Source organism: Mytilus californianus, unplaced genomic scaffold (assembly GCF_021869535.1).
Source record: "Mytilus californianus isolate M0D057914Y unplaced genomic scaffold, xbMytCali1.0.p SCAF_11, whole genome shotgun sequence".
Lineage (NCBI taxonomy): Eukaryota > Metazoa > Mollusca > Bivalvia > Mytilida > Mytilidae > Mytilus > Mytilus californianus.
The window spans coordinates 52,759,881-52,819,959 of record NW_026262593.1 but is presented as its reverse complement, the minus strand read 5'-3'; the positions used below and the strand labels follow the sequence as shown (position 1 = coordinate 52,819,959).

The window sequence follows — 60,079 nt, the reverse complement described above, 5'->3', positions numbered from 1 at the left end:
ATGTCACCATCAAAATATTTTATTTTCAGTTTAGCTGAGAGTACTAAAAAGAAAATTAAGTGGGCATATAACCTTTTCAACACATGGAAAACACAAAGAAATGCCATAGCCGTAGCTGATCTCAGTCTTAATATAAGTATTATTTCACCAGATCTAGAAGTGATGACAAAGGATGAATTGTGTTTTGCTCTTTCTAGGTTCATCTGTGAGATCAAAAAAGAAAACGGAGAAGAATATCCCGGTCAAACCCTTTACGAAATTTTAATAAACATACAGTTATATTTAGAGGGAAAGGGGAAATATTTCAAATTTCTAAACGAAGATTGTTTTATCCAAATAAAGAATACACTCGATCACACTATGAAAGAACGAGCGAGTTCTGGTTTAGGAACTCACAAGAAAAAAGCACAGGAAATTACTTACGACGAAGAAAACATGCTATGGGAGAAAGGAATTCTAGGAAATACTACTCCGCAAAAGCTCCTTGATACGACTATTTATTTATTTGGTTTAAATTTTGCTCTTCGTGCTGGAAAGGAGCATCGAGATCTAAGCTGGGAAAACAGTCAAATATCAGAGCACACGGATACAAATGGTGACTCCTACCTTGTATACAGAGAGGATGTTTCCAAGTCAAACCAAGGCGGACTGAAATCGCGGAAGTGCAAGCAAAAAGTGGTTTTTGCTTATGAGAACAAAGACAATCCTGACAGATGTATTGTAAAATTTTATAGAGACTACATATCTCATTGGTAGGTTTCCTTTAGCGACAAAGATTAAATTGCCAGTGTACTTTTTTTTATTGTCAACAATTTACCTTAAAATGCTAGCTTTTAGATTTCTTCCTACATGTTCTATTCTCAAAACAAGTAATTTTTCATGAATAAATTTTGCACAACTTGTAGCTTGAAAAAAACACAGGGACCTATATAATAAGAATAAGGAGATGTGGTATGATGCCAATGAGACAATTATCCACCAAAGTTCAAATAAAGTGGATGTAAGCAATTAGACAATCGTACAGCATTCAAGAACGAGAAAATCCTATACCGTATAGTTGGCTATTAAAGGCCCAAACATGAAAAAAAACAAACAATTCAATTAAGAAAACTAAAGTCTTAATTTATTACAAAACAATTTTAGAAAAGAATATGACAGACATGAACCAACGACCACCACTGATCTATAGGCTCCTGATGGGATAGGCACATAAAAGTAAATAAAAAACCAAGAAAGGGGAAGGTTTAGTAAGTCCTTGGATTATACTTGAAAGATATTATAAAGTGTTTTGTATTTTTCAGCCCAGAAAAAAGACCAAAAAATGCCTTTTACTTGAAACCCATACCAAAATCGACTGGACAAGTTTGGTTTGCTGCTATGCCCGTGGGTATAAATATGCTGACAGCAACAATTGCAAGGTTATGCAAAGAAGCCGGACTAAAGGGATTCAGGTCGAACCACTCGCTTCGTGCCACTGCTGCTACCAGGTTATATGAAGATGGTCAGGACGAACAGCTGATATCTGAAATAACAGGCCACAAAAGTAAGGCAGTTCGCGAATATAAAAGAACAAACACCGAAATGAAACGAAAGGCCAACCAGACGATCAACAGTAAGCCGTCAGAACAAAAGAAACCCCTTTCAGAACTACAAATAAACAGTGCACCGTCTACCTTTCAAGTGGATGGCAATAATATCAACATAACGCTTCAAGTAAACTTTGGGAATTCAAAGTAACGTGTGAAGGATTTTTATTTCAATGCTGTTTAAGACACAACTGAGTCGTGGATCAACTATCATGTGAAATAAATTTATGTACATGTACAAATATCTGATCTTTTTCATAAAGTGTCTTATGAATAAGAATATGTGGTATGAGTGCTTATGCCTTCATTGAATGTTGCTAGTGAACTGTTAAAATGTTATCAATCACATTTTTTACTACACACAATAAAATTTAGAACGGAAATGTGTCAAAGAGACAACAACCCGACCAAAGAGCAGAAAACAAGCATTTTATTCAATTGAGTTTCCAACCAAACAAATTCTGGGTGCTTTTGTTATCAGTTCTACGGAAGCGTATTAGCGCCACAAAGGTTTGCGTTAACGCAAACATAAGAAAAAAACATAAAAAAATAAATTGTGTGGCGCTTATACGCTTCCGTACAATTCTTCTGTGTTCTGTATTGTCAACAACATTTGTTTATTGGTAAACATCAGTCATTTCTTCGCTTGTAATGTAATCTACTCACTCATCTCTTCAATTCAATGAACCATAGTGAGTAGTGTTACATTACAAATAGGTCAAAACTTCAGTGGATTCTTGAAAAATAATCAACTGTTTCTTGAATAGATGACGTCACAACAATGGTTTAATTTAGGTGATTCGATCTAAATGATTTGCGTTAAAATTTGTGAAACTTGGACAGAAGCATACCTCTAAAATAAATAAATATATAAAAAAAAAGGTAGAGTTATTTTTTTTTCATTCTGTATTTTACTCATACATGGACTTAAGCACTTTTTACAGTCAAAATAACAGTTTTAACACCAATAGCAGCAATCGAAGGCGACGCTGGTTTCATAGAAGTCTTCACGATTTTTTATATATCCCTGGCAATCTTCGGTTTATATCAGACTCTGACATTGAGGGGAACAAATGCCATGGATGTCTTGTCTTTTTTTAATACATTTAGATATAAAACATGTATCTCATATAAAGCCTCATTTATAGAAAATTATATATAATTTATTGTATCAAGGAAATATTTGGATGAGAGAGAGAGAGAGAGAGAGAGAGAGAGAGAGAGAGAGAGAGAGACTAATATATTTCGCGGTATTTGGTCTCATGTTACAACAAATGTACTCATGTCAAAATGTGATGGGAGGAAATGTTTCCCCTTCGTTTTATATAGCAGGGTAATCCATAGTGTAATGATATTAGTTGCAGATTTTTTTTTCTATCGGTAACAAATGGTATACAGTTCGAAATCTACATTAAGTTAAAGTACATTTAAAGTAAGTTTATTGCATTGCAAAACGTTTCTCAATCAAGATAAAACGTTTCCAACCAATACTATTTTTTACGACTAAATAAGTTTTATGTAAAATAGATAGTTCACGTTCCATTGAACTAAGGGTACTGTTTAGCCCCAATAGGTTAGTTTTTTTTTAACATTTTATAAGACTAAATTTGAAATGTTATTAACACAATGAATCAAAATATCAAAAAGACATCAAGAATAACGCAATTTGTGTAAAACAAAAAATATAATAATTAAGATAACTTATTTGCTTTAATTAACAAGTGAAATGTTTCCAATCCAATCATTCCAATCTAATAAAGTCCAAAGGGTGACAAGGGGATATAAATATGGTCACTACAGGTCTTCTGTCGGCTGGCAGTATAAAAAAAACCTTGCCAAAGTGGGGCATCCGTTTGGTTGTTTGGGATATACAAGTACGCAACCAACTATCAATCAATCCAATCCAATAACTGTTTTTTTATCCCGCATTTTTTTTTTATTAAATTATTTTAACTCAAAATAATAATTGAAATAACTTTCTGAAATAAAACCCTAACATATATCATACGCTTAACAAAACGATATACCATACGATAGATGACACGCTAAACTATACGATAAACGAAACGCTAAACTATACGATAAACGAAACGCTAAACGCTAAACCATACGATAAACGAAACGCTAAACCATACCATGTTACATACGACAAATAAAACGCTTAACGATACCATGAACCATACGATATACAAAACCCTAAACGATGACATTTACCATACGATGAACGAACGATGAACGAACGCTGACCGAACGTTGTACGAACGCTATACGAATGATGTACGAACGATGACCGAACTCTATACGAACGATTCCCGAACGCTGTACGTACGATTCCCGAATGAAAAAAGTGTTAACTTTTACGTTACAGGGACTGTACATCATTTTAAGCTTACGTCACAGCTGAACTTTGACCAAGTAGATAAATATTTTGTCATGTGTTTATCTATCTAATTGATAGAGTTAAAGCTGGGACAAAACTTCGGTTTTTGACATATATGAAATACAAATTTAAAATCAATTTTATTTTTTGTTGAATCGCTAAAATTTTGTTTGTTCGAAATCGATTATCATAATAGATTTTGATATAAAAGATCTTTGTGATGTCTTTAACAATTTTATTTTAAATTGGATTTAAAATTGTGAATATAGTTTAAGGTAAAACCCAGAGAATCCCAACTGTTGTATACCTCTTTTTGAGTATTTGTGATTACGGGAAATTTAGAAACCTAATTTAGCTTGTTTGTATTAATTTCATGGACTGCATGTATACTGTAATTTTGTTTTTTGACGGCACACAGTTCGTGTCTGCTTCCTTGACATGTGGTTTTCGATCGCAGTGAAATAATAGTTGTGATTTATAATCGTGATTTCAATCTATTAGTTTCCCAAGACAATAGAAAGATTGAAGCCTACGATACCTCCTCAAATTGTAAGGTGCCAGGATGTTCGTAAATATGTATTGGACAGGATATCGTTCGCTCACTTGATTTTAGCTTATTGGTTTTTTTTAGAAGTTTAACCTTTTCTTTGCTTTCGTATCTTACAAATCAATGGACATCCATGTATAATCGTCTATAATTAAAATGACAATCAACCAAATGGGAACGATAAATGCCTTTTTTTCGTTGTAATAAGAATCATAACGACTTTGAACTTTTTAATCAAAAGATGTTAATTTTATTGAACTGATAGTCAAACGACTAATAAAACAAATGAAAGCGAAATATGATATATGTAAATAATCTTCATAGACTAAGGCAGACATTTTTATCTGTTTTCTTTTATCAAATTAAAGAAAAATGAAGGAAAAGTGATATTAACTTTATTAAAGAAATAATAAGAAAATGATACTTTCAACCTACATGAATAGTAAATTGTCTCTGGCTATATCTCCCGTCTTCGTTAAAACAATTCTAATAAAAGCGTTCTAAATGCAACTATACTCAACAACAAAAGAAACGCATCAATATAAACATAAGGAGATGGGATATGATTGCCAATGCGACAACTTTACACTAGAGTTCAAATGACGAAGCTAGATAAAGCAATCATAGGTCACAGACCAGCCTTCAACAATGAGAAAAACCCACGCCGTATAGTCAGCTCCAGTAATTTGTTTTGAGTAAATTTGTCATTGCAAATACATTTTGAAAAGGGATCGAAATGTGATAAAGTTTACAAATAATAATTCTGCAGTTTTAAGCATCACATTTTGTGAAAATGGATATTCGTTTCATTTACCCCAAAAAACTCAACATCGAAAGAAACGCACCAATATACACACAAGGAGAGGGGAAATGGTTGCCAATGCGACAACTTTACACTAGAGTTCAAATGACCAAGATAGATAAAGCAATCATAGGTCACCTTACAGCCTTCAACAATGATTGATTGATTGTTGGTTGCTTAACGTCCAGTGGCAAATCCTTCAACAAAGAGAAAAACTCATACCGTATAGTTAGCTCCAGTATTTTCTTGGATTACATTTTTTATTGCATATACATCTTTGAAAAGAGATCGAAATGAGATAATGTTTACAAACAATATTTATCCAGTTTTAAACATCACATTCTGTGAAAATAAATATTCGTTTAATTTTCTCAAAAAACCTCATTTTCAACCCGAAAACAAAAAAATGTTGCCAATTTTTTGGAAGCTGAAGTCGAGTGTAGCCTATTATTCTCCTGAAAACAAGTGAAATGACTTATTAATAAATGTTCAGTTTTTAATCAAATTTTCGAATGACAAATTTGAAATTGACAAATCTGAGACTATGGATTTTTTTACGTTTTTGGACGAAAGTCCCATTGCAGCCACTAACACGAAATTTTATCTGCATGTTAACCCGTGGAGTAATTTAATTTAAAAGATTTAATCGTACCTCGGGTAAATTATGACGTTATGATTGGTTTAAGGCCGTCACGTGGTGACCCCCTATGGATCCGTAGGGGGTCAGTAGATTTTTTATGGGGTTCATGACGTCAAGTTTACTTTTAATGGTGACGTCATCGATCAATGTTTTTGTATTTCATTGCATATTTTTATACATAACTTAGTAGGAAAAGTCCCGTGTGCGATAAATTCGTTATATACGGTTCACTACTGACCCCTACGGATCCATATAGGGTTAGTAATATATCTTATAGTCATTTTACTAAATAAAACCTCTATTGAATCGTATGGGGCCAGTAGCAAACCATATAACTTATAATGGTTAAAATATACTAGTCATTACATATGATTAGCAACAACAACAAAAAACCAGAAACTACTGTATATGTGAAGAAGTTGTGCGTTATTTGTGTTGTTGAGAATACAATTTCCAATAGATACGATATTTATAAATTCAATTAGTCAACGTTGGTTTTGTATACGGAAATAAGAAATCTTATAGACATTGGCTATGACGGAATTATTAAAGACCCATTAAAAAAAAATTAAAAACAAAAAGATAAATAATGCAGTTAACTTATACCGTTTTCATTTGATATGAAATGTATCTTCAACTTTTATTAGACTCGGGGATCAATACCCAGTTAACTTATACCGTTTTCACTTGACATGAAATGTATCTTCAACTTTTATTAGACTCGGGGGTCAATACCTTAACCCATTGTTCAGCCACATGTCTATTATTGGTGGCTGTAGGTTGATCTCTAGATGTCTTACTATATATATATTATGTTTGTTGGTATCAATTGGTTGCTGTCGCAAAAATGCATTATATATTAGATCTTCTTTTATTAATATCTTAACAAATATGATTACACTTATCAAATGAAATCAAACGCCTACTATTTTTTCCAAATAAATCGTTTTGTTAAAAGTTGGTCTGTTAATTCAATTTTAGAAACTCAACAGTCATCATTCCAAAAATATCTATAATACAATTATATCAGAAAATGCAAGTGATTAAAGGAATAACATGTCTGAAATGTCAGATTTACAGTTCAATATGATAGATTTTCAGGATAATCTAATACTTTCCAATATACATGATGAAGATTTGTCTTTGTTTCTTTGCAAAAGTCCTTTTACTGAAATGTTAAAAATTCTAAACTAAGAATTTTGTTCCGCCGTCTTTATATCTCACAGAACACCTCAACCTTGGAATTAAAATGATTATATAAAACACTCAACTAAGATCCCAGACTTATATTTTTAACACAAGATGTGCGTTTCGTCTACAAAAATAAAACCAAAAAAAACCGCATCAGTTACCCTAGAATAATAAAAAAAAGGCTATAATGAAGTATGAAGGGCGAAGAGCATTGAGGGCCAACAATTCCGAAAGGTTTTGCCAGATACAGCTAAGGTAATAAATTACCGGGACAGAAAATCCTTAGTATTTCAAACAATTCGAACCCTGTTCAATATACATGTACCTAAATGCATGTACCGAGAATCTTCATTCACGTTGATAACAAATATTTTGATTAGTTTTAAGCATGCAATGAAGTATACATGAACGTCCCTCGGTAATCAATTTAATATTTTGCAAAAGTTAAGAATAATGTATTAACGTGTAAAGGTCCTTGGTGTAACACCATAAATTGTTACGTCGAAAACGAAAACTAAATACAGGCGTCAACATTAGAGTCTAAGACCGCATGATTTCTTATCAGGTTAAGTTCTTTGAATTGACTTTTGGTATTTCCAAGCATTCTTCGAACATGTTGTATTGATTAACTTTACTTTTTCCCGTGTTTTAATTGGCTTTCATAGATTTCTGTTTATATGGATAATTAAAAGTGCTTTTTGTTAACTGATTTTTATAGCATGTTCTCTTGTTAATATACCTTGGAGTAACACCATAAGTTATTATTTTATGAACATTTTAAACCCGCTTCAATTGAATGCACCTGTCCTAAGTCAGGAATCTGATGTTCAGTAGTTGTCGTTTGTTGATGTGGTTCATGAGTGTTTCTCGTTTCTCGTTTTTTATATAGATTAGACCGTTTGTTTTCCCGTTTGAATGGTTTTACACTAGTAATTTTTGAGGCCCTTTATAGCTTGCTGTGCGGTGTGAGCCAAGGTTCCGTGTTGAAGACCGTACTTTGACCTATAATGGTTTACTTTTATAAATTGTGACTTGGATGGAGAGTTGTCTCATTGGCACTCATACCACATCTTCTTTTATCTACTCAAAACTAAATACAGCCGTCAATATTATAACCTAAGACTGCATGGTTTGATATCAACAGGTTAAGTACTTTTGATTTGCTCTCGATAACTTCAAGTATTCTGTGACCATGTTGTATTGATTAACTTTACGTTTTCCTGTGTTATTGTTGTCTATCATAGATTTTCGTTATAATAGATTATTTGGTGCTTTTTGTAAGCTGATTTTTAAGCACGTTCTATTGCTAATATACCTTGGAGTAACACTGTAAGTTGTTACTTTGAGGACAAAAATTAAATACAGCCGTCAACATTAGAATGTAAGACCTCATGATTTCATATCAGCAGGTTCAGTACTTTGAGTTTGCTTTCAGTATCTTCAAGCATTCTGATCATGTTATATTGATTTACTTTCATCTTTCCCTGTGTTTTTGTTGTCTATGATAAATTTCCGTCATAAAAGAGTAGTAAGTGCCTTTTTGTAACTGATTTGTACTGTACGTTCTCCTGTGTACGAATATACCTTTTTATAGTTCATACCTCTGGTTGAAATGAAGTAAAAAAAGATGACGGGCGCTAGATAATAACTAGAAGTAAATTTATTTTCTGATGCCCTGTTTATTTGAAAAGGAAATTGAAATAGTGAGAAAAAATATCGGCTATTGGCGCAAGGGGTGATTTTTATTCATATTACTTCAAAAATTCCGGAACAAAGTACCCTTTTTTAAATGTAATTTTTCATTAAAAAAAGATGCGTACCATTATGTGTTTTGCAGAATTATTTACACACAAAAGTGTTAAAATGAACATTTTTTTCAAGCCTAAAAAGCTAACATTGTCGCCTATACAAATAATAATTATTACTTCCTTATTACATCTGCCACTTCGTTCGAATTGTTCAAAGTCAGGAACCTCCACAGTGATTGCCTAATGTTATTTCGTAATTGTTATAACATTTTGCATATTGATAAATACTTGAATAAGATTGGTCCGTTAGAATTTTTTCCCTTGGTTTACACTTCTATAAACAATTTTGCCAAAACTACTTTCGTACCTTATGTTAACGCTACGCCGATTTCAATGTGATATATTCATGCGCGATTCGAAAGCTGAGATTGAAAGGATAACATGTTTGGATTTTGAATTATAAGCCTTACTAGGATCAAACACGTGTTTTAGAGGTCATTGATGTCTAAATTGGTTCACTAACGCACAAACTTTACATAAAAGTCCTTCTGACCTTTGATTAGCTTGTGATATAACCGACCGACTTAACACATCAATAACCGTTTAATACGTCAAATATAAAGGAATAGTGTCAGGATGACAGTTCTATGATGCTAGTCTCGATTATCAATTTTCCATACGATTATTTTACACTCGGCGATTTAGAACTAAACATAAATGCATATTGATAAAAACTCGTTGACCTCTTATTTACAAGATATATTTTGGGGTTTTGTGTCGATTAGTTGCTGTTTCATGCATGGTTATCCAACATCTCTTTTTATATTAACAATTATATTTATATATTTATTCGAAGAATAGTACGCAATCTATTTCATAATTTAATATTATAACGATTTTGTATTAACTAAGAACATAGCACTGTTTGGTGAGATTTGTGTTGCTCAATCTTTCATAATCAGTTTTGAGGATTGTCTAACTGGGAGTTTTTTTAAGGTTATGTTGTTGTATGTCTCTGCTGGAGTTTTTTGTCTCCTCAGTATTCTCCCTGTGTTGTTCGTTTTATTGTCCTTGCATTAGAAGATATGGAAATATGTTCTGGCAATGCTGTTTAGAAACATTGATAAAACTGCATGTGTACCGAAAGTGGAATACAGTTCATGTAGGAACTGCTGCTGGTCAAGAATTATAAGGCACCGACCATTCATCTTGTGTTAGGTGGGGAGGTGTATGTTTTGTTTGATAAATGAATGTCTGCTTATAAATTTCATTAGAAAATAACAACAACATTTGTTTCAGAAGAGAAGTAAAGAATAGTTTGTTTCCATTGACAATTAGAGGAAATTTTTTTTCTTGTTTCCCTATGTATAATGTATAATTGAATAAATAGATTCTTTTTAATAAAGTCGGACAAAAACATGTTCCTAGAAAAAAACTCTTATAAAGGAAAATGGTATTTGCGCTCAGTAATATAAAGTTTGAACAGTTTGTCTCAGCAAATATAGTTACAGGTTATAACTGCTTTATTCAAGATATTTGACCTTCTTTGCAAACAGTCAAGCTATCGTTTTTTGTTTTAGAAAATACGTATTATTTTAACTTTTCGTTTTCCTTATTTTTTTTTCAAACTGATTAATTTTTTCTCGTGATCACAAGCATTTATTTTGATTAAGATATTTTTTCCTCGTGATAGGCAACAATCAATTTGATTGACCCTTTTTGTTTGTGATGTTCATTTGAAGAGTCAAAGTTTTACATACCTGACAACATCATCTAATTTATCATTTTGGCATGATATAAATGCTTAAATCAAATGAACAATGAGTTTGAATGACTATATGTATCTAAACGCAATTTCAACTCCTTTGAATGCCATTAATGAACTTGTTACAATGCATGTTTTCTCTTTAGTTTTCAGACCCGAATTGATATATTTTTATATGTCGGTCGCTTCAAGTTGATAGGATTTTGCTCATTTCTATGTATAATTAAATGAGGTTGAAATGCATCGTAAAGTTATTTTAGCGAAACCGTATGTGTCTGTAAATTCGTAATGATTACTGCAGATCTGAAGAAGTCTGCATAATTGATTCGCGGTCTGTATAAATGCCTGGAACATATATATATATATATATATATATATATACATATATAAATTTGTTTTGCATGCACACGTATAAAAATTGCGGTTTTTATCCAACGCAATCATAGGTTTGAACGTTGTTTTCAATTTAGACTTGTATATACATATATATATATACAAGTCTTAATTGAAAACAACGTTCAAACCTATGATTGCGTTGAATAAAAACCGCAATTTTTGTACATGTGCATGCAAAACAAATTTCTTGGTAGATGGGTCTAAATACAGCACAAACAACATTTTCCAAAAGACCAAAATAGTGAAAAAGTATATTTAAACAAAACGTATTTGACTAACAGGTCGAACAACGGATGCTCTTAAACCGAACCCTTCCTTAGAAGTACGTAAAACGGGTTTTGGTACTGATAGAACGTATAGCTTTGACCGGATAATGTCTATAATGGGACTCTAGTTAGTTCGTAAACAGTTCTAGATACGTCCATCTCGTCTTTATCCCGTTTAAAGTTCGTTTATATCCACTTCAGATCTGATACAATGATGAGGATACTGTTTCCAAACAGTCCAAGTCCGTCTGTAGTCCGTTTAAACCGGTTTGTAACTAGTTCTGATTCGTTCCTTGTATGTCGAAATCCGTACTAACTAGTTCCTAACTCGACCACCAAGTTCACATACAGTTAAATTATCTGACTACGCCTCATGTCGTCAATAGGGCGTTCTATTCCGTTTGATACCCATGATGCTATGGTGATATTCTTTTTCAATGTTATAAGCTAAAGTACAGCATGGAAATAAATAAATCTATACAAACTAGAACTGTGATCACATTCACAGAAGCTACTCCCAGTCCCCCCAGAGCTACAAAGTAATCCATGTTTCTGGGCATATAAATAACCAAATGATGAACCAGTGAGTAAACAGCCTCTTTGTATACCATGATACCTTGTCTGATTGTACTTCAGACGGAGTGAACGTTTCAAGAACTTCGTAAGAACGCAATAAACGTACTCAAAACGAGTAGAGCGTAAAGAGAACCTACTGCGAACGTTTAGAACCATGTAAACATGTGTAGCTAACTTACTCAGGACTTGATATTTTTGTTTTGTTCGTATTTAGACAGAATAAAGACGCTCTAAGGACATAATGAGGTCGAGTTGGGTCTGTGCGTTAACGGGATGAACGTGCTACAAACGGACTCGATCTGTGTGCACGCATACATCCAATGCACGCCCGACCACACCACGTCATAGCACTTCCCCGATACGTTAATTCCGTTTGTAATACGTCTGTTTCGTTTAAAGTACGTTGACACTGCGTCTATTTGCAAAATAAGATGGTTTCCTGGAAATTTTTAGCAGACACAAAGTTCTTGAGCACCATTCCAGATCAAACCCGTCCATTAAGTTCGTAAACAGACCGTAAAAAGTTGCTACTACGTCCACTCCGTTTATACACAGTTTAAGGCAGTATGGTTACATTATCCAGAAAGTAGTGAGAACGAGTTTGGTGTGACGTTGGCATAACTATGATTGCCAATGGGGTATTACGGACACCAATTTTATCCTTTGGTATTTGTTTTCTCATTGGAAAAGGTACAAATCTTCTTTTTTTTTTTGAAACAAGTTTATTTTATATTCAAGTATATATTTAGTCATCTTTCGTACGCGTGTTATCTTTTGCATAAAACACATTTCGCTTAACAAGACAAATAACTGAAATAGATACTCTCTCTATATAAAGAAAACACTGACGCATTACTATTTTTAAATTTTCTGTTTAACTCACTACTTAAAATAACTTATTAAATCTCTAAATTTAAAGCTGCGTGACAGTTTCACGCTTTATCTACACTTGACATGAATTAGAGAGTGACGTAGGTTAATGACACTCGTCTAGCACGAATGCCATTTATATAGAATTTCAATAATGACATTTTTTTATTTTGATGATGACTTTATCAGCAAGAATATGAAGCGAGCTCGCAAATTAAAATGCCATTATTCTTTTTATCAGTAATTTGTGTTCTTAATGTTCAAACAATGTTTTGTTAAGAAATTGAAGTAGTAAATAAAGTTATTTCTAATCGTTCAAGACTTTGCGATAGTTTTTCGGTTATTATTAATGAAATTGTGTGCATGCATGTCAATGATAAATTTACACGGATGGATATGAGAGCATGAAGTCATTGCCTAATATTTACGAGTGAGTCTCGGAATTTACTACTTTTATAAAAAAAATTCCGATTTGTTTTGTGTTTATACTTATAAAAATAAGTAGATACGGTATAAAACCATTGAATTACTTATCCACCAGCGGTAAACCAACTACAGGTCACCATAGAGCCTTTAAACATGAGCCAAACCCATACTGTGCATGTAGTCATCCATAAAAAACCAAGCCAACAGAGAGATATGAAGCAATTCAAAATGTTCACAAACAACGGTGCATTGCCGGCTCATCTAATATAAAAATAAGAAGATGTGATATAATTGCCAACGAGACAACTCTCCACAAGAGACCAAAATGACGCAGGAATTAACAACTATAGGTCATCGTACGGCCTTCAACAATAAGCAACATCATAAGGCATTTTCAGCTATAAAAGGCCCCGAAATGTCAAATGTAAAACAATTCCATGGAGAAAACTAACGGGCTAAGTTATGTACAAAATTATGAACGAAAAACAAATATGATACACAGAAACAAACGACATCCACTGATTAACAGGCTCCTGACTTGGGACAGGCATATACAGAATGTGACGGTTAAAAATGTTAGCGGGCGCCCAACACTCCCCCTAACCTGGAACAGTGGTGTAACAGTACAACATAATAACAAACTATAAAAATCAGTTGAAAAGGCTTAACTCATCAGATGGACACAAACAGATATACATACAACAAAAACACAGAGCGGACGTTGCAGGATACTTATACATCCCTACAACAAAAAGACAATAAGTACAGATCTTTGATTTATTTAAAATAAGTTCCTTTGGGTAAATTTCGGCAGTATATTTAGAAAATTCTTGATTATTTAACGGAAAAATATCATAAAGATAATGGTAAGTGTTGTTAAATTTATCAATTGAATGCAATTTAAACAGCTCTTTACTGAGTTTGGTCATAAATTGTGATTCATAATAATACAACAACAAGTCTACTATTTAAGGGGCGCAATTAGTGCCCATAGGAATACCTTCAACCTGTCGATAAACTTTATTGCCGAAACGTTCATAAATATAATCAAGGAGAAAATTAACAGCTTCAATCATCTCATCACACCTCCAGTAAGTATATCTAGCATATTTGCCTTTCTCATCAGAGAAGAAGGCTTTAAATGAGTTGCAGCAAATATATTTGCATTCAGATTTACCAAACGACCATTTGATTAAATAGAAAACTTTTGTTTGATAAGATTTTGTGGTAGTGTAGTGTAAAAAGTCAAAACTGTCAACAGAATCAAACGGACCAGCAAAGAAATAAAGGTAACAGTAGTATATCGCTGTTCAAAAGTCATAAATCGATTGAGAGAAAACAAATCTAGGTAACGAACTAAAACCGAAGGAAACACATCAACTACAACAGGAAAGCAATGGAACAACAGAAACCCATAATTTATCTAAAACATCAAAAGAATGTTTTACACGCCAAAAATAGTTAATTCCACTATTTTCATATATTTTATTACAAAAGTTAATGAGCCAGTTAATGATAAGTTCTTTGATAGCAGTTAAGGAACTAGTTAAAAGCACTGAAAGATCAGTTGAAGAACACTAACTAGAGGCCGAGATGAAACGATATTTTACTGTTTTTTTGTGTAGTTTAGGTAACCAATACATAGTAAGGACCTTCAAATGTTCAGAAGATCACTTAAGCTGTGATATGGTTATGATATGATTGTTTACTATATGACTCTCAGTGGAGCGCACGGACTTGAATGTAGAAGAATTAAAAATTTCGTTCTAAAGAACGCCCGTGTAGTATGTACGGCATACCGCCACCACATTTGTGACTGCTTTGTCTGCATGTTCTACAAAGGAATTGACTATTGACAAAAAATGTTGTCCGCAGTGAAAGAGGGTCTTCAGTATTACAGTGAAACTATTTACTCACGTAGTGGGTTTAAACATATGTGCATTCTAAAAAACTCTAAAGAACTTCTGAGTAATTTTAAATCTCGATCTTTCTCTAACATTAATTCTAAGACGCTATAAATTATTATTGCTCTGGGATACCATACAGCATATTTTGTTAATAGTGAATAAAAAGGTAAAACATGCTACGCAGAGGAATAAGTGATCAGTATGCTGGAGTTTCTTATTGACAACATATTTGTTGAATTTGGAGGTAGACTTGTTCAACAAATTGTCGGCATCCCTATGGGAATGAACTGTGCGCCTCTTCTTGCCGACCTATTCTTATTTTCATAAGAGTCAGAGATCCTTCAGACTCTTATCAAAAACAAGAAGTTCAAAGAAGCCAGATCATTTAATTTCACATTCAGATATATTGATGATATTCTGTCCATTAACAATCCAAACTTTTCTGATTAATATATCCTCCAGAACTACAAATTAAAGAATCAACAGACACGGCTTCCTCCGTCTTATTTTTAGACTTATACATCGAATTTGACATAAGTATTCATCTGAGTACCAGTATCTATGACAAACGCGAGATGATTTTAATATTGAAATTATAAATTTCCCCATCTTAGCAGTCATATACCAACTTCATCTGCATATGGGATATACATTTTCCAGCTTATTCGATATTCAAGAGTTTGCAGCTGCTACTCAGACTTTATAAAACGTCACCAGTGTCTGAGCAGAAAGTTGATGAACCAGGGCTATGTCAAAGAACGTCTCGTCTCTTTTCTAAAAACATTTCATCGAACGATACCAAGACCTTGTTTATAAATATTCCGTATCAACTTCACAAATAATACATGATGGTCTTGAAGTATGGATTCTATATGATTCTATATGACTGTCATACAAATGAAAAGTTTTATAGCTAGCTATAAAACCAGGTCTAATCCACCATTTTTACATAAGGAAACGCCTGTTCCAAGTCAGGAATATGACAGTTGTTGTCCATTCGTTTGATGTGTTTGAGCTTTTGATTTTGCCATTTGATGAAGGACTTTCCGTTTTGAATTTCCTTGGAGTTCGTTATTTTTGTTATTTTACTTTTTGTTTGTATATTTTCCAACGGGAAGTTGGTGATGGTCTTTTTCTAATGTTTTTTTTCTGTCTTTTTTAATGGGGTGTTACTTTTATATCAATACGAGCACCAACATTTAAAAACTTTCACGGCATTGTCAGTATTTTACAGTTTGTTCGTCTAAATGTATTACTTTTCGTTCACTTGCGTACAAAAAAATGACAAAACATCTAACCACTACTTCATCAGACAAAAAATTTACTACTTAGAAACGTCATGGCTTTAATTGCATTATTCGAAAAAAGATTTTGTTAAGACATTCAAAAGTGATAATGATTGCCTCTTATTTTTCAACTAAATTGTTATTTAGTCGAAATGTTTTCAAAAATAATTTTCAGAACATTTAAATGCTTTAATGATAAAATTAGTGTGAACATTTGTTATTGTTCCAAAATTACAAATGACTCAGACCTAGGTTTAACAATTGAGTAATACAACGTTTGCTCCAATATCATCCTTACAGATATTTAGATTTATTTCTTCTGCTCAAAGAACGATAACTCTGTTTAATCATGAGAAAATAAAATGAGATGTAAATAATGTAGTTTATATTGAGATGGAGTGCTTGTTATTTTTTAAGTTCAATACAAATATCACATGCATATCAGGACGAAAATATGCTAATTATGATATGAATATTATTTCTCCTTGTACAAGATCGACACGCGGAGCCGGATTTTAAATGTACTATTTCGAAAGATGACAGTCCGCAAAGAGACATGTCACCCTACATAACACATTATTCTGTCTTCGAGCCGGTCAGTCTTTGATCTTACCCTTAAATGTCACGTGCTTATTAGAAAACGACAAACACTTTTTAAGTCTTTTAGTTGACCCGGTCGGGCATCGAACAAAACAAACCCTCTATTTTGAAGAGAGCACGATATTCAGAGACCTTCGAGGCGGTTTGGCTATAATGCGAGGTAAACACGATGTTTCATTCAGTTACACTTAAAAGAAAGTCGAAAACCTTAGTTAGTTTAATACTAGTAATTGACATAACAATTATTGGCATAAGGTTTACTGCATCGACCGGTTTGTTACAACGGTCAATATAGATTTTGAATTTATCGGTGGGTTGTCATTTGCTTAATTTACAGAAATGTTGTTGTCATTTGCTTAATTTACAGAAATGTATACAAAGTTGCGCTTCTAACTTTGCAAACTCAAAATAGTACACCATAAAATAAACTGCACGTGTACGATTTATTTGATATGGTTAACCCAAACAACTAACGAAAAAGATTAACCATCTTTTAGCATTTTAAAATATCCATAGGTTTCACGCTCAACCTTTGTTTAGTCGTTAGTTTCAATAAGAAAATAATATATGTATAAATGAGTCTGTTTTTTAGTTCAGCAACCTATATTAAAGTATAGGACGACATAATTTCTTATAAGTAGTAGCAGGTTAATTGTCTAGTCAATATAGTTAATAACTTGCAACTAATTGCAACACAAGTTTTTTCTCCGGGAAAACATGTCTCGTTACTGACCATGCAAGAACAACATACTAAAATATACAAAAATAAATGTTACACAATAAACAAACGCCGTTCTAACATTCACACTGAAAAGCACCTACTAAAGCAGACGAAAACAATATTTATAAAATAAATATGTATATGATTGTTAAAAAAACTAGCATGTCATTTAAAAACATTATATCGTGAATGCATATCCTTATTTTTCCAATAAATTTAAAACAAGACATGAGTCAGACATGTCATTTTAATGACCGATCCATGTTTCGTACTTTACAATAATAAAAAAAATGTTTAGCCTAGTTTATCAAATATAAATCACACATTACACTTGTTTTAAATACATAGTTTCAGTTTTAAATACTATCGTCAGTGCCCGCAAACATATAAAACGTTTAAATCTTCGAATAAACCATTTCGGAGTAACAGTAAAAACACAAGGAAAGCCAATCTAACAAATATTGTATTAAGGAGTCTACATGTGAAGGGAACAATTTTCTATGTATATTATGTTTACTAGAATTATATTCATGTATATACAATTTCCAAATTAAAAGTAGAAATCAAATGTACGGAAATAAAGTCACCAATACACCGAAAACACCTATTTTTCAATGAAGAACTTTTCGTTTGTCATGTTTTATTCTTTTTACATTTTAATGTATAGTTTATTTTTGGGTTCCTTTACTATAAAAGACCTATATAATCCATATTTGGATTCACTTGATATAATATAATTTATTATATTAACCACACTGTGGTTTTCCTGCTATTTATGATGAGTTTATATCACGTGAGAATATATTTCAGTGCATTTGTTCCGTATATCTAAAAAAATCTACCTAAATAAAAATTCTACTATTTACCGATTTTTTTTTTCAACTCATTTTATTTGTGTAATTTTTCGTCTATCTACAGACCTATTCTATTATTTTTCTCTTAGCTTTTTTAGTATTTATTTGGATTAGTTTAAACATATTCTGTTTGCAAAAGTAACAAAAGGGATTTGACACAAATTATAACAACATTAGTTACGTCATCTCCTTATTTGGATCTATGGTCGCCATTAATGCCATGTATCTTGATAGCCAAGGGATCGCTTTAAGAAAATCTAGCGTTGGGCATAGTCAATAGACTCTTTATAGGGATCATTGGATTTATATATCTAAACCATTTAAAAACATTTTGAGTGGGTATCAATCTTGATTGTATGCGATATTACGTCCATGGATATTACGACATCGCGCGTGTGTAAAGGTCAACTTAGGACCCCCTTACAACTTGTGTGAATAATTTAGCTGTTTTTTTCACGAGTTTCATCTTGGTAATGTTATCCGTAGATAAGAGGTTGTAATCCTTAATTGCATTTGGAAAGAAGCCAGATCTGGGTCAAATTGTGTCACCGTCTTACTCAGTGTGTAAATGAGTGCTGGCACTGAGTAAAACGTTAAATATTTTCCAAAGATGAGAATTTCATTTTTTCAGGAAGCAGATCAGTTACTTTAATTATAATAAAAAAAATCACAATACTGCTAAATCATGTAAATAAAATTTTAGCCTTGAACTGCAAGCTTTTTTAGGTATCTGTAAGTAAGGAGATTGTTCGAGACTTATTTGGGAAAAGTATACGGAAAGTTCCTAACAGATCATTACGACTATTTGTCTGACTAGTAATTGTCTCTTTAATAATGATAAATCACATGTACTCTTCTATGCGACTGTCATGCAAGTGAGAGGTTTCGCAAGAAATAAAACCAGGTTTAATCTACAATTGTCTTCATAAGGACATGCCATTACCAAGTCAAGAATATGACGTTTGTTTTTCATTCATTTGATGCGTTTGAGCTTTGATTTTGCAGTTTGATAAAGGTCTTTCCGTTTTGAAATTTCTTTGGCGTTATGTATTTTTGTTATTTTACTTTTTGCTATAATAGAGGATAGTTTATGACTAAAGGAAGATGTCAGGTATTACACATCAATGAGATAGCCACCAAAAATAACAAAAAAACTAGAGGCTCTCAAGAGGCTGTGTCGCTCACCTGTATCTACTGTGGTTTTGGAAATCATGTTAAATAAGGTTAAAATCATAATAAATAGTATAAGATACCCCAATAATGATTTAGACCAAGTTTAGTTTAATTTGGCCCAGTAGTTAAATTAAAAGCAGGTCATCCCATCATAGTCTTACAATAGTTACTGAAGATCCCTTATCATTATTTAAATCAGTTTTCAAGTTGTGACCATTTGAATTTTTTTTTTTTACAATTTTCCCATAGACTTTTATAGTAAACCCCTATGTTTTATTTTTAACAATGGCGGCCATCTTGGTTGATAAGGGGGGTCATCGGATACATTTTCAAGAATAGGTACCCTTAGGATGATTTAGGGTTAAGTTTGGGTTAATTTGGCACAGAGGTTTCAGAGGAGTAGATAATGGTAAAAGATTACAAAAATTTACGAAAAATTGTGAAAATTTTAAAGGGCAATAACTCCTTATGGGATCAATTGACAATTTGGTCATGTTGACTTATTTGTAAATCTTACTTTGCTTAACAATGTTGCTGTTTACAGTTTATCTCTATCTATTATAATATTCAAGATAATAACCAAAAACTGCAAAATTTCCTTAAAATAACCAACTCAGGGGCAGCAATCCAAGAACGGGTTGTCTAATGAGTCTGAAAATATCAGGGCAGATAGATCGTGACCTGATGAACATTTGAACCAATGTCATATTTGCTCTAAATGCTTTAGTTTCAGAGATATAAGCCAAAAACTGCATTTTACCCCAATGATCTATTTTTAGCCATGGTGGCCATCTTTACTCGTGGGCGGGGTCATCGGATACATCGGATACAATTTTAAACTAGATACCATAAGGACGATTTAGGCCAAGTTTGGTTTTATTTGGCCCAGTAGTTTCAGAGGAGAAGATTTTTGTTAAATTTAACGGACGACGACGACGATGGACGACGGACGCCAAGTGATGCGAAAAGGGCCAGGTGAGCTAAAAACCAGGTCAACATACATTCTTTAAAATTAAACAGGTCTGGTTTTACAACATTTCAGGTGCTAAATTGCAAAAGTCTTATGAAGTTACAAATATTAGTTTAATGTTGAACACACTGAATAACCAGAAACATCTATGCCAGTTACTTTCTCAAGGAACTGTTGGATTATTTTCTGTCGGACAAACAGTTCAGGGCATATTTATAAATTTAAGAAGATTTAGTATGATTGCCAATGAAACGACTCTCCACCACAGGATTAAGTTTACCCTGTTCATCTCATATCTAACACCAAAAATTGGACCAATATAATGATTCATTCCATTTTATCACACAAAACGTTTTACCTCGCCTGCGATTAAAGTCGTAGAACGCTTGACAGAGGTATACTGATCAGACGGTGGCGACGAAGTATACTGCATTGTATGTCAGAGAAAAGAAAATATGGTCGCTGCATTACCTTGTATATCTATTCCTTATAACCACCAATCTACAAACCTAAACACATTCCTTAGATCTGCAGAGTTGTGTTGAATGCTGTAACCATTACATGTCTTCGAATCAAAATTGATTATATACATATTAAATATCAGAGTGTAGGACTACAGATTTCATTTCACCAGGTTTTTCTTGTGCTTGCTTTCATAAACGGTATTCTTTGTTATTGTTTCGTTTATGTTTTTGGTTATTTTTTATAAACACAGCATTACAGATAATCGAAATTCTAGAAAAATTATTTTATTATAAGTTTTCATAAAAAAAAAACATCACTTTATTTTCAAAAAACATTAAACGATAGACTGAGCTTATTATAAGTCATGTGACTTTAATGTCGATGATTGCTGTGTGCCATTGATATTTCATTTTCGTTTTTTCTATCTTCAAGTCAGGCCATTTCGTTTTCTCTTTTGAATTGTTTAACACTATATTAAAAAGGTAAATCCAGAAAAGCGCTCATATTCTTGCAGTTATTGGCAAACATTTTCCGACGTAAAGTCAAATGAAATATAGCTCTCTATGCTTTGATGTTTGACATGGTTGGAACATGCTTTTAAAAAACAAGAACTTAAAAGTTTAAAGTTTTATTTTATACATATAAAACATTTTTTTTTTCAACCTAAAATTGCGTTTATTGAAACACAAATAAGTATAATTGTACTGTTAAAACTTAAACAAATATAATACCCTGCCTAACAAGACTCGTCATTTCCAATAATATACTTCATAAATATAAAAACTGCGTCATTAAAATAAACTTTAGTCATTGCACCCGTACCGTAATTGACCAAGTGTTATCACCAAACAGACGAGGATGTAATTTTGACCACGTGATCCGGATGCAAGTACAAAATGGTGATTACAGAATTTCATCAGAGATTTGTGGAGATTGCATATAAGTAGCATATTTGGTAGAACTTTTATATAGAAAAAAAATGTTGTTTTTTTTTTAAAAAGAAAAAAAAAATCAGGGTTCCGCACGTACATCGTATTGGCCGTTTTTGTCTAAAGTGTTCATTACTTTAATATATTTTTTTAATAAATTCCTATTATACAGAATCAACATGAACATATTTTAAATGTTCTTTTTCAGATCAAGTTTAAAAGCACTGATTCATCTGTAAGCAATTTTAGCATTCATTACAATTAAATAACCAATATTCTAATCCGTTTTAATCTATGTAGTATGTCTTTAAAACGCAATCGTTATTTGTTTGCCAAATTTCCTATACATCTTTAGTCCTCATTTTGATCAATCAATTATCCAGCTGTGCGTTGTGGTTGTTGTTGTTGTGGTTGTTGTTGTTGTTGTTGTTGTTGTTGTTGTTGTTGCTGCTGCTGCTGCAGTAATCTGATGACTTCCTGTTGGATTCCTGTGTTAAATGGATCGTTGTAAAGCTGGCACAAAATTCCTCGCTGTCCTATGAAAACAACATTTAAAATAAATGAATTAAAGCCTCACTAAAATACACTAATTTGTTTCATCAACACAACTTAATGTGGGTCCTTCATGCATTCCGGGAAAAAAAGGGCTATACTTCTTAGAAAATCTTAAACGAATAAATAAAACGTAGTTTATCTTACATATATGTTTACTTCACGTTATACAGGGACAATGTATCAGTGTCTATATATTTTGATAATTACATGATTAGACCAACTGACACTCGGTTTATCTGCTGATTACAGATACAGCAAACCTTTCAATGCATTTAAGATAAGTGAAATGAACTTAGGCAACTACTGTAAACACCGATTTTTAAATTAGTAAATCGACTGAGATGTGAGGTGTTATTTTTTAATGAAAACAACAGTGTATGCATGATTAGCTAACTTATAAAAATTTTTGTGCATCACTTTTTCTCAAATGACTTTATTTTGTTTATTGTCGGACTCTGTTTGTATTTTTTTCTATTTTTCATCTTTGACGATTTGGATTTAGTAGTAAGTGAAATTGACAGGATACCTTTTCAATATATTAATCAATAAAGAAATGATTACCTTGAAATCCGATTCCTGTTACATTCGGCGAGCGTACATCTACCCAATATTCATTGTATTGTTTTACAACTGTGGCGCTATAAAAAAAATTAAAGATGAAAACAAAAATATTTGCATGTAGACAAATTTTATGAAAATATTAATAAGTCTATCAATAGTTGTTGTGACCTTTACCCTTAATCTGTTAACCCCAAATCATTAGGGGTGTTCATCATTCTACGGGGATTTGTCAAATAAAGTGAGGTAAAAGTTGGACACATGGTTCGAAAGATAACATTCGGAAACCAAACGTTTTCCCTAACCAAATAGCCGATTCTGACCTTTGTTTTACTGACACAAAAATAAGAGGGTTCTTCTTCATCCCATTTAGCATTATAAAATAAGTATGAAAAAAGTATTGCAGATAGATTTAGCTTTATCGTTTTAATTATTTTAAGATGTTAGTAAATCTTGTACTTCATCGATGTTTTGCTCAATCTTTTACCATTTAGTCACTTTTCTGACAGTTCAGATAACAATGATTTGCACAGGTACATGTACATAACAGATACAGAACATTCTGAAATCAAACTGAGCTGATATAAATGACTGCACGTTAAATGAATGAACACTACTCAATTGACCGCAGTGAATATGTTTGAAAATTGAATGAAAGACTTAACATTACTGACTTATTAATGCTTCAGATTTTTTAAATATGTTTCGATCACAACTATCGATTCAGTTTAAGATATATTTACTTGTGACTCTTGTTGTTCGAAATTTATACATAAACAATCGTGCAGTCTTTGAAAACTGGTTAAAATTTTACAAAATGACCGTTCAGTAAAAAATATGTTTACTTATCATTCTAATTTTAATAAATTTATCCATTAACATGTCAAAATTATTGTTCTTTTTTATATTGAAAATGAAAGTTTTTTTTCTTGATATACACGGTTAAATGGTATATGGATTTCTGCACTGCCTGACGCTTCTTGATTTAAAATATCACGATTCGAAGACACTTTCAGTAGTTTAATAAGTCATAAATCAAATGGAACAAGTAATGTTGATAATGTCGTTGAACCTTAGACTTATTCTCAGGTATCGAACCTAAAACAGTCATCTAATAGGTCTCTTCAAAGTAATTAGATGTTCACAAAATTTCGTCAATAATTCATAAAAATGTTTCGTGCACTTATATTCATTTAACGTATTTTAAATGGAATAAAATGGTTTATCAACAAAGATTGTTAATTGAACGTTGCAAAATACAATATACAAAAAGCGGTTAGTCATCAATACATACAGCAGACATATGATATCTGTTGAGAAAGATTTTATGACTACATAGAGCAATATGTCACTATCTATTACCTCTTTTTCAAATGAAAGCATTAATTATCCAAAATATCTCGGAGAACATTTACCAAATGTCAACTTATCGTCTAAAATCAATATTTATATATGTTTTGCTTAGTTTTTGGACTGCCTCATCGGGACGATCCAGTTTCACAGTCCTGGCATTTGATAAGGCCTATTACAAAACAAGTGTTTTGATTGAAATAGCTTTTAACCAAATGTCAACTTATAGTCTACAATCACTATCTATACATGTTTTGCTTAGTTTTTGAAAGTTTACCATCGGGTCGATCTAGTTTCACAGCCCTGACTTTTGATATAGGCCTATTCCAAAACAAGTGTTTTGGTCGGAATAGTTATTTACCAAATGTCATTTCATCGTCTACAATTACTATCTATACATGTTTTGCTTAGTTTTAAAAGTTTAACATCGGGACGATCGACTGCCACAGTCCTAACTTTTGATAAGGCCAATTCCAAAACGAGTGTTTTGATTGAAATAGTTATTTACCGAATATCAACTTATCGTCTACAATCACTATTTATACATGTTTTGATTAGTTTTTGAATGTTTACCATCGGCACAATAGACTGTCACAGTCCTGACATTTGTTAAGGCCTATTTCAAAAAAGTGTTTTGATTAAAATAGTTTTATAAATTTGACAAAAGTTTTACAGATTTGTAATAAACGATAAAATACTTTTGAAATTAAGAGTTGTCTTTCTTTTATTAGGACGAATCTATCAAATCATTTTACTTTCAATCTGTTTTGCTTCAAGTGCCATTAATGAGTCTGATGTAAGCGAAACGTGGAGCTGGCGTAATAAATCATAAACTCGGTATCTTGGATAGTTTTTAATATTCCAGAAACACTGGTCAGATTTGTGCCCATGTATATGTTCAATATTTCTTCTATCAGTAAAGTAGATTTCCATGTTCGTTAACAATCAAAGTATTAGCACATATAACACCTTTACAAAAGTTAGATTCGATTATTTTGCATAATCTTTATTACTTATAATCATTTATTTGATGACACTGTTTTGTTTGATTTGATCGTATTCACACTATCAATTTCTATGTCTTTTGACGGATATTAAATTTTATTAAATATAAAAGCTCTTTGGACGCATGAAATTTAAAAAAAGTGTTGTTATCATTTTTTACACAATATAAGCAGTCCCAATGTTTACTTTTTCTTATGTCTATTATTCGTACTTACACAAATTGAACATTTCCTAAATTGCAGCTTGCAGGTGGATACCAATCGAATGAAACCGTATTTTTATCTCTGTTGTTTGTGTGTGTGATTCCACCAACCCCGCCTACTGCAGATCGGCATCTCCTTGCCTGTGAGTTTTCATCTAAAGGTAAAAATGTTCCATAAGCAGGTCTGTTGATGGCTTCCAATGGAAAACCATTTCTTGTTGCTTGTACGAAAAAACCACGGAAATAATCGTTCGGTGCTGCACGAAGTGTTACTGAAAACAAAAAAGATATGAAAGTTAGAAGGAAATTAATATACGAAGGTGCAGGATCTTCATTTCTGTATTCTTTAATTTTCTTTCATTGTTCTTTATTTTTAAAATTTTTCCCTCTTTATACTCCATTCTTTTTATTTAGGACCAAATTTTGTTTTATTCTATTTTTCCTCTATTTTTATATTTTGGACCTCCCTTTTTTCAAGACCATCGTATTTTACCATTGTCATCTTGCATATTGTATCTGAGGTCCTATTACTAGTTCATGTAAAAGTACCTCTCATAAATGTAAGATTCAATTCTTAAACATGTAATTCAGACAAACTGTATACTGGGAGTTGACGAGGTCAAACAAGGACGATACAAAAGACAGAAAAAGACTTTACACTATATGCACTTGACTTTGATAAATGAATTTATTTTAAAATCTTATATTATATACCCGTCACTTTCATTTTATCAAACGCTTATCTCAGTACTCTGCACTTCTGTGTTGGCATAAATTATCAACGATGTGGTCATAATATTTACAAAACATTGAATTTTTAAAAGTGCTAAGGTTTGTCTACCCTAGGAATATATTATCTTAGCTGTATTTGGCAAAAGCTTTCGAAAATGCTCAATGCCCTTCAACTTTGTACTTAATTGGCTTTTAAACTTTTTTCATTCGAGCGACATTTTGTAGACGAAAAGTACGTCTTGCATACAAAATGTGCAGCCTAGTATCTATGATGAGTATATTTATCATTAGAAATTGGCGTTTGAATGTCATATTTTTGACTTAGTAGGAAATAAATCAAATGTCCTACTCAAATGACAGTCATTTCGAGTTCCAATGGTTCAATACATCTTAGACAAAGCCACAAAAAACCTAAACAACACAAAAAAATATGGTGTTTAAATACTGATCTTTTTCTGCAGTAAAAAAGGTCACATGCATGTTCAGCACTCCAAAATTAAGTGCAGGAGTTTATAATATTTAAAAAAAAATCATTTTTTATATTTAGGTCTGCAAAGGTTCATACAAAAGTCTTCCATTATTAATGAGTATTCAAATTACATAGAGCTAGAAAATCTCCCCGTGCATCTTGGAGTTAAGTCCCAAACAATATCAGCCGAAACTGTGTGGTTACACTTTCAAACGGATGTCCAAGTCACGAACAAGTGATAATGTAACGTTTTACACAGACCTAGATTAATACAAAGTATAATGTATTTAAAATCTTCAAACAGATGGGACCTCCTTGTGTATTTTAACATTTCAAAAACAAAACCTCCCCATCTTTGATGCATCCACTAACAACTAGAGACAATGAATCATAACGTTACAATATTGGTTATATACCAAAGTTATAACATATCATATTTCTTTTCTCCCTGACATTTTACAATGTACGATATAGGTAATTAACATATGTCTTCTTTATATCTTATACCAAACACAGAACTGTCACCAAATATACCGTAAACCTCGAATATAAAGATGTTTGTTCACTTTATAGATACACACCTACATGCTCATAATTGTCAAATTAATTGCCGAAGAAAATAATTAAAAGTGATGTATTCTCTTTCAATATACTCGCAAATGTCTTCAGGAAAATTTGTTAACAAATAAGGTATTTTATTGTTCTTGGATTATTGCATTTTATGAAAGGCAATTGCATTGAATTGTCATAATTGTATGTATAAAATGGAGGTACAATTGGCCATAATTGTATAACAAGTTAAACGAGGGTTCTGCTTCTAAGCGTATATGAACACGAACACATATTGTACGTGTATATTTAGGCATAATGACAAGAAATAATGTCTTCTGAATGGAAGGTTAACGAGATATAAGATATAAAACATTAATTTCTTGAAGATTGATTTGAGGAAAGGAAAATGTCGATCTTTTAAAATGGGAGAAGTTACTTATGTTTTGAATAAAATTAATATAAATATATATGCGGTCAGGTAATTTTTATCGATTTTAAAACATGACCAAGTAAGCTAGGAAACATAGGAAGAGTCATTACATGCAGAAATAGGTTATGTTTGAATGAAACCGAGTGATTTTAGTAATACTGGTTTTAAAAAAACACATTATGATCTGGAATGAAAAAGAAATCTAATAAGGGGTAGCAATGATAAATGTTTTAGGGGGACTATTTATGTGAAAACCGAACTACTATTAATTATAGCATATTTGGTATAACTATAGTGTATATATGTTGTATATAGTGTTACATTTATTTATGCCATAGTTACGTCGGTAACAGAGATACCAAAGGCATAATCAAACTCGCTATTCGAAAACGAACTTACAATGTCATGGCAAACCAAAAACTAAAGACTGATCAACACAAATTCTACCAACGACCGGAAATAATCTCATGTACTCCAAAAAAGATATAATTGCATGTGAACGCAATGATTAGATCCTAATCTAAATCAATTGCCATGAGTACTGTTGAAAATGTGCTGCCTCCTACATCCTCTAAGTATAAATTGAAAAAGAGATAGTGAGCGAAGAATGACATATATCTCTTTCAATTCTATATTTTTATCTGATCTGAATACAGAGATATAAAACATTAAAAGGAGGCGGATGATACCAGAAGGAGATGTTAAAACTCATATTTAATTCGAAGAGAAACCGAAAAACATCATGGCAAAAACGAAAACCGACGAAATGACAAACAAAATACCACTTAAAAAGCTACACACTGAGCAATGCTTATTCTCTAAAATCATGAGTTCCTCCAAAGATTGGAATAACTATAGTAGATGTTAATTAGTTAACATCTAGATGGAAAAATAACCTATTACCAAACCAATAAACAATAATATGAATATCTGTTTTAGTATACTTCTTATATATATGTTAAGAAATAGCAAAACAATGTTGACGAATTTTTCCTTACACATTAATATAGAAAACAGAAACTAGTCACCGTACCTCTAATTCTGGATCCACGTGTACCACTATATTGAGTCCCAATGGTTTCCAAAGAATACCCACTAGTTGCCATTGACAGTGGATAATAAATTCCAATATGCGTTGCATTTATTCGCGTTTGATGAATAGGTGTTGGATCTCCACAAGCATTTAGAGGTGCACCGCTTGGATATCCACTTACAATTGTCAATACATAACACAAAAAACTAGTTGCAATTAAATTTGGCAAAGTGAATTTGGATTTCATATTCAAATGATATTCCGCAGTTATTATTTGTTATGGACGTTAGGTCTTTGAGGTAAGTCAAAGGTAACAGTCCTTGTTTTGATGGCTTGTCATCGGATTGTCTTATTTCAGCATGATTGATGTATTGGTGAAATAAGACAATCAGATGACAAGCTATCAAAACAAAGACTGTTACCTTTGACTTACCTGAAAGACCTAACGTCCATAACATGGTTATTATTAATGCAACCACGTGAACTTACATTCCATTCTCCATGCATGAATACACATATAAAAATATATAACATAAAATTTTGTCATAATCTGATTTATATTCAAAAATTGTCATGTCAGTGGGCAGAATTATTTCCCTTTTTCTCTGGTAATAGTTTGTCGAGTAATTGATTAGGTTGGTTATCATTGTTGCATACATTTTTGTGGGAATTAATTTTAGCTCTTACATATAGGGGCTAGTTGTCATTCGAATTCATTAACATGTGACATACAACAGATATCAGGATTGCCCATCGGTAAACAACGGTTGCCTCTAATTTGTCATGTGAACTAAAGTTAACTGTTCATATCATTATTATTAAACGGTTCCAATGTTATTAAACCAGATAAACGTTTCGATAATTAATATCTTTTACGTGTTGCTCGAGGTCAACTTACATTAAAATCCAAAACAAAATAGAAACGTTGACGTCCTCATATAACAGAAAAACACCAAAAGTTTATCCAAACCTAGACATTAATCACATCTATGCAAAATGGAACTACACGATTATTATTATTATTATTATTATTATTATTATTATTATTATTATTATAACCATCATCCTTAAACTCTTCATGCACGGAACACATGCAGAAATTTATAACATAGAATTTGCCATGATTCCAACGATATTTTAAAATATCATGGTTGTTTCCCTTTCCATGTAATAGTTCGTTGTCAATTGCTAATAATGCTATCATAAGGTTACAACGAAATATTTTTTTACATAGGCCACAATGGAACTGTTTTGGGTTCTGTGTTTTCACTATTAAAAAATCCGTTGAAAAACTAATGTTCTGAATTTTCAACACTTTTTGGTGAGTAAAACTGCAAAACACATATGGTTCCGCAGATGTTTTAATAGAAACATGGCATATTTAAGGATACTGTATGGTTCCGGAAATTTTGAAATAGTATGAATGAAGAACTTTTCATGTGCAAAATTTTGCTCATTATAGAGACTTTCCTCCAAAGTACTCGCTATTTATTCACCAATAGCCAACATTTATTTTTTCACTTTTTCAATTGTTTTCCAGACTAACAGGGCAGTAGAAAATAAATGTACTTCTAGCTTTTATCTTGGATGGCGCTCGTCATCTTTTTCACCTCCTCTTAACCATAACCGTATATAGTTTTGTAATAAAATTGAGAATGGAAATGGGGAATGTGTCAAAGAGACAACAACCCGACCAAAGATCAGAAAACTGCCCATGGCAACCAATGAGTCTTCAACACAGCGAGAAAATCCCGCACCCGGAAGTAGGCTTCAGCTGGCCCCTAAATAAAAATATGTACTAGTTCAGAGAAAATGGACGTCACACTAAACTCCGAAACATATTGATGAACCAAAATTAAAAAAAAAAAAACATACAAGACTAACAAAGGCCAGAGGATCCTGACTTGGGACAGGCGCAAAAATGCGGCGGGGTTAAACATGTTTTGAAAGATCTCAACCCTTCCCTTATACCCCTAGCCAATGTAGAATAAACAAACACATAGCAATACGCATAGTACTTAGATTCGGGGGATTCGTTTTCAGCCATTAATGTGTACCCAAAAGGAGTATTTTGTGTGTGTGTGTGATATATATTAACAGTTAACATTGTTTTTGTAGTGGTTCATTTCTATATTTCTTATACGCCGTTAACCGTTCTAGATGTCTCGTTTGGACCGTAGGTGGTTCTAGTCATTATGGTGTCAATGATGTATGAATTAACTTATTTCCTAATTTTCAAAATTTAGGAAAAGTACTTTCTCGTTTTGTCAGCAGAATTTATATCAATCACAAGGATGTTTAATTACCACATATATTTTCAAAAGGTGATGTCGAATACTCATCAACTTCATGTTTAAAAACCATATAAACATGATGAAATACGTGATGGATTGTAATAAGAAACCACAATTATACGTTTCAACTCTTTTAAAAGTAAACATATTTTCAACTAAATCAAATGTAATTGGGAGAGCAGACGCAAGGGAATTAGATTTTCCATTTTAAAGTATCCATAATCGATTAAAACGATAAAAATCCAGGTATATTTAACAAATAAAAATAGAGGGAATTGCATTAACTATGCAAAGAGCGAGACCTGGTGTGTTAAAGGGGTAAGCGTCTACTGTTAGGCATGCATAGCCGTAATTTCAAGGAAAAAGGGTAAAAGAAGATTACAGATGCGCTCTATTTCCATCATTTGGAATAACAATATTTAATATTTATCACTTCTCATAATTCATCACAATCTATAACCATTAAAGTAAAACTTTAAAAACAAGATGATATGTCAAAACTGTCAAAAAGATGTTTAGTGCAAAGGCCGCGATCTGGAACATTCACATACATCACTAGACTAAATATTTTGACATATAAAGGTTTTACGGTCACCATCACGATTTGGTTGACCGATACGATAAGTTTGTTCTCATATCACTAGCGTCATGTTTTCGAAGTTTTAGATATAAAGACCAGATGCGTCGACAAGGACGTCTCTTGCTACGCATACATACGCCTTTCGAATCCACACTCAGTCAAAATGTCACACTCGGAAAAAGGACAATGTCGGTACAATTTCAGATCAGACAGCTATACTGATATCTAAATATAAGCAATTAAAACCGCGAAAACCTGATGGAATGAGTAGAGAAACGGAAACATTATATCGCTCATGACAATAAATATGGACAAAAAATGGAGATATGATCTGTAAGCACCCTTTGCAACGTGGGTTTTTGAGTGACATGATATTATCAATATATCTGAACTTGAGATTAAAGAACTTTGAAGGATGCTTTAACACCTAATAATATCAAAGTTAGTTAAGTGTAGATACAAATGGCAGTTGTAGCATGCCTAGTTTCCTTAATCTTAAGTAACTTGGATATATAAGATGTGAACAGTCATTAAAATGTGAAATGTTGGTTTTTTTTAGTGACATGACAATCATCCTCAATATATACATAAATGAAATTGAAGACCTTTGCAGCATGCTTTACTAATATCAAAGTTGAATAGGTGAAGATTCGAATGGCAGGTGAAGCTTGTCTAGAAGGAGACGCTTACCTTGTATATACTACCGGTTTCGCTAATTTTGAACTATTAACAACTGGCATAAAAGTGGGAGGTTAAGCTGGCTATAAAACCACGTGTAACCGACCATTTACTTCGGAAAATGCCTGTACTAAGTGGGGAATATTTGTCCCATTTGTTGATACAATCTAACGTTTGATTTTGTTACTTTTAATGGACTTCCCCTTTTTTGAATTAACCATAGAGCAGTTCATACAAGACCCTTAAGTTGTTTTTTTACTTTAATTTCATGTTTTGAATAGGTCTATCAGATTGACATTTTCGCCGACTTTATGTCTACTAGCAAAATCCAAGTGATAGTAAACTATACTATTAGAAAGTTGTGAAGGTAATTTTGAATGCACTTGCTTTAGCAGCAAGAACTTCTTGCTGGTGGTGCTCTAAACAAAATACTTAAAATCAGGAACTATTTAAGATTACACAGTAGCAACAACAAAAAGATTTAAAAAGCATAGGGAACGCCAAATGGCGCTTAACTTCTGAATATTACATTTTGTAATGTCAACTGCTAATATTCAACATTGTTATCAGTATCATTTTCATATAATGGCACTATAAAATAAATTGTTTCCGATATGAGAAATGCCATTAGGGATTTCCAATCGTGTGGGATAAACCAGGTGACAAACATGGGGGTATAAAAGAGAAGATACTAAAAGAATAGTCAAACTTATAAGTCAAAACAGAACTGATAATGACATGGCAAAAACGGAAAACAACAAAAAAAGCGGGGGCATCTCAGGTGCTCCGATAGAGTAAGCAGCTCTGGCTCCACATGTGACACGTATAATCCTGTAATATGTTTTTTTCATTATTACGGTAGTTAGTCGTATAATTGTGGAAGTTGAACAATAAAGCTTGTAAATACTAGTAATATCTTTAAAAGGGATGTAACTTTTTATTTACATCAAATCAAAATATTTCTCAGTTTCACATGTTGCTGTTGACGGACAACCTTGAAGATATTTGGCAAATGTTACGTAAGTTTTGTATAATTTTTATTTGTGAGCCATCCAGTACTAAGGAATGCATTTATTTTTTTTAGGCTTTTTGTGTGGTTAAATACTTCCACAACTCGGGAGGTGTGTGATAGCAAATCATGATTTCCACATCTGGAGCAAATTCCAAGTACAATGTATGTTTACCGTTGTGTTGTGAGTTTAATTGGCTCTAAAATTTTAGTTTTTCTCGATATACTAAATTTTCTTTTGGATTTCCCACTGTATAGAGCTAAATAAGCAAATTAGCATCCGTACCTCGGGATGTTCTCTCAGTAAGATAAAAATCCTATAGATTGACATCGATAGATTTTCCTACCTTTTCCCTACAGAATTTTTAATGAACTTATTTGTATCATAGGGTTAATTAAATAAAATGTGTTTTGGTTGTGAATGTCCTTCCTATTTAATTTTTCAAAAATACTCGTATTTTTTACAATTCATAATGTTTGTAGTTTTCAGCATAGTGCCCTGTTTCATCAGACTTTCTATGTTTTGTTCGTTGTCTTACCATATAAAAATAAAGAGATGTGGTTTGACTGCCAATGAGATAAATATCCATCAAAGTTCAAATGAAGTAGATTTAAGCAATTATAGGCAACCGTACGGCCTTCAACAATGAGAAAAACTCATACAGCATGGTCGGCTATAAAAGGCCCCAACATGAAAAATGAAAACTAGCGGCCTAAGTTATAACAAAACAATTTACGAAAAACAAATATGACAGACATGAACCAACGACAACCACTAAACTACAGGCTCCTGAGTAGGGACAGGCACATAAAGAATGTGGCGGGATTAAACATGTTTGTGAGCGCCAAAAACCTCTCCCTTACCTGGGACAGTGGTGTAACAATACATAAGAACAAACTATAAAAATCAGTTGAAAAAGGCTTAACTTATCAGATGGATACAAATAGAAATACATATAACCAAAACACAAAGTAGACGTGGACGGATACTTATACATCCCAAAAACAAAAAGACACTAAATACAGATCTGAGAGTACTCACGGTTACTGAAAGCTAGTTCAAAGCCGATAACAACTCGTGGAAAAAATCATGTATCTAAGACTAAAATATCAACCAGTACACATCTAATGGATTTAGTATAAAGACGTCATTAAAAGTCAGAGAAAAACTCTTTTTGGATAATTTATTACATCAAAATTGTTAGACTTACCAAATCTATAAAATTGAAAATGCAATACAAATTTGAATACAGCGACAATTATTATTTAGTTACCTTTAAGATTGATTAAATATACTCATTTTGTATTTTTGCATGAACCTTAGCGATGGTAGCTAAGATCGGTCAGACAAACGATGTGATGATACATGAGGGTCTGGATGGGTAATATATAATAGAAAATAATGGACCAAAAATAAAGCAAAAAGAACACAAAAAAGAAAGTGTATGGCAAAATAGGCAAAATAGAAATAACAGAGAATAGTGGGCTTCTCAAATATAGAAAATACAGAAAATAACAAAATAAAGAATAGAGAAAAATGGCATAAAAGCAGAAGTGAATGACCCCGACCCCCTTTAATTGATAAGTACGTATTGTGTGTAATATTTCACACATGTATTATCATTCCTGACGGGATATAGATAATAAGTCAGTAATTATATATCGTTACTGTACCATGAATAAATGGATAATGTAATGATGCCCCCTCTTGCATATAACGTTATAAAGGAACATAACTGAAGAACAGTATAAGTGAGGCAACCAAAATTCAAACTTGATCTGTGTTCAGTGGTAATTAACATTGTGTATGAGTTTCATAACATTTGGTTGAGGCAAACTAAAGTTATAGAACGGGAACTAATTTTGGGCGTGCGGACGTACGGACGGACAAGGGTTACACTTGATGCATCCTCTGGTGCAACGGGGCATACAAATAATTAAGATGAAATCCTTTCAGAAAGTGCGATTTCCGGAAAAATATAAATAACATAGGTTTCCGGGTTTGTCTGTTTGCAAACAATTTAGAACATATAGGAACCATTTATAAAACAAGCAAAACATCCAATGTAGAGGTTACAAGAGCGCAATTATTTATTTACATTTTATCGGCAAGTTTTTTACCCCAAGATGGTACTCAGAATAGAATCCTATACGGCTTCTGATTGGATGATACAGGATTGGAATTACATTTAATCGAAACCTTATCCAATAAGGTTTAAAAATTGCAGAAAATCATATTCACATTTTACGAAGTATAGAAAATATCCTCCATTTCTGCACGTCGGAGCCATTAGAAATATGCCTTTTTCATTAAGCGAAAAAAATAGACGATCTTTTTCAACTGCATTTTAAGTCAATTTCTGCCGCATGACCCTATATATTTTTTTGGTTGTAATGCAACACTGGCATTTCTAGTAACAGGAACTGCAATCCGTTTGTCCCTAGTTTGTGTAGTCTTCGAGAAAAAAAATACGGAACACCAGTGGTACCCTATGGAAAATGCATTACGAATAATTGCGCTTTTGTAACCTAGAGAGGCCACAAGTATACTGTTTCGTGTCATGTTTAGCTCTGTCTATTTGCATAAATATTTTATATAACTTTAATGAAAGAGATAATATAATTAATGATTGGTTATAAGCAGACAAAAACGCATGATTCATAATTGTAATATTTTATACAATACTTAATCTTCCTGTCAGACGGCAATTTTATAACCTATATAAAAATAAGGAGATGTGGTATGATTGCAAATGATAAAACTATCAACCAGAGAGTTCAAATGAAGAGGATGTAAGCAATTATAGGCAACCGTACGGCCTTCAACAATGAGAAAAACCCATACCATATTGTCGGCTGTAAAAGGCCCCAACATGAAAAATATGAAACAATTCAATTGAAAAAAACTAACAGCCTAATTTATAACAAAACAATTTACGAAAAACAAATATGAAAGACATGAACCAACGACAACCACTGAACTACAGGCTCCTGACTTGGGACAGGCACATAAAGAATATGGCAGGGTAAAATATGTTTGTGAGCGCTCAACCCGCCCTCTAACCTGGGACAGTGGTGTAACAGTACAACATATGAACAAACTATAAAAATCAGTTGAAAAAGACTTAACTCATCAGATGGATACAAATAGAAATACATCTAACAAAAACACAGAGTGGACGTGGACAGGTACTTATATATACATCCCCACAAGAAAAAGACACTAGTACAGATCTGAGAGTACTCGCAGTTACTGACAGCTAGTTCAAAGCCAATAACAACTAACAAAAAATCGTGTAGCTCATTTGATATCTGTAAAAGGTAAGGCCAGTTTTCTGTAAAGTTGTTTCACACAGATTAGCAAAGAGAGTCTGAACAATACAGCGGAGAGACTCAACCATATTTCTCTCTTCTTTAAATTTTGGGCCGATTCCTCTCTATTTGTTATATTTTAACGCCTTATTAATCTCTCTTCTTTATCGTGTCACCCAATTTTCCTACCTTCCCTATTTTGTATTTCTTGGGCCATTGCTCTGTTATTTTGTACATTATTCTCTATTCTGTAAACCCTATCAAGGCCTTCCTTCAGGGGAAAATGTCAACAATAAATAACAAACGTTAGGGACAATAAAATACAACTTATGTTGACAATTACTATTTTATTTGTAGATTGGCTGGCTACTCATAACTTAAGAACGAGAATCATGTACAAGTAAAACCTAGTATTCTATAGCTGCAAAAAAGAGGCATTAAGTACCAAAGGCATTTTCAAACGCATAAGTTTGCGACGAACTGATAACGTCATGGCAGAAAATGCAACACTTTTAATTTCTTTTCACATTTGAGTTTCAATTAAAAATACAGCGCTTCGGATTACTTTTCCTTGTATTATAAAAAACTATTTTTATCACTATATCTGAAGCAAAATCAAAAATAAACCCTGGAATCGGATTGTTGCTCAATCTACAGTACAATACACGACATCTAACGGTTAAAATAATTGAAAAGTCTGAATTGTCTTGTTTACCCTTCTTTGTTACCTTCTTCCATATACTAAATCCAGACTTTTTAAATCCGATAACGTGACGATATGTCTACCTCTCTTCCATTAGCCGTCATATGTTTTGGTTATTATATCAAAACGCATCATAGATACATGTAACAGGCAAAAACTTTTGTTCGTCAGAAGCTGCATTTGTGAAGTTAAAAAGGCAAAATAAAGTACGAAGTTGAAGAGTATTGATGACCCAATTTTCCGAAAGGTTCTGCCAAATACAGCTAAGGAAAGCTATAATTGGGGTAGAAAATCATTAGTAATTTGAAATATTCCATGTTTTGTAAACAGTTAACTTTTATTTATAACCATCTAAATGATAATGCTTGTCAACACAGAAGTGCTGACTACTATCAAAAGACTTTCAAGACAATTACAAACGTTTCTTAGAAAAAACTTTCACTTTGTAAATGAGATTTCTTTTACGATAAATCCTAGATTGAAATCACGTGAAATCACGCGGTAACTAAGAATACATTACCTCTGATGTAGTCCTGTTTTGGCTTCATTTTTGGTAGAGTTAAATTTTTGTATTCCCGTTTACTAACTGTTAATGTGTAATTCATTTCAGAATTGTTCATTGGAAGATACTGTCCCATGTGAGTTTCATTTAAAACTTTCGTATGGAATGTTGCAGACGACAGACAAGTGTTAATCGGTGCTCCATTCCAAAAACAATATACAGTTGTTAAACAGACGATCACAAGAATTTCAATAACTTTCTCGATTTTTTTCAGCATCGTGGACATTTTTCAAGGAAGATCGTAAGAAATGGACGAACACTAGGAACCTGTTATACTATGTCACGTGATATTATGCCAAATTGACATGAGCGACACATCTATTAGTAAGAATTGTCTTTCTCCTGTCAATGAGACATGTTGATTAAATGTCAATTACAAGCATTTGCACTATATATCACAAACGAAGTTAGAGGAAATACAATGGATAGATTCTTGTCATTGAATTGAAATAATATGTTCTTTTCCGTGGGACAATTTTAATATAAATATATCTAAATGATTTAGTATAAGTTACAAACATGCCGTACATAATCTTAGTACTTCCATAACAGTGGTTATTCATAGGGTGGGAACGGTGTTGTAAAGTCAGGCCTCGTTCTCACTGTACATGCATGTCGTTTAGTCTGAGGTGGACAGTTGTCTCATTGGCAATCATACGTACCACATTTTATGTGAAAAATGCTTTGCGTATACAAATGTTAGTGTTTACATCTTTGAGATAAAAACTTATCAATTGTTAGCATGTATTCAGTTTTGTATTCAAAAGTAAAAACACAACTTCAAGTGTTCTCAAAATTGAAGCATGTATACTATATAGGGGGTCGTATAAAAAAGGGGAGAGGGATACATGAATGTGAAAAGACAATAAAATAGATAAAATAGCCATATACGATGACCGAATGATTCAAAAATATTGTGCAAGTTGTTCTTACTAATTTGCAGGAAACACGGTGAATAATGAGCTTCAATCACAACAACACCAAAAATAAAAATTACAAACACGTTTTAACTGACGGAAAATATCCTTTTAACACTCCCTTTACATTTTAATATTTAAAAATTCAATTAAACATTGTCTACAACTTATTCACACCTGTGTGAATGCGACCTAATTACTGTAGCTGACGAACTAATCTACGGAAAATGTACTTGCTCACATGTATGTTAATTAATTAAAATAAATAATCAGATACCAAGTTCAAGTTCAAATTCAGTATACATGTACGTGTCTTTAATAGAAAGAAGTGTAGGAGTGTAAACGAAAAAAGATGGATTTTTTTTATTCTTTCAAAAAATGAAGTATGTATTGAGAATTGTTCAAAAAGATAATAAGAATGATCACCGAGCATGTACTTAAGCTACAGCTTGTTAAAAAATTACACGTTTTGTATGGATTATACAGAGAGAAGACATTATTATGTGGATAGAAGTTAAACAAAAAGATAAAATTTTGAAATAAATATACGAGAAGATAAGTCTTATATATATAAAACGCTTTCAGAATTTCAAAAAAAAATTGGTTCACCCCATTTCTTCCCTCCCTCTGCTATAACATAAAACAGTCAATTATACATTTTCTGAGTAACTTCCCCTTAATACGTTAAGTTATAAAAAATGTAATCAAACGAAAAGATTCTACCTTTATAAAATATATGATATAAGAATATAAAATCACATAAATCATTTCATTTAAATTACAATTCTTATTAGTAAATTGCATTCCTGTACGGAAATTTGCTAACTTGATTGAAAACCTATATCTATTGTTTTTTTGCTATGTTACAATCCAAGATAGCGAAAAAAAACTTTCATACCAACCAAAAGATTTACATTTGGTTTTTGATATAATATACCTTTTAAATCCACTTAAAACAATATAAGAGGTGGGCATATAATTAAAACATAGTACATTCCAAAACAAATTTGAAGAAAGTTTCCTGTCAGAAATACACCTTTTTTTGCTGTGCTTTGTTTCATGCCAATCTGATGAGTCAAGTCGTTTCCGACTGTTTGTTACAATTTGAAAGTATTTCGACTGGCCATCAGTCATTCCATCATTTTGATTTTCATGACCGATAAATGCAATGTTAAAAAGGGAAACATCCGTACGCAACAGACAAAAGGACGAAGATGTAATCAACTACAAGTCATTGTTATGCCATCAACAATGAGCAAAACGAACACTGTATTGCAAGCGATAAAAATCCCCGGCATTACGAAATTTAAAACAATTCAAACGAAAAAAAACAACGACCTGATTTCTGCTAAGAACAATAAACGAATCTAGCAAGCAACAACAAACGACAACTGTATTACACGCTCCTGACATGGAACAAAACAAATAATGTAGTGCGAATCCTGCGCTTCTTGCAACTTATTTATTTTATTTAATAACGAGATTTAAGAATGTGTGATCCGCCTGATGTCTTATGCACGTATACAGATAGAACTGCTTGCGTGTATTTTTATAGGCGACTATAGTTAAGGATGTCATAGCTTGATCTTTAGTTTGTTTTTTTCTTCTTCTATAATACTGTTTGTACTTTAAAAAACGTAATTGCGAATATAATCAAATGTACATTATTCGTTTTAAACGAATTTTGTAATTCTTAATTAAAGATGGAAGACGATTCGCTATTAGAGATTTTGCTAACAGGTGTATGTATGTCTTCAATATCTGATAAATCAAATATTGATTTAAAACAGCAATAATTACATAAGTATGAATATTCAATAACAATTACTTGAAGTAAAATTAAGACCGTTAGTTATATACAGACAAAATGAAGACATTTTACAAGATTTCATACCTGCCCCCGGCTAACAAAGACAAGTCTTCAATAATAAAAAACCTCAAATTTGATAATTTTATAATCATAAATGTCAAAGGTTATTAATTATACATCACGATTGACAAGCTAATTCACAGGGAGTTTTCTTTTCAGTGACGCCATGACAATAAATGGTAGCTAGTCATATTCGTGATTTACGTAAAACAAAAAACAGAAAGGAAATATTGACTACATAGAAATAAGAAGACGTGGTGTGAGTGCCAATGAGACAACTCTCCATCCAAGTCACAATTTGTAAAACGTTAACAATTATAGGTCAAAGTACGGCCTTCAACACGGAGCCTTGGCTCACACAGGATAGCAAGCTATAAAGGGCCCCAAAATGACTAGATTAAAACAATTCAAACAGGAAATCCAACGGTCTAATCTACATAAAAAACGAGATGTTCTCCTTCACTTATTTAATAAGTACATGAATGTAATCAAGCATATTATACATGCATGTAATCATGCATATTTTAATAATGTAATCAAAATAAACCCACTTTTTTCTAAATATTTGATCTAATTTACATTTCGTGTGTTATATGTAGAGGGCGTCGCATTTATCTGTAAATAAATCTTGTCTCATAAATTTGTGGTGGAACAAATGCATATTTCTGGTATATTACTGTCACACATTATTGTTTATGTGCAGATATGCAGGTCATATTTCAAATCCATTCTTTATTGCTTGCCAAAAATAAGTTCTGCATTATAATACATGTAAATCATGATCTTTCATTATCCAGCTTATTCTCTGTCAGACAGTCGAAGTCAATTTAAGTCAATTTAAATTTTATTTTTTATAATTGTATAAATCTAGTGTTGTTTTAACCAATGTTTTTATCGAGTAGTTCACTCCATGCCGAAACTACTCTTCACATAAAAAATTTCAGTGTCAAATTATGTAATTGAAATAAATGGTCTGAACGTGAATACTGTACACGATGTGTACTGATTAAGGTGGTTCCAAACACATTGACTAAAATTAATTTGACTCGTTTAATTTTCACAAAATTTTCACAAAATATTTACCTTGACCCTTTGACAAAAATATAAAAAATTCAAAAAACTTGAACCACACACTTTATCATAAAAATTTCATTGGATATATAGCATGTATAGCAGTTTGACAATCACTAATTTTGATCATTGAAAAGCTTAATATTTCCTTAACAATAGAACGTGATTAAAACGTTCAGTTAATTTTTAAAGAGTTATCTCCCTGTGGTGATATGTACCACCTTAAAACGTTAGTCTGGGAGTACATGCTTATATATATATATTTGTTAGTTATAATTGGCTTTGAAATAGCTTTCAGTAACTGCGAGATCTCTTATATCGACGGTTTATGTCTATTGTTTAATGTATGTTGTTTTTGTGCCTTATATTGATCTTTTGAGTTAATGTGGTACATACATTAATCACGTTCTATTGTTTCGGAAATTTAAGCGTCTCAGTGATCAAAATTAGTGTTTGTCAAACTGCTATATATCCAATGAAATTTTTCTGATAAAGTGTGTGGTTCAAGTTTTTTAAAATTTTATATTTTTGTCAAAGGGTCAAAGTAAATATTTTGTCAAAATTTTATGAAAATTAAACGAGCTAAATTAATTTTAGTCAAGGTGTTTGGTACCATCTTAAGCCAATTGCAACTGATTTTTTACAATTTGTTCTTTTAGTGTGCTGTTACACCATTGTCCTAGATAATGTGGAGGTTTGAGCGCTCACAAGAATGTTTAACCCCGTCACATCTGTATGTGCCTAGCCAAAGTCAGGAGCCTGTAGTTCAGTGATTGTCTTCGATTCATGTCTGTCATCTTGTTTTTTTCTTCTTAAATCATTCTGTTATAAATTAGGCCGTTCGTTATCTCGTTTGAATTGTTCCACATTTTTCATTTTGGGACTTTTTAAAGCCGATTATACGGTATGACTTTTTCTCATTGTTGAAAGGGTGTACAGTTGCCTGTGATTGCTTTTATCCACTTCATTTGAACTATGGTGGATAGTTGTCTCATTGGCAATCATACAACATCTCCTTGTTTTTATTTATACATTGTATATATATGTGTGTTTCAAGAGACAGAAAACAAAATGTAGTTTTTTTTTCATTGCATCAAGATAACAACCTTGTTCTAATTTTAAACAACTAAATGACATGCTTCAGTACACGTGTATTTACTGAGTAAACAGTTAACATCCATGTATATGTCTTATTTCCTTGTGGATGACATAGCTTGTCAATCTAATGCTTTTTTTTTCCTTATGCCTTAAAATTAAAAAAAACAAAAAAACAAAAAAAACAAAAAAACATTTCTTCCTATTAAACCATTCACTTTGAGCATGTTAAAATAAATGACATGTCGGAGTTCATATTTCCGTTTTGACAACGTTTCATCTATCATACATGTCAATCATACTTATACTAGTCAACCAAAGAAAATATACAAAACAATGCAGTTTTCGTATTTAATTAAGTTAAATAAACGGTACCAATACAAAAACAAAACAAAAAACAAAAACGATTGATACTATGTTTGCACAGTTGTTTTCTCATCAAAACCAATGATTTAACTTTACGACAAAAACTAGAAACGTTTAAATTATTTTATTGATTTCAAAAAATCCAAAAATCATTTTTCCCAAAAATTTTAAAGAAATTATTAAAATTTTGAACTTACAATTTGAAACATAAAACATGGTCAGATTAAAATTTTTGATTTCCTTCACAGATATATGAATACCGAATTCTTATATTATCTGCAAAACAAAACTAATTCAGTATATTCTGTCTTTCTAACTTGGGTCATATTTTCTGAATCATAATATTATACATGTACACTCGCTTTTCAATTGAACGATTTTAATTGAATGATTAAACAGCTTTTCATATTATTTTATGATGTAGGAGTAGGCCCTGTAAGACCCTTTTTTAGCCCCAAAATAAAGCATTTTTACAAATTTGTTAAAGAAATGTAAACTGTTAGCTATTTATTGGAAAATAGAATACTTCTGTTCCATAAATATGAGCTGTTTTTAGCAATACAATGCACATGTATCAGGTAATAGCATCATAAATTCATGCAATAGTACTGAAATCTTCACAATTTTACCATTTGTGCTAATTTTAAACTTTTTTTTGTCTAAATGGAAGTGGTCGCATTTGTGTTCAGTCTTAATATTTAAAATTTATGTTGTATTTGATGATAATACATAACATATATAAAGGTTGAGACTGAACACGAATGCGGCCATTTACATTTTAGACAAAAAACCATCTGAAAAGTGACGTTTTATATCTGATAGTTTTTTCATATTTAAGCTTGAATTTGAGCGTCTTTAATGACCAAATCAGTTCAAATCTTTTACATAAAATAATTGAATCGACTGAAGAAGACACTTAAGTGTTCGAAAAGTGTCAAAATCTTTCATTAGATGTACTTCGAATATTAGGCCAGAACTAGCCCTTACCGGACCTCTCCTTTGAGTTCAAACTTGTTTATCGTTACCTTTGTTGACTTGTAAATATCTTAAAAAGCTATGGTAAATTCTGCTGATTCTAAATTGTTTTAAGTAATAAAGTGATAAAAGCAGAGCAGCAGAGGACAACCATTATTCATCCCACAACTACAGAGGAGGCCTGTCTGAAGTTACACTGAATCTAAATACACTACTGATTGTTCGCGCGTTAGAAGACACATTATCTGCTGTGTACTTTTTGTCGTGTTCAGTCTGTCTTGCCTGTATCTATATCGGATTGCCATCTGCTGTCGGATCACGTGTTTTTTCTTTTCTTCTCAGCAACAACAATTATAACATCGATTGACCGATTGCAGAAACAGAAACTCATTCTTATCGTTGAACGAGTTGTTTAAGTACATGTTTGTTCCCTACGCAATCTTAAATTAGATGAGGAAATGTCAACTGAACAATTATATTGCTTGTAAAACTTGGTTGGTGATGCTCAGCTGCCGAGGAGTAGACATTTGATATCCAACATGTGAACTTTTTCTTTTTCTGTTTTCCCTTTCTCTCCCAAGGAGTTGAGCTTCACTACCAAAATGTTGATTTAAAATTGAGAATGGAAATGGGGAATGTGTCAAAGAGACAACAACCCGACCATAGAACAGACAACTGCAGAAGGTCACCAACAGGTCTTCAATGCAGCGAAGACCTGTCGACTATCTATTTCCTTTTTACAAAATTTTGCTGATCTGTCATTATATCCATACTTTACTAACATACTGATGCAAGATGTATTACAACCTTATTCTACACCCCTTAACCCATAAAACATACAGAAGTCATACTGAATACATCATTTTACAGAAAATCGTGATGGTTTCGGTTGCTACAATACTTGTTCATACAAGCACTTAAATTTGTTTGATGGTTAACAAAGATATGTACTCTAACTACCTCGTGAAGAATATACAAGTACAACATTTACCAGGTACGCTTAAGAACAAAATTTACATAAAAGAGGATCTCGGTGGGGTTTAAAGAATAGAGAATAATGGGGGGAAATAGAGAATAAAGAGCAACAGATACAGAATACAATAAAGAGACCAACAAGTAAAGAAAAAAGATAATAGTGGGGGCTTAATTATAAGGAATAATGAATATTGAACATGAGAATAAAGAAAAGAGTAAAATGTTTTTTTTCAGATTAAATAATACAGAAATAAAGACTCCCTTCCAGACCCCCATTAAACATTTAACAGTTGTTAAATTGAAATCCAGCTTTTGGCTAACCCCCAATCAGACAAAACAAAGTCCATCCATGCTTTACTAAAAAAATGCTAGAACATTTTTTGATTAAAAAAGAGATGCACAAAACAAGGATTCTGTCTAAGAAACAATTTGAGGTCCAATTGGCCCTTAAATAAATTGTATCAAAAATATTCTCCAAGCAGAATTATTTTATTTATTTATGTACTTAAGTAAAACATTGCGGTTTTAGCATATTTGTACGGAAGCCCATTTAAGACCTTCAAAAATATAATTTGAATTCGAAATCACGAAATTAAATCGTTATCACGAATTGTATGATTTGTTATAACAGATTAGATTTGTGATAACGAATTGTGGAACGAATTACAAAATCTGTTATAACGATTTTCACCAATTCGTTATCACAAATTTAGTTTGTTATGACAAATTATTCAATTCATGATAACGATTTAAATTCGTGATTTCGAATTCAAATTATATTTTTGGAAGGTCCTAAATGGGCTTGTTATGCGTTTACTTTTCTACATTGGCTAGAGGTATAGGGGGAGGGTTGAGATCTCATAAACATGTTTAACCCCGCCGCATTTTTGCGCCTGTCCCAAGTCAGGAGCCTCTAGCCTTTGTTAGTCTTGTATTATTTTTAATTTTAGTTTCTTGTGTACAATTTGGAGTTTAGTATGGCGTTCATTATCACTGAACTAGTATATATATTTGTTTAGGGGCCAGCTGAAGGACGCCTCCTGGTGCGGGAATTTCTCGCTGCATTGAAGACCTGTTGGTGGCCTTCTGCTGTTGTCTGTTCTGTGGTCGGGTTGTTGTCTCTTTGACACATTCCCCATTTCCATTCTCAATTTTATTCCGTATATATGTCAGTCATTAGTAATACAGACATGAAAATTTAGGAAATTCAGTAAAATGTCGAATGTGCATAACATGTGACAATTACTAAGAAATAATATAAGTGCTCAATCATCGCACAAAAAAGATTTTACACAAGATGTATATTTTGTGATTATTCACTTGCTTATAAAAAGTCACCTTGGGCGACGCTTGTGTTCATAACTTATCTGAAATTTGCCCTCTGCTAGCTAAAATTGGACAAATAGCTTCTATGACATCACTTCAATGACACAATATAGTACGTCATCAAGATTAATCTTATCTTTTTCATAAAGTCCTAGAAACAGAAATCAGGTAAACTGAGAATGCTTCTGTACCAATATCTAATTTAATTATTTTATTTTCGGTCAAATAACTGGGCCAAATAAGCCCAACATCGAACCTTTTCCTTTTAATTGGCACCAAATTAATTATTAAAGAGAAAGGCTGGTATGAATTGAATTTTCACTTATGTAGATACAGGAAAATGCATGATTTGCTATGGAAAACAGAACAAATAGTCGTAGCCAATACTTAATTAGGAGCTACTAAATTCAAATAGTGAGAAAACCTCGCTGATATTTTTTTATTTATGAAACACTGATATCCACCGAGACCAATGGCCGAAGCTCATATCAGTTTTACTTAAAGTCAATTAAAGAAATTGTGCCACCTTTACAGTAAAGGAGTTTTGAATGATACAACGTGCAAATAGACTAACAAATATATAAATAAACGAACTGAAACAACAACATCCCCTTTCAAGAGACCTGACATTATCGTATCAGACAGCAATTCACTGAAGAAGTTTGACGCTATATTCTATCTAAATACTACCAAAAATGTCTATTTATTATTTCTAAATCCCACTGAGTGCCCGCTAAAAATTACTAAAACTATAATAAGAATATAATTGTTTCACGAGCATAACCCAATGAAGGATTACATTTTAATAGGGACAGTATTTTCAAGTTAGAAGACGAAGCTGAGATATGCAAATCACTTAGTTGATTGATTGATGAATTGATTAGTTTTAATCAATTGATTAATTTGGGTTTATCGCTGCGTCAACACTTATGGCTCTTTCACGGTGATGGAGCATTAATTGCCTGTCAAAATAGTATTATACATCTTAAGTCAGACAAAAGAAATGATAGATAAAAGCGATGTTTAATAAATATGGACTATTTTTATAACTAAAAGAAGACTTTATTGTAATATCAAAAACAAATGGAAAAACGTATAACAAAATTACTAGTTTTTAGTAGCTTCAAACCAATATCAGTTTCTTTCTAAGATTGAACACTTTGAACTAAAGATTCATCAAGACAAAATTTACCTTGTTAAATTTTACTTATCTTTTCAGATCTCTTTGATATAGCTTCTCACGTTCTGATGTATTTATACATCCTTTCAATTTTATGGGTTTGAGAGTGTCTGATGAATGTAATTCCAAAAAAGCACTTCGGAGGCACCACGCACCAAATTTATAAAGTTTAATTATCATTGATTGTAAGGAAATAAATCAAAATGTTATATGTAGAATAGTTACACATATACATTGTTTAAAGTATAAAATGTGTGTGTACAAGATAAGGCTAAGAAACAAGCAGAATGCGAGTCTCTGCCGAGCACAAAAAAAAATTATGTTTGGAGACAATGTTTTTCTTTTATTATTATCTTTATACTGCAATTATGAAAACTGTTCCTAATGAACAATTTTGAATTTGAAGCGGACGACGTAAATTTTGCAAAACTCTACGGGAACACATTATCAACGTCAATAGTTTGGCTTTATACGGTCAGTTATTGTAAACGGCCATAGTTTATACGGCTAATGCATTTTGACATTACAAATAGCAAAGTTGTAATATATTTTTTTCATACTTTTTGACAAATTGTTTATTGAACATGCATGAAATATTTGCCACTGGACGATCAGCAACCAACAATCAAGCAATCATTGATCAGAGGATATAGTTATTGACGAACATGTATTTAAAAGAATTTCGTGATCTGAGGATTAAAAACATTTCTTTCCAACTCTTTCATTTCAGAAAAGAATGTTAAGCATGATGAGGTGTGGCGCCTCACGTATTTCGTCATATGATACATGTATATAGCGTTAAATTTTGCAGTAGGATCCAGATAACTGCAACAATTACTAAATATATTCTCATGTAGGGGGGGGTGGGGGGGGGTAGGGTACTTCATTTCTGTATTCTTTCATTTTTATGCCATTTTTCTCTTTTCTATATACTTTTTGCCCACTATTCTCTTATTATTTATATTTTAGCACCTCATTATTATCTTTTCTTTATTTTTTTTTGGACCATTTTTCTCTATTGTTTATATGTTATGCCAATTATTCTCTATTCTGTAAACCCCAATCCACACCCTCATACATAGTTGTAAGAGAAACAATAGACCATTTTCATATTACCGACTATTGACTCCGGAATATATAATTTTTGACAGGTTATCTACTCTGTGGTAGGACATTCTGGTACTCGGTCAGTAAGAGCAATTAAAAGAAGTAGAATCAAGCTCACAATCGGTGCTATTTGGGAAAAACAACTATTTTCCTATGATTTAGTCGTGTGTAGAAAACATAAAACAAATAAATTTTTTATACTTCGGAATCAAAACTCGGTAATATGAAAATAGTCTGTTACGTAAGTATGGATCTGAAACCGTTCGGATGTACTGATTTTAATATCCATTATATTTCCTGAGTCAAATTTGTCAGATTTTACCCAAAGATTTTTTTTTTCTCTAAATGTTCTTACATTTAGGGTATATTCCTTCTTGAAGACGCCATATCTATTCTCGAACATTCTGACAATACTTCATATTCATACCACATCTTCTTATTTCAACATGTTTTCATATATAATATACTCAGTAGGAGGATAACATTTCTATAGCTTCAAGTTTTACAAAAACTGCTTCAGGATACTTACGCGAATTTAAAATTGAAATACACATGCACTTTTTGTGTGGTAGTCATTTTGCAATAGTTATATTTAACAAAATTTTGAATCGATGAACTTACTTAAAATTCTACCACGAAAAACACATAAACTTACCTCGAACTGCTTGTGGATTGAACTGTCCTGTCTCTAATCTATAACCATGAGGAGCAGGATTTCTTGGCCGTGCATTATGGCCAGGCCTTATTATAACATTTCTACCCTCCAAACGATCATATTGACAAAAACCTTGCGGAGCACCACTGCTGTAACTTTTTACGTCCCTTACAAATAAAATCAGGGAATAAATTGTCAGAAAACAACTGTACATGTTTGTTGAAAATGTTTCAATCCGTTAATTAGGGAATGAAAATTAACGAAAACCGTACCAAGAACTGAATTGTCCCTAAAAACGTTTAACTCTAGTGAAATGCATCAATCAACATTTCTGAAATGTCAGGTTACTTGTCAGCCAATGGCAAGCCAAGAAAAGAGATGTAAACGCAAACGTGAAATTGTAGAAAAAAATAATAACTATATCTATTTGACGTTTGACACCAAAAGAGTTCGAAATTTGTTCAGTTAAATGGAGAGTTTGTCCAAGACGTTTATAGGTCATAAATCACCTTGAGATGTTACTTTGTTGACAAACAGCCGATCTATTGTCTAGATCAAAGTAAAGTGACGATGATTGAAATATCAAATGTAAGCCCTCAGGTGCCGGATGACAACTTAATCAAAAAAGTAAAATATCGTGAAAAACATGTGTTTTGAAATGTAATTACACATTAACAAAATGAGTTTGGTCTATCAAGAATTAAAATCATCAAGTTTCATGTCATTTAAAAAGTCTATACATCTGTATAAAAGTTATTTTCGGAGTGTTATGCAATAATGATAATTTGCAAAAAATTGCTGTCTGTTGCAGATTTTTTTTCGGATAAAGAATGTTATATCGAAGAGCTTAACTGTTATAGTAACAACTTGATTACCAAATTTATAAACACGTAAATATTGTGGAAAACCTGTTTTTTCGTAACGTCATTACATAATTATACGATGCGTCTGATCTAGCTAAAAGTAAAGTTATCAAGTTTTGTGTTGTTTAAAAAGTCTATACATCTGTTAAAAGGTAGATCGGAACTGTTCATACAATAATACTTTGCTGTCTTTCTCAGCAAATTTCATTAAAATTGAAAAATCGTAGATATTTGGTTTGATTTTTTTTTTCTCAAAAATGTCAACTCGTGTATTTTTACTTGCTTTTCCATATACTGAGTCCTTTTTAAAATATAGTCGGCACACCATGCTGAAGATGTGTTTGACTTTTTTTTTTACCTCGGCAGGTCTGACAGTTTCTACTTAACTAAAGTTATTTTGAGTGTATTACTTAAGATAGCTATAATGGTGTTATTATAGGAATGGCGGATAAAGTAGGTACTGTGAATACTGTGGATACTCTGACTGATAATGTGGCATTCTATGAATACTGTGACATCCAGTGGATACTGTGGCATACAGTGGAACCTGTGACATAATGGGACATACAGTGGATACTGTGACATAATGTTGCATACAGTGGATACTGTGACATAATATGGCATACAGTGGATACTATGACATAATGTGGCATACAGTGGATACTGTGACATACTGTTGCTTACAGTGGATACTGTGACATTATGTGGCTTACAGTGGATACTGTGGCATACCGCTACATATTGATATTATTTATTCAATTTTTTAAATTTGTCTGTAGAATCAAAGACATGAATGAGTGTCATTTGTTTAATCAACGGTTGCCACATGTAGAGCAGGATCTGCTTACTCTTCCGGAGCATCTGAAATCACCCCAGTTTTTGGTGGGGTTCGTGTTGCTCAGTCTGTAGTTATCTATGTTGTGTTTTGTGTACTATTGTTTGTCTGTTGGTCTTTTTCTTTTTTAGCCATGGCGTTGTCAGTTTATTTTCGACTTACGAATTTGAATGTCCCTTTGATTACTTTCGCCTCTCTTTTGCAGATAGCATTTTTATGCACTAGAAGGGTATACAAACATGGCATTTTTCTATTGTTGTTATTGCAAAACAGTTGAATGTAGATATTGATAATCTCAATGTTAATGAGATTAAAGATGTTTTAATTAAAAGGTATATACAATTTTGGAAAAATAGACTTTTACAGAATGCTACTGTAACGGTGAAAAAAGGTAAATTACGAATTTATTTAAAATTTAAGGATATTTTAAAAAGAGATACTTATTTAAGTGTTATGAGAATTTTGAAAATAGAAAGCAATGATAATTATAAGTGCTCATGAATTCGCTATATTGCGCATTGTCGAAAGATTGACAAAGATAAAAGAATTTGTAAATTTTGTTCTTTTAATTCGATTAAATATACAATTCATTTGCTGATAGAATGTCCAGGATTTCAACAATAACGACAATTTATGTTAGAATCTGCTTTAAAAATATGTAATAATTTCGAAAATCTAGATCCAGAATCAGACCAATTTGGCTTCTTTCATGTGGACATAAAGAGATATGCAAGATGGTTGCTATGGTTTTTTTTATAAATCTTTTACAATAAAAAAAAACAACTGCTATAATAGTTAACTTCATATTATCATAAGCATTATCATTATCGATTCATTACGTAGTTCTGTTTATAATCATATGTTACACGCCCTTCATGGGCCGATGATTGGTTTAAAAGGTAACCATTCGTTATTATGTAAATTTCATAATAAATGTTATAACTTTTGAATACAATCATATATATCTTTATTAGCCTCCCTTAGGAGAGATAGTGATACGAATACAATATTAATGAATAACACAATATAAATAAAGTTTGAACTGATAAAAACACAAAAAAAGGGGGGGGGAATTACTTTAACCTTATTTCACATTATTAATTAGGAATGAGAAAATGGTTTGCAAAATTTGTAAACGTATGTGACGCATAAAAATTGAAAACGTTTATTCTGCTCACAGTCTAGCTCGAATTAATTCTGTTTCGCATGACAGTAAAATATAACAGAATTCTTCATCAGCTAAGGAACCAAGAAAAGCACTTAAAGTTATTGGGTTTATACATAGAAACTCGCACCAGAATTCATCCCGAATGTTAGATAGGTAGTCACATGACGAAATTGCGTGAATACACGGGTCGGTGAAAAGTTTACCACATGTATCACATAAAATAATATCACTGTTCGTATTGTCGACCAAACAACACAGGGAAAGTATGTAATTTGCCTGTTTACGCAAATATGGAAAATCTAATGCAACAGTCCATGCAGGATGAGGCTGGAATATTTTATGTATTTTCTTGAATATGTTAAAGTCACTATCTATATTTATACGTTGCTGCCATTCCTTTAGTTCATATTCAAAAATAGATCTGTGAAGTATTCGTTTCCATATACCCTGAGACGGAAAAGTTCCGCTAGCCATAAACCTTGTTAAATAGTTCGATAAATGGTATTTGTAGAGTGTGGTAAATTACAAATTCGTCCGAAGAACAGTAACTTACGTTCATTAATAAAACTGTCTAGGTTAAACCAACCAATAAGAGAAAGGCACATATCAGTTCTTGTACGTCTAGGCAATCCTTGAATGAACTTGCATACATAGTGATGCGTTCGTTCTAACATTAGTGTTTCTGTTTTAGACAGCTTGCCCCAGATCTCGCATCTGTAAAGAGCTTTCGGGTAGCATACTTGGCGAATAATCTTTGCACACACTATAGGGTTGAGTACAGCAGGATGAATACCGGAGCGAATCACGGACGCAGTGGTTGCTCTCCAGGATCGACACGCTTTAAATGTACGATCCATGGTTTTCATCGAAGTGTCCAGTGAAATCCCAACATGTGTTGCGCTTTTAACTGGTACAATAGGTTCGTTGTATAGGAATATATCTGGTCCTATTAGTTTTTTGCCGAATTGAAGAAGTTTGCTTTTCGCGGGTGAAAACGAGAAGCTCCATGATTCGCTGTCTTGTTCACATATTGATACCATTTCTTGGGCGGACTCGTGATTTGTGGCAATTAGCGAAATGTCATCAGCTTGAACAGGAGAACTACTATTAATGTCATATAAGAATGCTCCTTTGTTGCTAGATTCAAGTTCATTTATCAAATCGTTAATAAAGATCAGATATAACTTGTCAGATAAAGCACTACCTTGACGCACACCACGGTTCAGTTTAAACCATGTCGAAAGTTTTCCACCAGCTAGAATAGCACTGGATAAATCTGTGTACATGTTATCTAATAGTAGCCATAATTTTCCGGTCGCACCATATTCAAAACGTTTAATACGTAATCCATTAGGAGGTACTGTGTCGAATGCTTTAGTGCTGTCCAATAAAATAATTACAACCTTTCTGTTCTTTTCTATGTGATGAATAATTACTTCATAGAGGTTGAATGAAACATTTAAGCAAGACAGGAGTTTTTGGTAAGCTACCTGTTGGACATTCGGAAAGTCCAGTGGCGGATCCAGAGGGGGGCGTAGAGGGCGTACGCCCCCCCTTTGCTTGCCCTTTTTTTTTTTTTTTTTTTTGTAAAATGATTAATCAGACTAGACTTCGCGAACTTTGCCATTTCTCGTGTATTTAATTTTTATGCGACAATTCTTTACTTATAAAGATATTTTTCGCTCGTATTTACTGTAATATATTATTGATTATGCCAAAGTCATGTGATTCGCTACGGTGGAGTTGACCAGTACGTCGAAAAAAACGTCACTCAGTCATTTTGAAATTCAAATTACAGTAACACATTGCTTAGGCTGAGGATGACAAGCATGACGCCTTCAAAGCGACAAAGTATTGAGCAAGAACGTATTGACTTCTATTTCACAATTCCACCCAACAGAAAGTAATACTCTATTACACTCTCATGAAAAAAAAAGTTCCACAGCAATATTATTTACCTACGAAAACATGTTTGACCCCACACGCCCCAGCCCATTAATAACATTGCTGAATAGTGATCCCCAGTCAGTAAGCTCTAAATATAGATTTAAAGTCTAAGGTACGGACCATTTGATTTGAGGGGGCAGTCTGAGATATTTTAGAGAAAAAATTCTGACCCTGATTTTTGTCTTAAACTGGCCGTATCTGGATTGAAAACAATAATCTTGTCCACATTTTTGCTATTAGAAAAAAATATTTCCAACAAAAGTATTTAGCATTTAATGAACATGGTGAATAAAAAACGGGCGTAATTTTTTTTTGGGGGGTTGCATGTGAATCCCATATCTGACCGGAATGTCTGTTTCGCCGAACTGATATACTGAATACTTTTTTCAAGGCCCGACTGCAACCTGCCTGCTGGGTGTGGCCTATATGTCTCCATGTGTCGACCGTCATTCACAACTTCATTGTCATTTCCGACTCATTCGTAGCCTTTGGTTGATTTGGAACCCCTCACTTCCTTTGTTGGTTGAAACATTTCGACCAAACATTTGGATAAAAATTGCTTGTTTGTCTTTCTTCGTGTCGGTCGTATTGTAAATTTCATTGAATAGCCGTATATCTTGTTTACAACAAGAAATCTGTGAGGTTATGCTAACTAACCATACAACAAACGAGAATTTTCCATGTCCATTTTTTACTGACAAATCCCACATCAAATATATTAATTAGTACATAGCTTTGGATCCATCCAATCATTTTATAATAGACAATTAATGGAGAGAATACGGCACCAAAAATGTCCAACCCTTACACTTTAACTATAAAATGCATTTTACTCTTATTTTATGTTTTTTAGCCAAAAAAAGGTCAAAAAAATTTTTCGCCTCGCTCCGCTCGCCGATCTTCAATACTACGCCCCCCGTTCCAAAATCTTGGATCCGCCCCTGTTTTCAGTACACAATAAGGTAAGTAGCAAGTCAACCATCTTCTCGAAGACCTTTGTGATACTAGGCACTAACGAGATGCCTCTGTATGAGTTTGTATCTGTTTTTGGCTTGTTACCACCTTTATAAAGAAGTATTATCATACTCTTTCTCACGTCGTTCGGAATGTACGCACATTTGATACACAAGTTGAAAAGGTGATGTAAGTGTTTTATAAGTAATTTACCGCCATATCGTATGTGCTCATAAAATAAGCCGTCGTGGCCCCAAGCTTTGTTGTTCTTTAGTTTTGAACAAATTTCATTTACATCTGATAATAAGGTCTTTCCACTTTTCTGTGGAAAGACCTATTGTATTTGTTTTGATTATTATTTTTTTCTTCCGCCAAATTTTGTTATCGCGTAAAATTTTTGTTTCGCAATATGTCGCTAAGATATTTCTTATATAGTATCATACAGTTTATGCGCTTTTTATTTTCACCCATTCTAAGACGAACAATTTTCTTTGTAAGAGTTAACTCCCTATTCACTGTTTATCAAGAGTGTGCATCTCCTTCGTAACAAAAAAAAAAGATATCGACAAAATTCTTTTTCTAAATTGTTCGTTACATCCTCAGGAATTTTTGGCTAATTTTGATCGAAGCGAATTGATTATTACTTCAACTTGGTTCATTATAAAGCCATATAACCTTTTACAAAAGGTTGGATGACATATGACCTTGAAGAATGACAACCGGAAGTGACTTTGAGAAAACCGGAAGAAGCCATTTTTGCACTTTCTTCATGGAAAAGTACTCGGAATCCATATATTTTGTAATTTTAATACATTAACTTATCACTGAAGACTAGAAATGACTTTCGATAAACAGGAAGTGGCCAATTATCTCCTGGTTTACAAGGAAAAGTATATAGAAACTATATATCTTTGGAATCAGTGTTAAAGAAACTATTATATGAGACCGGAAGTGACATTTACTTCACCGGAAGTAGCTAATTATCTCCCTTATTTCACTCAGAAGTATATAGAAACCACTTATTTATCGCTTCAGTATGAAGAAACTGATGATAAGATGCAAATTTTAACTTTGAGTAATCACGAACTAGCTTCTTGTCAATAAAAATTGCTGTGGAAAGACCTGCAATTGTTCTCTGAACAATTGGTTTTTAATTTAAATGTAATGTTGTTCTGATCCCGGTTGACAAGTTTGCGAACAGATGACAGTTTTTCTGCAATTTCGGTTTCACGCTTCGGGTCGGTATATGTCGGCGGAGAAAATACTTCTCTGAAATGAGACAGCCAGATATCATTGATCTTTTTAGGATCGGTATAATTCACACCATCTTTCACTAACGCACTACAAGCAGTTGATTTCTTTTTTCGATTATTTATGATCGTCCAAACCATTTTCTGATCAATATCAAGGTGCACTTTCGATAGTTTTTGCTAAATTACATTCATATTCATCAAATGCTTTTCTTTAAACTGTACGAAATTCCCTTTTTGCAGACTTGTGTTTTTGAAAAAAAACTCACAGTTTGCACCATGACAGTGACAATTGTTTATCCATTTATTCCGAATACTACGCATCGAATCTCGTAAAACTGTAAGGTTGGGATTCCAATACGTTTTCGAGTGGCGATTGAACTTTTTATATGGTAAAGTGTCTTTTTTGGCTTTCTTTATAGCACTGACTATGCAAGAATAGTATGATTCGATCACATCGGGTAAGGCTGTACTTGGAAATTTTACCGTCCATAGATTTGTTGAAGCTACAAAAGTGTAATCCTCTATATGCAGTTTGTACTTCGTGCGCGTTCCCAAGATACAGTTGGGTCACTGGTCTCTTGTGGATTTTGAAGATGAGCTTCCGTTTCTAAAGTACATAATATTGGGTGATGATCGGACGTGTTGAATGAATGATTGTCAATTACCTTAGCTTGTTTAACGTGTTGCAATTTTGTAAGGTTAATTAAGATGTGATCAATAAAAGTCGAAGGACCACCTTCGTAAGATTGGAACGTATTGACAGGTCCTAAATACAAGTATATAATGCATAAAATGATTCCCTCCTCCCCAATTTAAAGCAATGGCGAGGTCCATGATTTGCTAGGGAAAACCCATAAGTAATTTTGATATAAACAAAAAAGGAGGTGTACACAGTGATTGTATGGTGAATATTCAGAATAATATAAGATAAAAAAATCTAATTCAGGACTTAAAATAAGTTGAGGATATACAATGATAATATTCCCAGATAAACCAATGGTTCCTAAGGAAAACAAAAAAATAAGAATGGAGGCGCAAAATGGCATTATATTGTTAAGATTCTGGGAGAATTTCAACAAGTTATAATTAGAAGGTAAGGAGAAGTTGCGGACACAAAATGTGTATTCCATAAAAAAAGGAATGGCAAAGTTTATGATTTGCTAATGGGAACCTTAAAAATATTTTTTATTTAAAAAAAAAAAAAAAAAAAAATACATCATGCATATATGGGAGTGCACAATGACATTATATGTTTAAGTAAAGGTTTTGAAAAAATTATAATAAGGGGCTAAGGGGGAGTTGCAGATACATTATGGGTACAGTCAGATAAAGCTATGGCAAATTCCATTATCTGCTAAAAGAAACCTACAAATTATCAGGGGTCAAAGACCAATGAAAAAAAAAATCTATGCAAGTGCATTATATGGTGAAGATTCTGAGAAAGTAACATTTAATTCTGATAATGAGTTTAGTAGATACAAATGTGTACTGTGAAGAACCGATAATACAAAATCAAGGTAATGTCAAAATTTGGAGAAATTATTCAGGTGAGCAAAAGTACATCTTGTCAGTAAGATTCTGTGAAACAAAATTCATGCGGTTGAGAAGTAGTTTCTAATACATGAGAAAGACGAATGGACGGATTGTCACATCGTTATACATATATAAAGTAAACGTATTTATAATAAAGTAGTAATGAGTACAATTCTGACACGATCCTCTATAATGAATGACATGCATTTTGAATAGGCCATGATTTTAAAGAAAGTGCTTGGCGCAAGTTTGACACATTGCAACTGCATGTATATCACTTTGTTACAATATGTAGATTACGAATACTTTATAGAAGGTGGTAAAGGGTTATTTTCGTGCAACGTGTTTTGCCATTTTTATTTCACGTGCAGCCGTGAAAAAGGTTCGTTATTCACCTTGTTTCGTGAAATCGGTAAATATCAACGTGCAAGAAATTTTTAATTGTTCGTTCATCGTGAAATGGCAATTTTATTTCGCGTTCTTCCGTGCAGATACCCCCCCCCCCCTCTTTACGCCCCTCTTTATGAAATCAATCATCGTGCTATTGGCACATAATTATAATGATTATAAATAGATAAAAGAAATAAAAAACTATAACGATAATGCTAATGATAATATAAAGTTCATAATGTGCTGCTTAGCGTCCAGCGGCAAATTAATATGCATATTCAGGACGAGAACATGTTAATGTAATATGAATATTACCCTGCAATGTACTAGACCGAGACGCTGAGCCAGATTTTTAATGTGCTAGTTCACAAGGTAATAGTCCACAGGAAGACATGTCATCCTACCCGGGCACATTATTCTGACTTCGAGCCGAGCAGTCTTTACTCTTAGTCCTTAATGACGCTTGCTAAGCGGAGAAGCAGCAAATATCAATTTCAAAGTCTTTGGTTTGACCGAGATCTTTTCGGAATTTGAACAAAATAATCATCGATTGGGTCCCGTTTTTTTTAATGCAAACATTACGTATTATATACGTGTATTAAGCACGTACATGTATAGTAATTACGTACTTTGAACTTTTTAATTTTTTTGATTCGAGCGTCACTAATTAGTCTTTTGTAGACGAAACGGACGTCTGGCGTACAAAATTTCAATCCTGGTATCTATGATTAGTTTATTTATTGTCCCCCAGCGTAACGCGTTGCGGGGGACATGGAAATACCGGGCGTCCGTCCGTCCGTTCGTGTGTCCGTCCGGTCTTGTTAGCGCTCTCACAGGTACAATTCTTGCCATATTCTTATAAAACTTAAACTATAGGTTAATATCAGCAATACCTCGGAAAAGTTTTTAAATGATGAACGATCGACTTTTTTTAAAGGAGTTATGCCCTTGGAAATACTAAATTTATGGAAAATGGCCTCGTTAGCGCTCTCATGGGTACAATTCTTGCCAGATTTTTATAAAACTTATACCATAGGTTAATATCAGCAATATCTCAGACAAGTTCTATAATGGTGGACGATCGACTTTTTTAAAAGAGTTATGCCCCTTGGAAATACTAAATTTATGGAAAATGGCCTCGTTAGCCCTCTCACGGGTACAATTCTTGCCAGATTTTTATAAAACTTATACTATAATAGGTTAATACCAGCAATATCTCGGACAAGTTCTATAATGGTGGACGATCGACTATTTTTAAAAGAGTTATGCTCCTTGGAAATATTAAATTTATGGAAAATGGCCTCGTTAACGCTCTCACGGGTACAATTCTTGCCAGTTTTTATAAAACTTATACTATAGGATAATATCAGCAATATCTCGGACAAGTTCTATAATGGTGGACGATCGACTTTTTTTTAAAAGAGTTATGCACCTTCGAAATATAAAATATGTGCAACGCGGGGGACATTGGAACTTT

At 32.7% G+C, this 60,079-nt stretch overlaps 1 protein-coding gene across 3 annotated transcripts; it reads right to left on the bottom strand.

Annotated features, from left to right (window-relative positions):
* Positions 1-21,781: 21,781 nt before the first annotated feature.
* Positions 21,782-49,979, bottom strand: LOC127720315 (putative defense protein 3). 3 transcript variants are annotated; one of them, XM_052226888.1, is made up of 4 exons: positions 49,660-49,979; positions 25,782-26,040; positions 23,215-23,291; positions 21,782-22,634 (listed from the first exon to the last, which is right to left on the bottom strand). In XM_052226888.1, exons 1-4 carry the CDS (start codon positions 49,871-49,873, stop codon positions 22,474-22,476), a joined length of 711 nt encoding a protein of 236 aa, XP_052082848.1. In that variant the 5' UTR covers positions 49,874-49,979; the 3' UTR covers positions 21,782-22,473. The 3 variants fall into 3 exon arrangements, with proteins under 3 accessions (XP_052082848.1, XP_052082845.1, XP_052082846.1); XM_052226885.1 differs by lacking the exon at positions 49,660-49,979 and adding an exon at positions 38,081-38,426; XM_052226886.1 differs by lacking the exon at positions 49,660-49,979 and adding an exon at positions 28,985-29,314.
* Positions 49,980-60,079: the final 10,100 nt, after the last annotated feature.

Bases quoted from the DNA above. Each gene is read 5' to 3' on its own strand.
- LOC127720315 (XM_052226885.1), bottom strand. From the start codon at position 38,348: ATGTCCACGATGCTGAAAAAAATCGAGAAAGTTATTGAAATTCTTGTG. The intron at 26,041-38,080 runs GTAATGTATTCT...TTTTGTTTTCAG, and splicing joins AAAACAGGACTACATCAGAG to TAACACTTCGTGCAGCACCG. The intron at 23,292-25,781 runs GTAAGTACGAAT...TTTTTTTTATAG, and splicing joins TTAGGAAATGTTCAATTTGT to CGCCACAGTTGTAAAACAAT.